The sequence below is a fragment of the Bidens hawaiensis genome, unplaced genomic scaffold (assembly GCF_021521415.1).
Source record: "Bidens hawaiensis isolate Kalapana, Puna unplaced genomic scaffold, B.hawaiensis_p1.1 tig00047466_1, whole genome shotgun sequence".
NCBI classification, from domain to species: domain Eukaryota; kingdom Viridiplantae; phylum Streptophyta; class Magnoliopsida; order Asterales; family Asteraceae; genus Bidens; species Bidens hawaiensis.
The window spans coordinates 35533-107621 of NW_027498479.1; the positions used below are offsets into that span (position 1 = coordinate 35533).

General features: G+C 35.1%; 2 protein-coding genes and 1 pseudogene across 2 annotated transcripts; 2 read left to right on the top strand and 1 right to left on the bottom strand.

The window, feature by feature from the left end:
* Positions 1-16814: 16814 nt before the first annotated feature.
* On the bottom strand, positions 16815-19231 carry LOC143597004 (cytochrome P450 94A2-like). Its single transcript, XM_077075631.1, has 2 exons — positions 18102-19231; positions 16815-17209 (listed from the first exon to the last, which is right to left on the bottom strand). Exons 1-2 carry the CDS (start codon positions 19207-19209, stop codon positions 16869-16871), a joined length of 1449 nt encoding a protein of 482 aa, XP_076931746.1. The 5' UTR covers positions 19210-19231; the 3' UTR covers positions 16815-16868.
* Positions 19232-26608: 7377 nt separating this feature from the next.
* Positions 26609-28699, top strand: LOC143597005 (cytochrome P450 94A1-like). Its single transcript, XM_077075632.1, has 2 exons — positions 26609-27743; positions 28112-28699. The coding sequence occupies exons 1-2, from the start codon at positions 26609-26611 to the stop codon at positions 28456-28458; spliced, it is 1482 nt and encodes a 493-aa protein (XP_076931747.1). The 3' UTR covers positions 28459-28699.
* Positions 28700-50142: 21443 nt separating this feature from the next.
* LOC143597003 (cytochrome P450 94A1 pseudogene) lies at positions 50143-50460 on the top strand (annotated as a pseudogene).
* The last annotated feature ends 21629 nt before the right edge of the window (positions 50461-72089 follow it).

Consider the following 72089-nt stretch of genomic DNA (forward strand, 5'->3'; position numbering starts at 1 on the left):
AATATTTATATATTGGTAATAACTAATATGTGGTGTTGGATTGCTTTAGGTGAAGCCCATAAATGAAACCGGAAAGTCGAAGGTCAAGTGCTCGGACTTGAACACCAATACACATCTAAAGTGCAAATTGCTAATTTTGATAACGAGTTATGAACAAGTTTTAAAATATATGTTGTCTTTGATTTAATATGGTCCCTATGTACTTGGAAACAAAAGAGACTTTGCGACCGTATTTTCCGCAATAAAATATTGTAATAAAGTTGTATCTAATTCCGGTGTTTCATATATACAAGTTTTTTAAACCGTTATTAGTGAATTATGCTGAAAATGGTTGATAAGAAACACTAATAACAATCCAAAAATCTAAACAAGTCCATTAAACACTAAACAATCTAATAAAATGTTATTGGGTCTGAGACTATTAATGAGCTGAACAACTTTGTCGAGAATGGCATGTTATTTGAGCACGATGTTACTTTCTCTTGTGAAGGTCCAACTAAAGACTACGTGCAACATAATGAGCTAAGAGGTTAAAAAAAGGGAAAATTCCGAAAATAAGCGTTTATGAAAACAAATTTCAAGTTTTATGTGTTATTTGCAAGAAATTCCAGAAATATGTATTATAAATTAGTCGTGACAAGTATATTATGATAACACACGAGTTGTTTGTAGAACCAATTAAATCTTGCCACGTGTCCTTAAACTAACCATGACGAGTACATTCACAAATCAATACTCGTCACGACTAAATAAGTTTCATGCCTCGTAATTAACGCCCGCGAGTAATTCATAAGTCATTTAGTCGCGGCGACTAGTTTACCCGATTTACATTCCCTACACGAGTAGTTTATTAGTAGTTAACTTGTCGCGACTAGTTTAACCTTACAATATACTCCTCGCGACTAAAAGACTTACGAATTACTCGTGGGCATTAATTACAAGACCTGAAACTTATTTATCCGTGACGAGTAATGATTAGTGAACGTACTCATTACGGTTAGTTTAAAGACACGTGACAAGTTTTTATTGGTTTTACAAGCTACTCGTCACGACTAGTTTATAATACCTATTTATTTTTTTGCAAATGACACCTAAAACTTGAAATCTGGTTTCATAAACGCTTATTTTCGGAATTTTCTCGAAAAATGAATAAGAAATTATAGTACATGCAAGTTATTATGAGATTTATGCGCTTAAGTTATATGAAACATCTTAAATATATATAAACGAAACATTTAAAAGCTCTCTGGTTGCTTCTTATATTCACTCAAGTCACCTTATTACTTTATTTGTAAATGGAGGGGTCTCATGCATTTGACCCGAGTTCACGGGGTATGGGTCTTACCAAACCTAGATAGCCCTCAAATGGATTATAACATCTCATTAAATTAAAATTTAATCTCAGCAGATATTTGATATTAAAATCCTATAAAATAAGGATATATTTAAAAATAATATACGATTTTTATTTAAAAAAAGATATTGTTTATAATTAAGAAAAAAAATTATAGTCTAAAAAATAAATGGGTCATGTGTCTCACCAAACCGGGATAACTTCCGAGTTATAACATCTCATTTATTTATAAAATCCTTTCATCATCAAACCATGAGTATATTATTACTTTCTTACAATAAATAAAATTAAAAACAATATATATATATATATATATATATATATATATATATATATATATATTTTAGAAACAAATAACGTAAAACAACCACTGTAATACGGGAGATAAACCTAATGCTTTATATTTGAGGAACTGAGGAAGCATATTTATAAACGTGTGGTGATGCCAAATGCATGGATAAACAGGGGCAAGGCTTCCTTTAGGAGATTTTTTTTCCCTTTCTTGTAATGTTTTAGAATTACTTTTAAGTAACTGCACAAGAAATGAATCAAGATTAATGAATAGTAGAATTCGATTGTTACTTCTAGAGTTTCTTTTAAAGAGAGAAAAGAAAAGAAAAGAAATGAAAGAAAAGTAGGAAAAAAAGAAAAGGAAATGATGTAATTTTATTGTTTGTTCCCCAATGTAATAAATTAAATGGAAATGAAAGGAAAGTTTACATTTTATGTGTTCCTCAGTTGGGAAGAAAAGAAAATTATAATTTACTATTATACCCTTTTTTTACTTCTAACTGTCCATTACTCGTTTCTCTAAATCATCTTTACCTTTGTTGTAACATTTCGATTTTTCGCATTTTATTTTAATAAATTGTATTTGCATTCGAATCCATATCCGTATTTATAAACCCGACTAAGCGATTTTAGCATTTCATTTGGTTAATAAATAGTTATATCGTATTGATCGATAAGCGTGAAGTTCGTTAGTTTGTCTTCTAGAGGATCGTTAATAAACCGTAAGGATTGGAATGGTCATTTATGTTAAGAGTTCATATATTCCATTCAAGTTTTAAACTATTAATAAAGGTCTAGGGTCCTTTAGGTAAATTCGCTAATATATATATAAACCTAAACCAAACCCTAGCCTTTCTCTTATTTTACGGTGCCGTTTTCCGGTCCCGGAATTGGCTCCGGCGAGTCCCAAAGCACCACCACCGACCTCCGACACCACCACTCTCCTTCTCCGGTATCCCCATCACCTCCGGCACCCTCTCATTTCCTTTCCCTCGTTTTTCCGGCAACAGTTTCGGTGGCTGCAGGCTACAGCGCTGGTTCAGGGCGGTAACTCTCAGCGACGCGGTCGCGTGGATATATTATTTGCTTGATTTCGAGTTCGTATGACCAAGTTATGAGCAAAACAAGAAAGGGTTTGTATTCCGGCTGTCGGGTCAGTTTTCCTGCTGACTGTTTGGTTTTCCGGCGACGGTGAAGGTGTTTTCCAGTGACGAAAACAGGTACAGATAGTGGAGTTCAATGAGACGGTCGCGTGGATATCTTATTTGCCTAAATCAGAGTTCGTTTGTTATGGTTTCGAGCTATTCGACTATTTCTTTTTGTAAGTATTATAAAGGTTATAAAAATTAATATTAAATATAAATAAACTTTTTCGTATTAAAACCGAACACCGTTATAACCTGTTTTCTCGGCTCGACTCGTTAAACTAATTTAATCTATATATATATATATGTATGTATGTATATATCGTAAATATATAAATAACGAACATAACTTATTTAAACACCCGACACCATCTTTTGGGTAAATTCGTTTACATAAAAGATGTACATTTTTCACATGATAAACGTAAGCCTTAAATCAAAATCTGTTAATTTGGAGCTTTCGGTGGTCAAATCGATCCCGGCCCGTTAAGGGGCATTTTAGTCAATTTTGGAATAATTCGAATACTATATCTTCTGGTTAGAACTAGCTTTCGGACCAGAAGACTTTTATGTTCGTCATAATATCATGAGTGTAGTGGTTAGAACCCGACTCCAGACTCGCAGTTCGGATTCTGAACAGTACCAGCTCGCTTAAATATTGTTTATTTCATAACTCAAGTTCTAGACATCTGTTAGACCTGTTTCCAACGGATACGTTCTCGTTTTTATTTGTATATTATTCCCTCAAAGTTTCAGGTTTATTTATTTTCTGACCAGTCAGCTCGCTTAACCACATCCTTAAATTTCTCGTTAACTTTATTATTTCAAGGTGAGTACTTTCATACCCCTTTTTCCATCTTCCGTTTTGGGGTGACATTTCATACTTATCAAACTAAATGCTTTATTACTTGAACCTTAAACCCACAAACATGATTGTATACTTTACTTGAATAAATGCTTGATTTGGTGTTCTATGCTTACATGATTATGTGCTTATGTGTTTATCGCTTTTGGATGGTGGAACTATTAATCCTAGACCATTTGGCAACCCCTCTTGGCAAGGTGTCGTTAACGTAATGCAATTAACGATAACTATTAAATCCTAAACTATTTGGCATCCCCTTATAGTTGGGTGTCGCTAACTTGTTTAGCGATAACTATGTTTACAGCTTTTGGATGGTGGAACTATAAATCCTATACCATTTGGCAACCCCTCATGGCAAGGTGTCGTTAACGTAATGCAATTAACGATAACTATAAAATCCTAAACTATTTGGCATCCCCATATAGTTGGGTGTCGCTAACTTGTTTAGCGATAACTATTTTATCCAAGTTTATAGCTTTTATTTATTGTTTTGTATACAAGTTTTGTGGCTTTTTATTACTATATATTTATATGCTCAAACTTATGAATTGCTCACCAACCTTTGTGTTGACAAACTTTATTTTATGAAATGTTACAGGTTTGACTTTTGTTGACTCGAGGACTTGACGAAAACGTTACCAAGACTATTAGGTTATTAGTAAAAACGAACAATATAATTGCTACTTGTATTCAGTTTGTTTGTGTGAACGGGATGTGTTGTTTATTGATTTGTTGAAATAAAATGAGTTGAATAAATATTGTCACTTTAAATAGTGTCTTGTGTATTTGGGCAATCGGTTGCACCCCGGCATGTTCCGCCGCCTTTGGTCGGGGTGTGACATTTGTGGTCTCAAACGAGTCTCCATATTTTAACATGCTAACCTCATTCTTCCTTCCTTAAACAATTAAACTCATATATCATAATAGTAATAATTACCTTAGAGACATAAACATTTGCATTCGGTTAACTATCATATCCCCAGTTTGACCGTTGAATCAAGAGCCTCTATTGCATCTTCTACACTAACCTCGCACATAAATTTCCTCATGAATATGAGAATATCTCATGTATATAAGCCATATCATCAAGACAAGTCTACCTTCATCGTAAGTTATTTATAATATAAAGAAATTTATAAAAATTTAATAAATATGTAGCCTAGATAATTTAGCCCAAACGTAAACATAACTAATTAGTTATTAAGTAGACCGACCCATACACACTCCTAATTATTGCCAAATAATTTAGCCCAAAAAGTAGGGGTGGGCAATAATTTAGCCCAAAAAAGTAGCAAAGGGACCGACTTTATCTCTAAGATTTAGTTATTTTAGAAAACATATCTTTTATTAATTATTCATATTTCAAAATATCTTGGAGATAAAGTTTAGTTAGTAATTTAGAAAAAAACATATCATAATCCGAATTTCAAACCAAAATATGTCATTTTTTTCAAAATCTATTTGAACACCAAGAACATCATCGAAAAATTTAACCATAAAATAACCTTAATATTCTGAAATCAAAAACTTTAATCATGTTTTTTAAGAGATTTTGAAAAACATATGGATTTAACGAGTTTAATAATTTTAAACAATTTATCAAAAAACAAAAAAAAAACCCTTAAATTAGGGTTTATCAAGTTTTAGTTCAAGTATTCTGATTTAGATCATGATTTATGGAAAATATGAAGAACTAATTAATCAACATCTCTCTGATACCACATGTTGATCAGTTTTTCATGTTTATAATGGAAAAACATTATTATATATTTATTCTTACACAAAGTTGATAAGTTAATCGAGTAGTAATTGTTAAGAGATCTAGAAGGAAAAATTCATATATAGACCGACGCTATGGTGTTGTGAGACAGAACTCCCACTTGGCCATTAAAGATATTCCATCATGTGTGGGTGGACTCGTAAATATACGATTGTCTTTCGACCTCCTAAAATTACCTAAACTCGACGATAGAGCTAGCCACCATCTTTATTTGTGTTCATCCAATATATTTAAATAATGTTTTATATATATAAACTGTATGCATGGTTTTCTACTGTGTAATTCATCGTTTAATTTTGTTTTAATTATAAGTTACAAGTTTACTACCCTATTAATTATGTAGCAATTTCTTTTGTTTTATAATTTATTTTTTATGGCATAATGTTTGGTATCAAGTCACTACTAGAGAAAGCCCTAATTTAACCAATAAAACGATTAATGGGGACAAATCCATTTGAGCAACACATTGTGTGGCTGGATTAAAGACATACCATATATTGTTAATTAAGACGGAATAAAAAAGAAAAACAACAACAAAGAATATTTGAAGTTATGTTTTTTTAAACCCTCGCTAATCCATTTATAAAAAAGAACTAAAAATGGCAATCTTTTAAAAGTATAACAATCTGCAATCCAGAAGTAATAACTGGAGATGAAAAGCTCAAATAAAGTTGAACAAAAAGCATTAAAAAAGTGTTGTGTGGGATTCAAAGAAACCAAAGGCATATCACCTTTTAGATTTTTGGACACGGATGTTAGAAATAATCAAGGTATGTCGAATTATTTGAGAATAAATGTCTACATGGTTAAACAAGTTCTAATCTAGATGTCTCTAATGTTCCACAAAATACCCTCACTCCTAAAATTGGATCAAGTAATAAGGGACAACTTTCCGAAACCTCCGGTGCACCTCGACGGAGTGTGAGAGGAAAAGATAAATATCTATGTCCAAATTCTATGAACTCTTAAGCCATTGCATTTCTAGTTGAAGGTCATAGGTAAGTGTTGAAGAAATACCTATATATTCTTCTCTATGTAGAAGATGCACCAAGACTTATCAAAAAGCTATAACTTTAAAAGATCATGTTTTATGGAAGGAGACAACTAATGATGAAATGGATTCCCTTAATTACTCTAGTAATAGAAGGAAAATTTCCGATTTACCTCAAGATTCCAAAGCAATTCGGTGCATATGGGTATTTAGGGTTAGATAAATACAATTTGATCTATTCAAACTTTGAAAGCCATGGGTCTTAATTTAAGATAACATGTGCATTATTTTAACACATGTGTGCTAGTAGCTATAATAACTTTAGCTTTTGTTTATAATTGACCTATACATCAAATGGATGTGAAAACAATCTTTTTTATTTGGAGAGTAAAGGCACATATGACTAGATGAGGAAGTTTATATGAGAGATTCGTATTACCTAGGAACGACAATAAGGTATGTAAGCTTAATGAATCGTTATCGTTGTTTATTTGAATTTACATGCATACACTATTACACTCTAGTTAGAAGATGGAGATCTTGAATCCTGGACCATTGTTGGAAATCATAGTGATTTAAAAATTGATAAAATGATGGAGATATTCAATAAAGATGGTTCAAATTCAGATAACAAACAATTCTTGAGTCTCAGTCAGATAATTTATGAGAATTCTCCACTTCTTGACTTATCTCCCTCTATTCTATCATTCGTACACCCACACACAAACAAAATATATATATATATATATATATATTTAATTCGGACTAAAGAATGAAGATTAGATTTAAGAGAAAATATAATTTGTGATCCTATGTAGCGGGAGACCAATGGACCCCTAATTCTTAAAACGAACGTTTTGAGCCACTACATTTTTCGACGGGCGCAGTATGGCCCCTGCCGTTAGTCAACCATCCTTTTACCCGTTAGAAAATATTGAAATTACCTTTTTACCCCTTAGTCTTTAATTTAGTTCAAAAATAATGATCCAAAATAGCTGGGATTCTAACCCTAGTCCTCCGGTTCACTAACCCATAGAACCAACAATGTGAACTAAGCTGATCTTTAGTATTATTACATAATATAATACCACATTCAACACTTCTTCTTCCCCAATTTCAATTAGGGTTTCCTATTCTTCTTCGACAATTTAGTAAATTTTCTCAATACATAATATACTACCATATCTACTAATCAAAACATATTTTGGTTCATAAACAAAGATCAAATCTTCCAACATATATATTTCATATATAAGTTCCGGCACCACCTGCAGACCATCACTCATCTCACCGTCACTGTCGTCTCTGGCACCACCTTCAACTTTCCGTCGTCACCGTCATCGTCTCCGGCGCCGCTGCCTCTGTCATATCCGGCCACCAAGAACCAGCTCGTTGTTGCCTCTTTTGCAAACTGGAGGAAACCGACACATGGGTTTTGTTCCTCTAGAAAAGTCACTTAAGATCCATGTATAATTTGTTAAATTTGGTGGTGATTTGTGAGAAATATGTTAGAGGGAAGATGGTGTTCTTCGGGTCGCCGGAAAAACGAGTGCCGATGCCGGTGCCGGAAAACGAGTGCCGGGGTTTGAAGATGAAGATGATGATGATTATGTTGTTGTTAGTATTATTTATTATTGTTATTGTTGTTATTGTTGTTATTATTATTATTAAGAGATTACCATAATGCCCTTGCCATCTAACACTCAACAAACAGTCAACGTTTGGTCAACTAGTGGCAGTGCCTCATATTGGCAATCGAAAAATGGCAGGGGCCGGGGGCGAAAACACACATTTTAAGAATTAGAAGTCCATTGGTCTCCTCACAAAGACGCAAATCATATTTTTCTCTAAATCTAATAACTAACTTCAATGTGTGTATTGATCCCTCATTTAGAGCACTAGCCATAAAATCTTTAAGCTTTTGTTTATATAAGTTTCATTCTAAAGGTTCAACTTTTATAGTAAATATGCTATTTTTAAAATTTACAACTCTATAAAATAGTAACCAAGTTTTAAAATTGTTCTAATTAGGTCACTTATAAAATAGGGTTAGATAATTTGATCTATTCAAACTTTGAAAGCCATGGGTCTTAATCCAACATAATAGGTATATTATTTTAATACAGACGTGATAGTAGCTATAATAACTTTAGCTTTTGTTTATAATTTAGCTATACGTCAAATGGATGTGAAAACAACCTTTTCTATTTGGAGAGTGGAGACACGGATGAGTAGATGAGGAAGTTTATATGAGAGATTCATACTACCCATGATTGACAATAAGGTATGTAAGCTTAATGAATCGTTATTGTTTTTTATTTGAATTTACATGCATACACTCTAATTAGAAGATGGAGATCTTGAACCCGGGACCACTGTTGAAAATCATAGTGATTTAGATAAAAAGTGATAGATGATGGACATATTCCATAAAGATGGTTCAATCTCTAATAACAAACGATTCTTGAGTCTCAGTCAAATAATTTATGAGAATTCTCTACTTCTTGACTTATTTCCCTCTAATCTATCATTCGTACACCCATACAGAAACAATATGTATTTTTATTTTTATAATCCAGACTAAAGAATATTGATTAGATCTAAGAGAAAAATATGATTTGTGTTCTTATGAAATATGTGCAGGAGACCAATGGACTCCTAATTCTTAAAATGCGTGTTTTGAGCCACTACAATTTTCCGACGGGCTCAGTATGGTCCATGCCATTAGTCAACCATACTTTGACCCGTTAAAAAATGTTGAATTCACCTTTTTACCCATAAACCTTTAATTCAGTTTAGTATTAACCATCCAAAATAGCTGGGATTGGAACCTTAGACCTCCGTTTAACTAACCCATAGAGCCAACAATGTGAACTAAGCTGATCTTTAGTATTATTACATAATATGAAATATATAATACCACCTTTAACACTTCTTCTTCCCCAATTTTCCATTAGCGTTTCCTATTCTTCTTCAATACTTCAATAAATTTTCTCAATACCTAATGTACTACCGTATCTACCAATTTTCAGTTAGTTCCCACGACGTTGCCTCTGTCATATTCGGCTGCCAAGCACCACCTCGTTGTGGCCTCTGTTGCAAACTGGAGGAAACCGGCGCATGGGTTTTGTTCCTCTCGAAAAATCACTCAGTATCCATGTATAATTTGTTAAATTTTGTGTAATTTGTTAAATTTGGTGGTGATTTGAGAGAAATATGTCAGAGAGAAGATGGTGTGCTTCTGTTCGCCGGAAAAAACGAGTGCCGACACTGGAAAAACGAGCGTCGACGATTGAAGATGATGATAATTGTGTCGTCAGTATTATTTATTATTGTTATTGTTGTTGTTGTTGTTATTATTATTATTATTAGATTACCATAATGCCCTTGCAATCTAACACTCAACAAACGGTCAACGTTTAGTCAGCTAACGGCGGTGGCTCATATCGGCAATCGGAAAACGACCGAGGTAAAAATGCGCATTATAAGAATTAGGGGTCCTTTGGTCTCCTCACATAGACGCAAATTATAATTTTCTCTAGATCTAATAACTAATTTTAATATGTGTATTAATGATCCCTCTATTTAGAGTACTAACCATAAAATTTTAAAGCTTTTGTTTATATAAGTTTCACTCTAAAGGTTCAACATTTACCATAAGTAGGGTATTTTTAAAAGGGGTAACTATATACAATAGTAAGCAAGTTTTAAAATTGTTTCAATCAGGTTGTTTATAAAATATTTTGTTTCAATCAGGTCACAAAAATTTCATTTATGTTTCAATTCTCGATATTTTACCTAGATAGCAGGTTATGTAGATTTTTTTTCTAAATAGTTTGACATTGAAAAATATTTAGATAATTTAGATAAAATCAGTTATGTTATTAATAAGGAAACTTTCAGTTATTCTTTTATTCTTTCTAAAGTTACAAATCACTGAGCTAAAGTTAATATTTTGATAATTTTTATATGTTTATTAAAATGTAGAGTAAAGTGTCAAAATCGTCCCTAAGGTTTGACCAATTATACGATTTCGATCCAAAAAGTTTTATTTTTACAACTGAATCATTGAAGTTTCTCATTTTTTACTAAGTACATCTAAATCATTAACTCTGTTAGTTTTTTAACATTCAAATAGGGGCAAAAAAAATATTTTAATAGTTTACTCTTTTCTAGTAAAAAAATTAACAGAATTCATAAAATGCTCTGTAAATCTATCCCTCTCTCTCTCTTACATCCCATCTTCACTCACCAATCGTCTTGATTTTCGGTCCGGTGTTTATCAACTCTTCCCCATAGTGGTGTAGCTACACCATATTCTTCGGTGTCATATTTGGGTAATTGGATGTTTCGGTTTGGAATGGTGCATAAGGATTTGTCATCAAGGTATGAAATTGCCAATCATTGGTCCACCATTCTTCCATTTGAGCTTGGCTAATGATGTCATCAGGGGGAGTATATTTTCTTGGGTTTGATATGGTATGGTTGGGTTGATTGAGGTTTTCGCGCCTATATCATTTATTATTGGTTCAAAAATTTCACATTCATCTAGGCATCTACGGTTCTACCTAGTCTTTCCCGCATTGGTAGTTGTGAAGGGATTTGTTATTGAGAGGATTGTGGTTCAGTTGGTGGTTGTGGGGGTGTTGTGTCTATCGTTCTTTTTTCCTTCTTTATTTCCTCAATCCTCTTTGCCAATCCTTAAGTCGTCTTATTCTTTTTGCTTTTTGGTTTCTGTGAGGTTGTGCTTGGAATACTATAGGCTCTGGGTATTCTATATTTTGTTCACTAGGGTTTCCCACTTCCATATCCGTAGTGTTAGCGGATATGTATTCGATAGCTTCAATGAGATCGCTCATGTTGTTAATCAAAAACAATAAAACAACGAACTCCAGAAGAAAAATCATATTTATTTATATTCACATGTGGTTAGAATCTTATCCACATAGTTAACATATAAGTTAATGCATTTATTTCTTAGCTCTTAATTTTAAGATTTGGTATTATTAAAATACTCATATTGCTTAATTCAGTGGCTCTAATACCACTTCAGCTGTCACAACCCCCGATCCCATTACCCCGGGAGGGGAGCCATGAACATTGAGTGGTGGTATATGTGTTTATTAAAATAAATTTACAGCGGAATAATTCATCATGACCGTAGTTAGTAAAAATAATCAGAGTTATAAAAACACCACGATTTTTATTTCATAAACTGGGAATAAAACCCAATTTTATACAAACATAAGTTTTACAGGGATGGATCCTAATTTACAAAACACGTTTCTTTATTCTGTTGACAACCCACTTATTTAAGCTGGTAGCCCGCATGCATAATTCCTTTGTCTCTAACAAGTCATCTTAAACATGTTTAAAAATATTTGATCAGCAGAAAATACTGGTGAGAGCATTCACATGTAAATGACACATTTTACAGTTACAACATTAAGATGTTTTTATATATGTCTGCTTACATATTATCGAAAGGTACTTGTCACTCGACCGTATCTATGACTGTGGTCATATTACTTATTGGCTAACACTTGTCCAATAAATAACATGTAATAGCACAGTAGGCAAGCATTGTATACAAAATCCCACAATACCGATAGTAACCATCCCGTAAGTCTACATAGACTTAATCAGTGTAATGTACTTTAAAACATTTTGAAAATACTTTGAAAGAATTTAGATTATCCGTCATGAGTTTAATAGGTTTAAAAATCAACATTACAGTATAAGAAAACCAATTGTCTCACGAAAATGTGAGTTGTACAAAGATTCAAATGTCTTACTTTGTAAGTTTATAATAAACGAGCGCTTCCTGATATTAAATACCTAGGTTAAAGACAATGTAGCATATTTAAATTAGTTAAACCTGATAATTATAACGATAATCACGAGATTAGAAACTTTACACGATGACACAATGTCTTATCTTGTATAGGCAGAGCTTTCGGATTCGTGTATAAAAAGTTTTTATCGATTAGAGAGGGTATCTTTACGACTACTCGGGGGTATTATACCAACCTCTAAAGATAAGAAAATGTGAGAGAGCAAGAAACTTGTGATAAGAGAATGAAGTCTGGATCCCAACCTATTTATAGTTGAAACTGGGTCAGTTCGCGTGTAGCGCGAACCAACACCATCAACAGCTTCGTGTAGCGCGAAGAAACCATAGGGTTGTCGAGTTAGCCCTAGCTAGGCCATGTGGTACACCACGTGACAGGTACCCAGTCACCGTTGCGTGACTACCATGTCACGTGAAGGATTACTTCGCGTAGCGCGAAAGAAAAAAGAGTTTCTGGATACTTATAAGACTTCGTGTAACATCCCGAAATTTCCAAAATGATATTAATTATATTACTTAATAATAGAGGGAAAGTTTACTCGGGTTATCGGGAAATAAATAAATAGAGTAGGAGTTGGTATGGGTCGGGCTAGTGTTGGGTAATGGATATGGGTTATGGACTTGGGTTATGAAAGAAGGAAGGAGAGTCCATGGGCTTAAGCCCATGATCCCTAAATATAAATACCATTAACCACCATTTAATCCTCATTCACACATATTCCATACACACACGACTCGAACCAAGATCCGAAGGCGAAAACCGGAGCTTGTTGGTGCTGGAACGTTGTGACGGACCAAAACAACATCAAGGCTTAACCGTGTTCGTAGTTCGACTCGTTCAAGGTACGTTTATAGTTAGAAATCGTTTGTGTAGGTTCGGGTTGATTTGAGAAATGATAGATCTGAGTTTGTATGGTAAAAACGAATCCAACAAAGCTAATCTTACTGAAAATGGTTAAGATTTGATGGGTTAATCGATTGATAAAAGAACCCGTAACCTAGATGCCTAAATCGCACCCTTTAAACATCGATGTTAGGTCGATTTAGTGGTTGGGGTTTGTAGGCGCTGGTCAGACGATCCCGTGGGTACTCAAATCGAGTTATTTGGTTAAGAAACAAAGGTGATTAAGGGATTTAAGAACGAACAGTAGCTGCAGACGACAACTTCGCCTGCAAGCTAAGTTCGCCTGATGAACTTCGCCTGCAAAGCTAAGTTCGCCTGATGACAACTTCGCCTAAAGCCAAGTTCGCCTGATGGCAACTTCGCCTAAAGTTAAGTTCGCCTGATGACAACTTCGCCTAAAGCCAAGTTCGCCTGATGACAACTTCGCCTAAAGCCAAGTTCGCCTGATGACAACTTCGCCTAAAGCTAAGTTCGCCTAAGGTTTAACTTCGCCTAAAGCTAAGTTCGCCTAAGGTTTAACTTCGCCTAAAGTCGAGCTCGATTAGAAAATAAATTATAAACGATAAGTAAAAGTAAGCTAATACTAGGCCGCCAGATTAGATCAGGCGAGTATTGATACGTGTAACTTATACAGTCAGCCGAGCACAGTTAAAGAAGGGATTTACAACTATCAGAGGAAGAAGCAGAGTTCAGGTGAGTTTCTAGCCCCATTTCCTTGTTATGTTTTCGGGGCTGTGTGCATACTCGATGTGAAGTGTGAATACACTTACCTTAAGTGGTAAGTGTATGCTATAGATGTTATACGAGGTAGCTATTATATAATACTTGTTGGTGCGTGAACGATCTTCGGATATTGCACGCATCGCCAAGGATAGTAAATTCCAAGTGGTTGATAGTGTGTATGAATGTTATGATGTGACTTGTTTATTACGTAAATAATGTGCTGATAGGAAGTGGGTTATAGACAAGTAGAAGTATAGTGTGATAGAAGTGGATAGGGGTCTAGTAATAGAGTTAGGGGCATAACGTGAGCACGTGGTAGAGTGAGTCTATGCGTGTCTTCGTTATTAAAGTGGCATAAAGTGGCACAAGTGGCATAAAGTGGCACAAGTGGCATAAAGTGGCATAAGTGGCATAAGTGGCATTAATGGTTAAGCTGTAGGGGTAATTAATTGGCTAAGCTGTAGGGGTAATTAAGTGGTTGAGAAGTAGCGGGTTAGACAGTGGGTTAAGTGTCTTCGGACACGTATATGATGCATGTAGTGGTTGTATGATAAGTTGCTTGATTAACTAGAACTCACTCAGCGTAGCTGATTTTTAGTATGCACGCTGGTGAGTAGAATGAGACAGCTAGCTTGAGCGGGCACATGGTGGGCGAATAGGAGAATGGCATCTGAAGACTCAAGATGTTTTAATGTAATTGACGTTTATTTTGAATGACAAGAATGTTTAATTAAGGCAAGTTTTGGATTGCTGTAACGTTTCATAGAAGTTTTTATATTCCGCGAAAGTTTTAATGAACTCTGATATTTAGAACTGCGTTTATGAGTAAATCCGACGCTAAAGTAGGGCTACCGGGTTCGGGGCCTTACACTTCGCGAAGCGCAAAGGGATCTGAGTGCCACATTAGGCCCATCGCACTTCGCCTGAGCCCGTGCCCGTTCACGTCGGGTCCACTATGACCACCGGGTATAATTTGTCTAAGAAAGTTATTTAGCCTTCTTATAAAGAGCTTATTAGTTTTATAATCTAACGATGTGAGAAATCTCACTTTCTTATTTATACTAAGGTGGAAGGATTTCATTTTCTTGCCTCCATCAATGTGGGATGAAATTCACTTCTTTTATGTTCTTCATTTTTCTTTTTTCTTATTTTATGAGTTGTTATAAATCCGCTAAGCTGGATGGGTTGGAAGTTTTGACTGTTTGAACCAAAATTTTTATTTCTTTAAATAAATAACTAGCATTAAAGACTTTAAATAGATAATTAGAAGATTTTAGAATTTTACTACATATACATAATTGCTTACTTTTTAAAAAAATATATTAGCAGTTCAAAATATATTTATCATGGTTGAACCAGTAAACTATCAAAACCGCATCGCATAAATTTAAATTAACTGGTTGAATTGTTTATGAACACCCCTAGTTATAAGAATTCTGGATTTCGTCTCAATTACCTTTTACAACAATATAACATGTCAGCTTTCTAACACTAAAAATTAAAACATAATTGATGTATTATTTTGTTTCCTACTCATTTTCAGGGAAGTAAAATGGAGCTATATGTGAATTTCATTTATGAATTATGATGTTACACATTAGTTTCATATAACATTTCTATTATTATATTTAATGTAATTACATTTATGATAAGTTATTATACATTACTAAAGCATCGTTCTTGTTAGTTATCGTTATTTGTTTATTTATCCAATTATTTCATATGCTATCACATTACCTTCAATTTTGTTTCGATTATGACTTTTATCTAACAAACTAGAAGCTAATCAATCTACTTTCAACCGATATGTTGATTGCTTTAACATCAGTACAAGTCACCCCCGGATTTCTGTTGATTGTTTTAATGCCGATTCAAATCATCAATCTACTACCAAACAAGTGTTGTATTGTTGTTCATGGCCGTCTATGGCACTGACGAATGACCTATAATTTCACTCAGTGATAATGAGATTATTCTCATCCAAGAGAGGTTTGAGGTGTTGAGTTTTCTGAAATTCATGTAAACCATAACAAGTTTGAGTGATAAAGGCTATGATGCTGTATGATGCTGAGACTGGCCACTTATAAGCTTATCTGAGCCTATTTTTGATTCTAATTCTTAACATTTTGGGCATAAATTATTATATATTATAAATGGCAACGTTCTTAACACATAAAAACAATGTTTGTTGCAACAGTGCTTTAAAATTTGTATTAAATCGCTGTGTATATCGTACATGTTGTCTTCACTTTGGCATCCTCCACATGTGTTATAGTCAACTTGCTTTATCTATTGTGATGACACCTACCGACACTATGTATCATTCCCACCATCACATTTTTTGTTCTCTCTTATTTCATCATCCTCTTGCATGTGTTTTCCGATCAAACCGTTTTGATTTTGTGTCTACCGAGACGGTTTCTGATACGGCCATCAGTGACATGTCGTTTATGGCAGCGATGTATCGATTGTGAATTGTTATTATTTAGCTTATTTGCTCTTGACCATTTTTAGTCAAAGATGTGCTACAGTGGACTTTGTGTGTGCTGTGTACAGATGGCTTTATGTGATTCATGGATTACAGTGTGTTGTTGCTTTATTAAATGAGATATTGACTTAAAATAATATTAAGTCATTAAAGGCTACAACCAAACAGAAGCTCATGGACATCATATTGAGACAGAACACGTTGTGGCAACACATGACAATATTATAATGATATTGGTAGATCTTGTTCAACAATTTTGTAATTATTTTATTTTATTGAAAATGCCATTTTATATAATGTAAAACAAGGCTATATGGCTATATGAGTAATGACTGCTAATATCAAACTTATTCGACTATGGTTTCACAACCCCACGCAATACGGGTGGGTTCAGATACCAGTTATTTCTTAAAACGTTATATAGAAGTGTTTTATTACACCATACCCACGTACCTAGGTAGGTTAATAATATATCATCATTTTCGTTCCTTAATTTTCACAGGAAGCCCACCTCTCATCTTCGACGTTATAGTCGTGATTAAACTAGGCTCATCATCCATGACTGGAACCACCTTAAACCGTCGTAAAACGCCAGCCGCCACTTTCTTCATTTGCGAAAAGGACATATCCTTCCCCATGCAAATCCTTGGACCTGCTTGAAACACGGAGTATGTATATTGATCCCTATCCTTGAAACTCACATTCCCCGTCTTCTCATCCTTCTCAAGCCATCGCTCTGGCCGGAACTCCTTCGAATCTGGACCCCACAACTTCTCCATTCTCCCCATTGCATATGGATGGTAACCCACTGTCATACCTGTTAATTAAATAAATAACTTAAGGAAAGTTAGTTTTAAATGATCTCAACTATGCCCTGTTGGCAAATAACAATCTCAACTTAACACGTGCTAGTGATGTTCCCAACTAAAGGTGTATTTTTTTATAACAATCCACGATTATCAGAAACCCTAATAAAGTTAGTTGCATGTCGTTGGAAAAATATTATTGGCTGGAAAAATCACAATTTTCGTCGGATAACTCAATCTTTTCGACTGAAACCTCTTTGTAACCTTATATCGAACATTTATGAACATTTTTCTGGTAAAAACCCAGTTATTGAGGTTGTCGGAGCCCTAAAACCACAACCAGAGTGAATTGATGGTGATCAAATGGTGGTGAAAATTGGTTGGTGGTGAGTCAGTAGGTGGTGGTGGTGTTCAAGTTGAGTTTTCCAACGAATATGTGAGTTTTCCGGCAAAAAACGTTTTCCGGAGACCTGAAACTAGCGGCGTTAGAGTTCTGTTTTCCAACGAATACACCTTTAGTTAAGACCACCACCACTCAAGAATTAATTAGTATATCTAGTTCTTTGTAATTTATATCATCGTATTTACTAAACTTGAAGGAGTAATTTTCCAAGTTTTCTTGTTCATCTCTTAGTTGTTCTTAATACAGTTTATGTACCCCCTATAACTACCAACATAGTACTATTATATTACTAGTACTTGATAATATTAGGAATGTAAAGGAGTCGTGCCAGCGTGGCTTCGAGATTGAGCTTGAAATTAAACGAGGTAGCTCGGCTCAACTCGAGCTCGAGCTTGAATTTAAACGCGCCAAAGAGCGAGCCGAGCCACGAGCCAAGCCGGGCTTTGGCTCGGGTACAAAAGATGGCCGTACATAAGAAAGAATTATGACCAGATTTATACCTTTCTTCACGATTGTCCCATCAGGCAAAATATCGTCGGCCATCGCGGTTCTATTGACCACCGGAACCGGCGGGTAGAGCCTCATGCTTTCGCAGAGAGAAGCATGAGTATAAACCATCTCCTTAACTTCATCGTAAGATGGCGAATCCGATTTCTTATTGATTTCTTTAACAACTTCACTTTCAACCCCCGGATTCTTGGAAACTAACCAGAAAAACCAGGTCAAGGCGGCCGGAGTTGTGTCCCTACCCGCAAATATTAAGTTGATTAAAACATCCGTAACAAAGCCTTCAGTTGAGTGACCAGAGCTTATTAATCGTGCCAACAAATTATCACTAGACGGCTTTTTACTCTGGATTTTCTTAGTGAATTCACGGATTTCTGATTTGGCTTCTTTGAGTTGTTTTTCGGACCCGATGTTTAGAAACCTTTTGATTTTCCACATAGGTTTAACCGTAAAGAACCTCATGAGGGTGATACGAAGAGCGTCATCAAACGCAACTGCGAATTTTGTTGGTGGCAACGATGGAATTAAGCTAGCTGGATCATAATCAAACGCGATTTTACAAATACTGTCCACAGCAAATCTTTGAAGAATATCTTGAAGATCAAGAACAGTATCATTAGCCGCAGCAGTGGCTAACATGGGAATTAGACGTTCGTTTAGTTCGGTGTCCACGACATGTTCCACGAAATACCGAAGTGACTTTGTACTAAATACATGGCTGTATAGTTGCCTCTGGGACTTCCATTGATCCCCATCAACGTTAAAGATTCCGTCTCCGAGGAAATCGAAGAGGACGTTATGACCAGGTATGCCCTTTTGGTAGTTTGGAAAGTTGGTTTTAAGGATGTGCTCAACGACTGCAGGGTTGCCCGTGAGGACGTGGTCGTGATCGTACGGACGGCGAATGACGTTGGTTGATGTGGGGGAGTTGCGGATGAGGTCGGTCGTCCATTCGGTTCGACGATGGCGGTTAGCCTTGATTATGAAGTAATCTCCAATAATTGGATATGATTTGGGTGATGATTTCGTGTTGGATTTGGATTTGAAGAAGATGAATAGGAAAGGTAGAAGAAAACAAGAGACAAGTAGGTAGTTCAACATTTTTGTTGATATTGCGTTATGGTTTTTGGCTGTATGTATTTATAGGACTTCAAACATTATGACATTTCCATACCCTTGGCAAATTAACACCCTATTCTCAAATGAAAATTTAATATTAAACTTTTTTTTCACGAACATCGAATAAAAGCCGACTATTTAAGGTAGGAGTGTTCAAAATCAGATATCAAAGTTTAGGATATTTGGAATTCTTAAAGAAAAAAAACAATCGCACAAAACTAATTTATATTCTATAGCTTCACTGTTTCAGAAAAGTCAAAGAAATGTTTGTGTAGAGCTGTATCCATCCACACATTTGAAGCAAATAACTACCACTCATTCAAACTACTCACATTGAGGGTGTGTTTGTTCGGTCGGTCGGGTGTATTGTATTAAAAAGGCTAAAGTATTTTCTCATTTATACTGTCAAATTAAAATTATATAATATTTAATTCCCGGTGAACAAAACTGCCATTTAATTTAATACACACTGTCGTATCAAGTTGAAAACAAATCTGAACCCTTTAAAGTGTATAAAAACCTTCTAGAAGCAGAAGTTTTAGAGGCAGTTTCTGGCATCCGTTTTCTTCTCCCACGACTCCATTTTCTTCTCCTCATAACTACCTAACCTCCTTATTTATTCCAACTGGATGAGGAGAGAGAGAAGGGTTTTTAGACGAAGACGATAAGATTGGATGAGGAGCTTAATCGGAGACTTTATTCCGGTTCCATTTGGAATAAAGATTGGATGAGAAGCTTAAGGGTTTTTTAGACGAAGACGATAAGCTTGTTGTATCAATTTTAAATTGTAACAGCCCAGCTACCACCGCACCATAATATTGTCCACTTTGTCCGAGACGTACCACCAACGCCTCACGGATTTGCTTTTGGTTGCCCAGGTGGTCACCCATCCTCATACCACTCCCACCTGGGCACGCTTAAATGTGGAATTCTCCTCTCATCCACTACCATTAAGCGCCCAAAACGCGTTATGATGGGGAAAGTATCCGTCTTCTTATAAAGAAGACTAAGTTTCCTTCCCAACCGACTTGGGATGTCACAATACTTGTAACGTTCTACTTTTGATAATAATAAACAAAAAGAATTACGTTTATCTAATAGAGTGATTATTTAGCTAAGTTAAATAAAAATAATAAGGTGTGGGTTTGGGCAATAACAGATGGAATAAGGGATGGTGATAAGCCTTAGGTCCATTATTTTAAGGGTATATAAACCTCTTAAACCTCCCTAAAACTCTCATTTCTATCAAAACCTTGCCTCCTTACACACTCAAAAACACACACAAACACTCCTATTCTATTCGGCTTAGATTCGAATCCAAACCAAAAAGAGCTTTTGATAGATATCCGCTATACAAGCAAGAAATACGTTCATAGTCACGTGTGGTATCGAACCCGTAGCTCGAAGCGAACCAAAAAGGTACGTTTTAGATTAAAGGTCACGTTTTTAAGGTCGGTTTGCCCTAAGATTTGATACTAAGGCAAATCGGACATTTTTATGCTAGAATAATATAAACTTGATGTTGAAATAGGAACTCATAGGTCGGGTTCATTCGACTCGTTATTTAAGTTTGGATCGTGTAGTATTCTAGATCTAGCTAAATCGGACTTTAAAATCAATAAAGGTAAACTTTATCGCAAAACAAACTAGATCTTGGACGAGTGTAGAAACGGAAATTGATAAAAGGCGGTATGATAGTAAAATAACAAATATGATAATAACAACAACAACAACAACAACAACAATAATAGCCGCATCAGCAACGTAGCGAAAGAAAAAGAAAGAAAGAAAAAGAAAGAAAGGAAAGAAAGAAAGAAGGAAGAGAAAGCTCCAGAATCGATTAGAATAAGTTCCATTCGAATCGATTAGGATTTATTCAATCAAAATAAGATCCATTCGATTAGAACAAGCTCATTCGATTCGATTAGAACAGCTCATTCGATTCGATTAGAACAGCTCATTCGGTTCGATTAGAACAACTCATTTGATTTGAATAGAATAAGCTCATTCGATTCGATTAGAATAAGCTCATTCGATTCGATTAGAGCAGCTTATTCGATTCGATTAGAACAAGCTCAATCGATTAGAACAGGTACCATTCGATTCGATTAGGATCCATTCAATTAGATTGGGACCCATTCGATTAGAACATGTGCCATTCGATTCGATTAGACTGAGACCCATTTGATTAGAACAATGCTCATTCTATTCGATTAGAATAAGATCCATTCGATTCGATGAGTCCAAACTTGAGTTTTTATAGTGAAATTCAAGAATAAGATCAGCTCGACCCCAGCCAGGGGCAGCTCTGCCCCTAAGACCCTACTAGGGGCTGCTGCCCCCAGACCCCACTGCCAGGGACGCTGCCCTTGGACCCCCGTTTGTTGAGGGTTATATTAAACTATAAATATGATATGGATAAGGCTAGTTAATTGATACTTGTAATTGTTATAAAGTTAGCCGTGCCCGGTTAAGGAAAAGAGTTACCATTAACTCTGAAAGGAATCGGACCCATGTGAGTTTCTAGCCCCATTTCCTTGTTATGTTTTCGGGGCTGTGTACATACTCGATGTGAATAGTTAATACACTTACCTTAAGTGGTAAGTGTATGATATATGATTGTTTATTATTGATGTATGAATGATATATGATTGATATAGAAAAGATTATGAGTATGTATGAAAGTATATAAATATGAGTATAAAGAAAGTAATGTGTAGTTGTACGGTAAAAGGGTGGCAGACCCTAATAATATTTGTGAAGGAGGGTGTCAGACCCTAACAATATTTGTGAATGAGAGTGGCAGACCCTACTAATATCTGTGAAAGATGGTGGTAGACCCTACTAATATCTGTGAAGGAGGGTGGTAGACCCTAATAATATATGTGAGATTATAGGGCGCAAGGCTCTTTAAAACGTATAAGTATGTATGTAAAGTAAGATAATATATGAAAGAATGAAAGTACGAAAGTATGAAGGTATATACTTATGTATGTACGAATGTAAGTAAAGAAAGTTAAGTATGTAGTATATGAACGTATTGTATGTTTTCTGATTAACTAGAACTCACCCAGCGTAGCTGACTTTTAGTATGCACGCAGGTGAATAGGCTAAGGCAGCTGGCTTGAGTGAAGACACATGGCATCGGCTTAAGAATAATGTTATGATGTTATATTTGACTATGTTTTTATTTTTCAAGACAAATTTAAATGATGTTAAGACAAGATTTTGAATGTTATTTAATACATGGTTGACTTATTATATTCCGCGAAAAAAATTTAATTAACTCTGATATTTAGAACTGTATTTATGAGTAAATTCAACGCCAAAGTATGGCACCAGGACCGGGGCCTTACAGAAATTTATTCTCAAATTAATAATTCAACATCATATCCCTTATTCAACAATAAGATTGTGTCCAGATACATACCTTTGTCTTTTCTTTGTATACCACAAAACCCTTTCTAAAGCCTTGGGTTCAAGTTTAGACATATTAGAGGGTTAAAGCATTCTCAGCCCATATCCTAAAATACTGTTTAAATTTTGGTCGATTAGTTTTAAAATTTTCAAATCACAGTGAATGGTTTGGTTTACACCTAGATCCGGTACTTAGATTCGTAGCTTGGATCTTGAGGAACTCAATCAAATCAATTGTATTACAAAATTTCAAACCGTAGTTTACGTTTACTCCTAAAATCGGTCATATAATAAAATTTTCAAACAAAATTTAACGGTTTGATTTAAGTTACACCTAGATATAGTATTCGGATATATGGCAACTCGATCAAAAACAACTCATGTAATAAAAAAAATAGCAGTATGTAGATATAAAATGAAACAATTAAACCTGACTCATTCCACTGGGACAACAGTAGCAGCGACGACACGGTTTCTAATCGGAAAAATGTGACGGCAAGCAGCGGTGGTCGGATGTGATCGGAGGCGGCGACGGTCCTTCAGCTTAGCCACAATCCACGAACAGTGGTTGTGTAGGTGACGACATGTGATTATTAGTTGATTCATTGTACATGCTCTAATACTAATTCAAAGTATCAAAGGAATAAACGACAATCAAGAACACACAATATTTAAGAGGTCTCACTTTTATTATACAAAGTAAATATAACTCAACAACCATAATACAATAACTCTTATATTGAAACCCTAAACTCGGTCAACATGAAAACTTACAAACCTTAGAACCCATAAATCTAATCAAACCTAATTAAACATCTAAGGGGTTGTTTGGTTCAATAATTTTGACTCGATCAGATTGATCTAACTGAATAAGACATCCTCCTATTCCCATTCAGCATCAACCACATGTTAACCTATTCAGACCCAGTTTCACCCATTCAGATGTTTTTCATTTTGGAACCCAACAGTCTGAACTCTGACCGAATCAAATTTTATCCTTTTAATGTTTCCATTCAAATATAAACAAATCATGTAGTTAAAAAAACAAAAGTATGTAGATATAAAATGATTTTGGTTATTTTTTTTCAAGTGTGTTACTTACATTCATGTATATGCATGTTTATGTATACATGAGAATTGTTGTCTATCAACATTTACTTTGGTATGGGCCAAATGGTTGTGTTGTTAAGTGAAACCGACCAAATTTGCATAGAATCACCGTGTTTTGTTTTAGTTTCGATACCGTAACGAGCTTAACAAAAAAGAATGCCAGTTTTTGTTTTAGTTCCGTTACCGTAACGAACGTGACAGAGACCGTCCAAATTTGTGTAGACTTATCACCTCAACGCTCGAGATCGAAAACACTCGAGTTTTATCAACGCCCGAGTTTTACTGACCGACGTCACCCCATTGGTCCACCTCAGTTTTTATATTTTTTTTTGTTTTATATTTTGTTTCAGTTTTCGATATCATAACGCATGTAACCAAAACTGAGGAATTCACGTGGACTTACAACCTCTGGGCGATCCGTCGTGCCCCGATATATTCTGCCGCCTTTGATCGAAGGATGACACCGCCTTCTTTTCAATATTGCTTTTTCGATTTTCAAACCCAAGAACATGTATGAGTCGATAGTAACCACTGGTGATGACAAGAAAAAGGGCGGGTTCAAGTGGCCCATTCAGGTTCTTGCTGAGGAAGCTCTTGCTGTAAAGCGGGCTGGAGAGGAAGCACTGTGGGCTCGGATCCGTGATCTGACTAAAGAAGAATCATAGTTTTTGCATTATTGTGTTCACTGTTTCCAAGCAAAAAGGCAAAAACTTTTGGTGGTGATTATTGATTACTAATACTCCTTTTGTTTTTATTATACATGGTGTTTGTTTAGATAACATGCCATAGGAGGGTTTGGCTCTATACAAATTATTTTATTCAAGTATAAAGATAACTAGATTTTCATTCCGGGCAGCTGGCAAAACCCATACGTTGAAACCCGGTCGTTGGTAAAACCCGAATGTTACGGCGATGAGTCGACACGAATTCGGTCAGTACCGGCTGCGTTCGTAACAATATAGACACCATTGGTAAAATTTGAGGGTTAAAACCCAAAATATTAATTCGTCAAAATTAACATATAAAAGCATTAACATATTAAAAAAAACAAAATATTTAAGATGATGTCTATTTGGTTGGCAAACCCAGGCGGTGGTAAAACCAAAGCGTTGTCGGTCCCGAGCATTGAGGCAGTAACTTGACACGAATTTGGTCGGTTTTGATTACGTATCTTACGGCACCGGAACTAAAAAAAGAAAAAAATAAAAAACTTGAGGTGGAACAACGGCCAATTTGGGGGGGGGGTCGGTAGCGTTGTCGGTCATGGGCTTTAAATAAAGCGCGAGTCTGCGCGAACTCGACCGGTTTCTTTCAGATTTGTTACGGTACCGAAACTAAAAAAATTGATGTTTAATCAGTTTTCATTACGTTTTTTGTGGTAACTAAACTAAAGAAAATACAAAATTCAATGACTAATAAGGTGCCGTAAAGTGGCCCAATAAGCCACTAGCGGCACCAAACTTGTAAATTATATATAGTTATATAATTTGATCCATCAAATAAAATAAATAAATAAATAAAATTAGAAGGTTCATATATGTCGTGTTTTGAATAAATAAATCAAACTTCATCATTAAAAAACCACAGAGTTGTAAATTGCAAGCGTATTAGTGTCTTTTAACAGACATATTAACGTTGTGACTTGACGGTGGACCCAAATTGCAAAATTGGACCACCGCATGGGCCTTATCATCGAAATGGCCCCCACGGGATTGAAAATTATGTTTTGGGTTCCGCCACTAGACCATAACTGCAATTAACACAATATATAATAAGGTGGACTTGAGTTTCAGACATAAAACTAACAGAAAAAAAGAGAGAAATTTAAACCTCAAGCTTTTTTGCGTTTACAGCGGTTGAGCTAAAGCTCATCACGAGCAATTTACATCTATAGCTATCACAAAAAATAAAAATTTATCGCTAGTCGCTACAAATGTAAACCCGCCGTGATTATTTTCACATATAAGAGAACTTGAATTTCAACTCGTTTTTTTTCAAGTTTTGTATCTAAAGCTTGAGTTTGTTTTGTTGAAAATTTTAGAACCACATGCTTGAACTTTTTATTATTTTTAATAAGACTATAACTCTATGTTATTAATTACCTTTTTATTCTTACACGTGGGATTTGTGATGCATTGATAATTGATAAAGCAAAATATTTAAACACATAGATTTGTAAAGGGAATTTTGTGTGTACAAGTCCTATAAATAAAAAAGATTAAAATCCATCCACCGTTAAAAAAAATCAATTATATAATAAACTTTCATGTTCATGTAGAGAGGTATATAGTCTAAAATTAATGCTAGAAGCATTATCTATGGCTTCGTGTTAGGATGTTTGGGTTTTCTAGTGGAGACTTAAGTTCAAATTCCATTTATATCACTTTTGAGAGATTGATAATGAAGGATTTGAGTTAGGCCTTATGCAAAGGTTGTCAGTTCAAACCCTGAGTCCATCTGTGTTTTTGTCCCATCTTGTGTTTCGTCATAGAGTTCTGCTTTTATGATGTTACCGCGACTGTCAAGCGGTAGTCGGCTGTATGATTTCTCTGAGGAACGCCCAAGTCAAACTCAAAATCCAGTGTATGTATAATTAAGACAACATATTCTGATCAGAGTGAGTTATTTTACTCTCAAAATTTAATGAGTGTGATAACTTAAATAAACAAAAGCCACCGTTTAAAAAAACAAAATATAAGAACTTAGAAGTCAAATTGTCTTCATGGTTCAATAAAAATAAGTCAAATTGTCTACAAACACGGTTTGTGATAAATGACGTTCCAACTAAATGTCATTGTTTGAAAGCACTACAAATATACATCAAAACCTGAATAAAATATCAAAGTCAACAAAAATGGTAGACAATCTTCTCCTCACTTTAATATTATTATTCATCGTCTTCAAACCCAAACCAGATTCCGACCAAAACTCATCACCCAAATCATACCCATTAATCGGAAGCTACATCACAATCTACACCAACCGCCACCGTCTCACCCAATGGACAACCGACGTCGTCCACAACTCACCCACCTTAACCTTCTTACTCCGCCGTCCGTTCGGCCAAACCCGTGTCATCACCGCCAACCCCGCAGTCGTCCAACACATCCTCAAAACCAAATTCTCAAATTATCAAAAGGGAGACATGTTTCGGACAACCCTTTTCGATTTACTCGGAGACGGTATCTTTAACATCGATGGCGATGAGTGGAAGTTCCAACGACAGCTTTGCAGCCATGAGTTTAATACGAAGTCTCTCAGACATTTCGTGGAACATGTCGTGGACACCGAACTGAACGAACGTTTGGTTCCTATATTATCCACTGCTGCTGCTAATAATACTGTTCTTGATCTTCAAGATATTCTTCAACGGTTTGCGTTTGATAATATATGTAAAATTGCTTTTGGACATGATCCGGCTTACTTAACGCCTTCTTTACCGCAAGCGAAATTCGCAGTCGCGTTTGAAGATGCGGTTCGGATAATCAGCCAGAGGTTTCGCACGGTTACGCCTTTGATATGGAGGATCAAACGGGTTTTGAATATCGGGTCAGAACAACGGCTTAAAGAAGCTGTATTGGAAATACGTGAATTTGCTATGAATATCATGAACGAGAAGAAACAAGAACTTACTGATAAGTCGTCCATACAGTCGGTTGACTTGTTATCACGATTTTTAAGTTCTGGTCACTCGGATGAGAAGTTTGTTACGGATATTGTGATCAGTTTTATACTGGCGGGTAGGGATACGACGTCTGCTGCGTTGACTTGGTTCTTCTGGTTGCTTTCGAAGAATCTTGCGGTTGAAAGTAAAATTATTGAAGAAATTGATGAGAAATCGGATTCACCGGTTTATGATGAGGTTAAGGAGATGGTTTATACTCATGCTTCTCTATGTGAAAGCATGAGGCTCTACCCGCCCGTTCCCGTTGACTCAAAGTTTGCGTGCGATGATGACGTTTTACCTGACGGGACAATCGTCAAAAAAGGTATTATATATTATCAATCAACCAACTTTATGTGGTTATCTTTTGGAAATTTCTTAAACGGTTTATCGCTTAAAGGGTAAAAGATTTAATATTCTTTAAACATACGATTTTACTGAACAATCAAAAAATTAAAGGTTTTTCGTGTTTAAACTTAAAAGATGGCCACGTCAAAACAGTGACGTTTTGACGGCCCTGGCTGACGTAGTCAACTCAGCCAGTTCGTTATAGTTTTTGACTTTTTTCAAAAACTAAAAAACGGTACCTATCGGTCTGGCTTATAAATGCTGTTACTATTGGCTATTCAGCTGAACTAGATCCTGTACATATTAAGAAAACTAAATAGGCTAACCTCCTCCATTCCTTAATAGGAATGATGGTGAGTTACCATCCATATGCAATGGGGAGAGTGGAGAAGCTGTGGGGCGGAGATTGGATGGAGTTTCGGCCAGAGCGGTGGTTGGAGAAGGATGAGGGGACGGAGAATGTGAGGTTCATAGCAAGGGATTCGTACACGTATCCCGTGTTTCAGGCGGGTCCAAGGATTTGTTTGGGGAAGGATATGGCTTTTTTGCAGATGAAGAGGGTCGTGGCGGGTGTTTTACGACAGTTTAAGGTGGTTCCAGTTGTGGATGACGGCAGTGAGCCTGTTTTGGTGACGGCCCTAACGTCGAAGATGAAAGATGGGTTTCCGGTGAAGATTAAGGTACGGGAATGATGATATGTAACTACTTATTAAGTTTTGTATATGATATCTACAAATAGTTAAATGATGTTATTTTTGTTCTGTTTTATCAAGCATGGTATAAGAAAACATATATGTGATGTAATATTCTATGTTGATGTCTTTAGTTACAAAGGTTTTCTTGAAAGACTTTTGTTTGTACATATTGGAATATATAAATAATTTGACCCAAGGTTGGACTCGAAACATAATTCACAAATTGGTATTACAATAGTTGATTGTGTAAAGGACTGACCCACAATTGGAATTCAATAACGTGTTTGCAAGTACATGGTTTGTGCATGCCGGCGTTTATCTAGGTTGGGGCCATCTATTGAAGATAGCCTGATACTCAAACCCACCCACCCCCTAAGACATGCAGCCACCCTAATAGCCTTCATAAAACATTGGTTGATAGATATCTAAGCCTCATCTCACATCTTTCCTAAAATTAATGGTAACATTGTGGTCATTTTTTAAGTTAATTTAAAAACATGATTTGATCGGTGGTTTAATCGGCATGGACTTCACTCACTGCAACCTCCTTCAACGTCATAATGGCATGGCCGGCGGAAAACTTACGGCTTTTGTGATCCAAGCCCCCACCGACCTACCACCACTTCATCTTATTCGACTGATTGATTTTTTGTTCTTGTGTTTTCATGATTCCAATCCAAAATGGTTTATTTTATGTTGTTGCAAAAGTGTACGTTCAAGTTTTCATGAATCATTACACATGGAACGCTAATCGATCTCTAGATTTGAAAATGGTAAAAGAGGGAGTGAAATTCGGTTCTTCCAAATATGAAAGCTGCCACATGAACCCTAATCAAACTCCGGAAACACTAACCTCATCTTAGACAACAAAACCACCCAAACTTAGACGATGATGGAACCCTCATGAATATGGTTTTATACGATGGTTTTAGACTATGGCGATGGTGGAGAGTATGTGGCCGGAGATGGAGATTGTGGCTACTTTCAAACAATGGTGGCGGTTACAAGTGGTGGTTGGGGGTAGATCGAAAGGGATCCGATGAAGATGGGGGAGGGGGTGTTTTTGGCGACGGTGTAGTATGTTGTTGTTATATTAGGTCTATGTGTGAAAAAAATGACTTTGCCTCTGGCCCACTCATTTTAACAGTCAACCAACGTTTGACTTAATGAATGGCCTCAAAGTGCGCAATTTGCATATGTTAGGAGTGCCATAATGCAAAAAATCCACCATGGGATTTTATCGTGTGTTTTGGTGTTGACCATAGGGGTGCAAGTTGCACTTGCTTCTAACTTCTTTACCACCAAAGGACCTTTCTTCTAACGATATCAAGGGGTTTAATAAGATTTTGCCTTTCCAAATAGTGAATTATAAAAATGAAAACAAAAATTATGTCATTCATTTTTAGAGTAAAGAGTGTGAGTTGTTCTGAAAATAATAATAATGCTGGATCAGATTATTTAAACACTTATATCATTTTAGCTTGAAAACAAGTAAATTGTTCTATAAGTTAGACTCATGATGATCAATTAAATCTATTTGAATTGATCAAACACAATTTGTAGTAGAATTAAACAAAATAAGCTAAGGATTTATTTTGGGTAAACAAAATCTTTCATTAAACCGAATTATTACACCTACAAATTGCTTCGCTTCACCCTTAGCACATCTTCTCTGATTTTGTACTAGAGTACTTTTTCAGAGATGTGTAAAGTATTAATGAAGAAAAGACTCTCGTTTTCATTATATACAATTGTAAGTGCTTACGAGACTACGGGTTAAAGCGACATATAACAAATTAGTTACAAACAACTAATAAAATCTAAAAAACAACAAACAATTGATAAAAGCACAAATAGAAAACTAAACTACTGATATCTTCTAACAACATATTATGAGCATCAATGTTTGTATATAGTTCTTTGATCTTTAGTAGTTTCTTTAGTTTGTCTTATAGAGTCTTTAGTGGTTCGGACATGTTTGTTGTCATCATTTTGAGAACAATCTTTTTATTCTTTATTATTTAAGTGGAGAACAATTGATTTTCATGCTAAGTTGTTTGGTCTTTGGCTCATCAGTCTTTTTCAGGTTATAATAATAATAATAATAATAATAACTACTTTGCTATAGATACTAGCCTTAGCATTAAGGCTACTTGCTGTGGTAGTTAAAGCACCACTACATGTAGATAGTTTAACTAACACACCCCTTAAACACTACACTGTATTGTGGTTTAAAGACTTGCTATCACGTTAAAGTTCCACCACTTCCTTATTAAAATTGTTGGGACTCATATTTTTTCTTCTTTGCCGCGTCGTTAATGTGTTAAAGCCCCACCATTTACCACTAGGCCTTAACGCCGTGGCGTGGTTTGCATGACGTTAAAACCAGGCTATTTCACCTCTTTCCGCCCTTTGAAGGACCAATAGTTAAGGGTTTGGCATGTAATTAGATACCTCATAGCACCTAATGCCATAAATACTCTAGTCTATACTAGATAATAATCTAATACCAATGTACCATATCTACTTTTATAGTTAAGTAGGTTATCCCCATCTAAACCTTTTCGCAAGCTTTTTTCGTTTCTTTGTTTGAGACCACTGAATTCTCTCCAAGATGAAGCGACTTTCCACTTTCCAATAACTCCTCGATCAATTTGATTGGTTTTCAATGCCACCGCCTATTTGATTCGTCAATCGTGCGTACCACTGAACATCTGTACCTCGATTCAAGTAATCCTCAAACCATAAGTAATCGTAGCCATTGATACCAACAATGGGCTGGGAAAGTGATTTGGGTTTTGGAATGAACACACCGACTAGACACCATATTGGTTAGAAAATTTTGGCATATAGGAAACTGTAGCTTTCGTTAAAATTCTTCTTCGTTAATTACACAAATCATCCTTTATCCTTTATGTTTTATGTTTGTTTTTTTCACATTTGGTTAATTTGATAGATGGACTTTAGAGCATTCCTAGTCTATTCTCTAAAATTGTCAAATCCATATAATTCAGGGTAAATTTTGAGAAAACCATCGAAATCACCTCTTCGATCAATTCCCTATTATATGGATAAGTTATATGACAACTAAAGTAAAAACCTAAATACAGGGTCTCACTTTTGATCCATGCCATATAATATATCAATTATCTCACAATCACCATATACTATATAACAAGAAAAAATAGAAAAAAAATAATAAAAAAGAATTTATGGATATAAATAGGAAATAGGACGTGGAAGTTTTTTGAAAAATGATAAATAAATTTACGAAATGGTGCTTTTTTAGCTAAACTATAGGAAAAAATATATGTAACGGGCTGTGAATGCTTTTAGATGTGATAGCAATGAGATTGCCCTAAAATTGGTACACGTTAAAAATGAAGAATCGGGCCAGCTCGACAACTCTCGAAACCCGCAACAAGAAGGTAAATTGCTAAAATGGATTACCCGTGACCGATGACTCGCAATTAAAGAACAAGTTGGTGAGTCGGCTCATTCATTTACTCCTACCTGACGACCCGGTCATAGCCATGTCTTCCGCCCATCCAAGATTTGTTTTTGTTTTCTTTTATTTTGTCATATGTTTTAGTTTATTATTTTTAGTCATGATTCACGACCCAATTATGTTAGTTACTAGTTTATTTTATGGGACATGTTTTAGGTAGTTTTTTTAGTTTATTTTTTATACTAGTTTTAGAGCCCGTGTAACACACGTGATGATCTAAATAAGTAAGTTACAAATAAAGTAATACATAGTGTATATAAAAAAATTTATTATATCTATTTTTGTATCATTATACATAAATTGATTTTATTTATATCACAAAATTATTATTTAAAAAAAAACTTAATAAAAAAATGATGCACGTGCAAAAACATACCCAAGAACACTCCGTTTATTGAAAATTTATTCTCAGTGTCATGTATATATAAATGAAAGAAATTTGGTTATGAACCAATTTCGGAGAATACTTCTCATATAATAATAGTTTTGAACTACATAATGAAAAATATTTTGATAAGTTTGAGAGGCATCTCGATTTTGCCAATTGACAAAAAATAACATGTTAACCCGTTCAATTTTGTGAATGTTTTGCTTCACTTGAGCATAATTTTGTACGACATGCTTCACAAACAACATTCTGATCACTATTAAAATAAGTCAATGCTGACATAAATGTTTATAACTTGATAAAAGTTAGAAGTATTGACATGCCTAGAGGTGGCATGGTACAAGTGATTGTCATTTTTTTTCTTAAATTTTAATAGTAATGCGAAAAATACTCAATGTGCGAAATTCCAAATATTTTGACTATTTCCAAAAATGTCATTAAAGTTAAATTTGAAACCCAGTCACAATTAAAATTCTAACTTTCATTTTTTTAACATTTTCAAATCAAAACTTTGAACCCGTAATAAGTTTGACGATAAATCTATTTGCATTCTCATATTTTAAAAAAATACTCAGATTGCCCTTTTTTACGCGTAACAAATTTGAGCCAAATGTGGTTAACTTGTACCAAACAATCTATTTATCAACTTTTAACCCGTAACAATCAAATTTAAATTTCATAATAAATCCAAAGTAATCCTTGATAAAAAACCAAATAAAATAAATATAATAAACCTTATTATATTTGAAAGTGATTGATATATGCTATCCTTACAATTTAACATATATATGTATAGTTTACTAAATTAGCCGAAAAAATAAATAGATAGATTTAAATCATATATTTATAATTTATAAATTTATATGACAATGTACAAAAAACCAATAGATATATAGATTTACTTTTAAAAAATGGATAAACTTTTAAGCATATATTTATAATTTAATAAATAAAAAAATTACTGTGTAAATTGAAAGCATATTAGTGTTTTTTTTAGTTACGATCTTCAACAATATACCTAGTATAATATGTTTATTGTTGTTGATTTTTTAGTTATATTCTTTTTAATATTTAATAAACATGGTTTATTGTTGATTTTTGGATTTCACAAAATATGTTGTGAAATATATTTTAACAATGTATATTAGTATAATATATAAATATTTATTTGTATAAAAGTGTATAGATATAATATAAATAGAGTTTAAAAAAATGAATAATATAATTAGATATAATATATATAAATGAAGTGCATGTAACATCCCAAATATTATAATATTATAATAATAAATAAAGAAAGTTGCGTCGAGTTGTCGTGTGATAATATTTAATTAATAAATAATATATGAAAGGGATCTTGGCCTTAGATTAATTAAAATGGATTAAGATGATGGATGGGCCTTAGGTCCATGGGCCTTGAGGGTATAAATACTCCCTTAAACCATTCGAAACCCTAACGCTCATTTCATTCCATCCTTTCCATAATCTCTACACACACTTAAGAACACACACATACACCTTACTATAAACGGCCTAAAGAAAGAAAAAAAGAAGAAGCAAGATCGAACGCTACATATTACTAGATCGTCCATATACAAGATAGATACAAGATTTAAGTCCATAACTAAGCCAAACGACAACAAACGAACACGAAAAGGTATGTTCTTGATCTTTAAAGATTACGTTTTCATTAATGTTTGGCCTTGAAACTTAAAACGAGAGTAGATCGGGTCTAAACGAGACATAAAGTTGTAAACTTGATGTTAAAATGAATGTAACGAACCCGAAAATGGATATGGCTCGTTTAAGAAAACACTAGATCTAGTTTTGAATATTTCAAGCCTAAAGGGTCAAACTTTATAACTTCTCGGGTCAAGTCTTAGCCGAATGCGGTTAGGGAAGCGTTAATTTAAATAAAAAAAAGAAGAAAGAAAGGAAACAGTAGTTGCACGTGAAATGAATACATATATGTAAATGCCTCGCATACAATCAAACCAATCCCTTAGACCCGATTTCACCCCTGTTCGCTTACAATGATGATATCGATTACATTCATCGATTACAATAAAAGGAGACTTGCATACAATATGGTCGATCACTTTAACCTGGTCGCATACAAGTGACTCGAACACAACGATATTCCCTTGCAACCTAAGTTCGAATACACTGAGCTCGAACCCGTAGACTCGAATACAGCTATGACCCGATCACAATTCAACTCGCATACAATCAACCGATTACAATTAGACCTTGCTTGACAACGCTTACAGCTGGTCATCGATTACAATCAACTATAACCTTGAATTCGATTACACAGAATATCGTACACAACCTGAGTTCGATTACACCGAACTCGAACACATTAAACTCGATTACAACACAGGTTCGCTTACAATGCCTCTATGCCAAAACTCGCTTACATTGTGTTCGATTCCAACCACTCGATTACAATTAGCTTCAGATCGAATACATTGGACCATCGATTACAATTAGCCAAATCACCCTACACTGCTTACATTGAGCCTCGATTACAGTAGAACCGATTATACATTGGATCGGTTTACGCGACTCGTTTACATATACACACAGAGACTCGCTTACAATCAAGGTTCGATTACATTCACTGTAACTCGCATACAGTAGCAATCGATTACAAACTTATACTCGAACACAATCCAAATCGATTACATTGTGATCGAATATCAGGAGATTCGATTACAATAAGCCTAATTACAAATCGATTACATTGTAATCGAGTCCCTTAAGCTCGATTACAACAACCCTAAATCGATCACAATAGAACTCGCTTACAAGCAGCTTCGATTACAATAGGACATGATTTTACCTTGGATCTGTTCACTTAACTCGTTTATTGGGAACGGCTAGAACAAAAATGAAGAAAGAATAAGATAGCTCTGATGGTTTATTAAGACAAGGATGGGCTGGGCTTTTTATTAATACACAGCCCAAACAATAGCCCAAGCCCAACTATAAACCCAAATCCTAATACACCCCCCTACACTCGATCACTTATAATTCGATTATATTACGAAGCGATTTGATTAATTTGTAATTGATCTCGTTGAGAACCCGAGAGTACGTATAAGTATAAAGAAATACCCACTTAAGTGTACACCTAGGATCACACTTGGAGGACCACAAGTATGGGATAGCCCGTGTGCCTATATGTACACACACATATAATATATTTTAGGAAAGAGAAAGTAGTAATAAAATGATTAAAAACCTTACATTAGGGTTTGTATGAAATATAATAAATAAATGAAATCTAAGCAAGGCCAACCGATCATACCAGACTTAGTCATTTCCAACTGGAATGCAAATAGAATGAATATTAATACGTGTACCCTATATACAGTTAGCAGGGTGCAGTTAAAGAAGGGAATTATGATAAACAAAGAAAGAAACAGGATCCAGGTGAGTTTCTAGCCCCATTTTCTTGTTATGTTTTCGAGGCTGTGTGCATACTCGACGTGAAGTGTGAATACACTTACCTTAAGTGGTAAGTGTATGCTATAGATGATATCTAAGTTAGCTATTATATAATGTTTGTCGGTGCGTGAACGATCTTCGGATATTGCACGTACCGCCAATGGAATTGTTTAATAAGTGGCTATTAGTGTGTGTAAATATTATTATGTAACTTGTTCATTATGTAAATGATGTAATGTTAGAAAGTGTGTTATAGACAAGTAGAGGTAGAGTGTGATAGAAGTGGCAAGAGTCTAGTAAGAGTGTTAGTGGCATGACGATAGTACGTGGTAGGGTAAGCCTATACGTGACTTCGTTATTAAAGTGGCAAAGTGGCATAACGTTATACGTTATTAAAGTGGCAAAGTGGCATAACGTCAATCGTTTTTAAAGTGGCTAAGCGGTAGGGGTAAATAAGAGGTAAGTGGTAAGGTGAGCCGGTCAGATAGTGGGCTACGTGTCTTCGGATACGTGTATGATGCATGTAGTAGTTGTATGATAAGTTGCTTGATTAACTAGAATTCACTCAGTGTAGCTGACTTTTAGTATGTGCGCAGGTGAGCTGATTAAAGAGCTAGCATGAGGGTGGCACATGGCATAGATTGAATGACTGGCATCTGAAGATGGAAGAAACGATGTTTTAAATATGATATTTTATATTATGGTTTAAAGGAAAAAATTAAATGTTTTGTAATAAACGGTTAAAGTTTTATATTCCGCGAAAGTTTTAATTAACTCTGATTTGTAAGAGCTGTGTTTATGAGTAAATCCGACGCTAAAGTAGGGCTACCGGGAACGGGGCCTTACAGTGCAAAAGGAAAGTGAATAATTATGAGGATTAATTACAAACTTACACGTGTTTACAATAATTTTACTTTATTAGAATATGTTGATGTACAAACAGATGGTGGAATGAAAAAAAATCCGTGGATGATTATGAAGTGTTTTCTTTGGTTATTTTATTTCATTGGATTATGAATTAAGTTAATTTGTCTTTGCTAGCTCGATTTGGCATCTCGAGTGGTGACTTAGACACGATTTCTTAGCCGAAGTGGTGAATCTTTATGTATCTCCAGTTAGTTATCGCAACCCTACGGTTTATTTCAATGGTGTCTTTGTAACCGAAAATGAGCTGTTGATATATTCATTTTATATTCGAATCAAATTCCTACCTGTCATATATCTCTTAAAACGAGTCATGTGAAATATGACATTTTAGTCTTTTTGATCCTTATCTTAAATGAATAACAAAAAAAATAAACTCCTAATATATTATTGCTCATCCTTCCTTGCCATAACCATTTGCCGACCACGCCAAAATGAAAAAAAAAATAAGCATGACGCTTATAGGCGTAAAACAAGTCGTGTCTGAGCACGTCTATAAGTTAAAAGATTGGATCATTTAACTTATGAGAGCTTGAGTTTAGATTGTGGGTAGTTTTTAAACTTGAGCTCGGCTCGATTAATTAATATTTATATATTATTTTGTGCACAAGACTTCTTCTAACTTAATACTAGGGGACGTGCATGGGAGTATGGATCATATTTCAGTACCATAGTCTAAGTGCTATATATATATATAACTTTGTGAACATTATTGTTTGCAATTGTTAAAATAATACAAGAAATGAGTTAAATATACGTGTAGTCAATCGTAAATACTTAATCAAAGAATGGACAAAATCACGAAAAGTGGCAAACAATCTATTTAAAAAATAGACTTTTGTAACTTCTAAGGTCGTTAATCCAATATATGCATGTTCATCGAATCATCTTTAATCGCTGGCCGGTATCAGTGATCAACCGAAGTAGAAAGAGTTAATGATGGTGGGTTAGCACCATATACATAGCGACCGGCTACCTTCTTGGAACCGACACAAGGGTTTCCACCGTTTCCTGTGTTACCGCATCCGCTTCCTGGAGGTCGAACAGGGCGATGTTGTAGAGATGACAATAATAGATTTCCTCTCTTCAACCATGTTTCTTCAAATTCTCCATCAAGAAGTCTACAGGCTCGGTTTTGTTCGAAATTTAAGAATATGAGTAAGAACAACGTGATAAAGGCTAACTTCTTTGTTTCTGTTTTCATGTTTGTGGTGCTGCTTACAATGCAAAGAGCAAAAGGTTTGAATAATGTCGTGATGAAAGGAAAAGGTGAAAAACGGTTAGGATTTGAATGTTTGATGAAATATATTTGAATGAGGTAGATTGAGGAGGTTATATATATATATATATAGAGAGAGAGAGAGAGAGAGGTAAATAAGACACCGCATGGTTTGACTTTGACTTTGAATATTTCTAGTCTTGAATTAGGAATCGGAAATTGAATAGGTCATGATATATATTGGTAATTCTCCCTAGTATACAATTAGTTCCGCCATCATATGTACGCATTTAAAATAACATATATTTTTGCTATTGACCGAATTCAATTTCTACTGTGTTGTCAGTTTAACGAAAAAGTGAATAACCATGTTTTATATGAATTTAAAAGTGGGTTATTAAATCAAATCTGAAATATTAATTTAGCATAAGTTTTTTTATATCATCAAATATTAATTTGTATTGCAACTATATGCCGGTTGGCCAGCCAAGTTCGAATCTTGGCCAGCCAAATGATGGGTAAGAATTTGATGCCGGTTGGCCTCTCAAGTTCGAATTTTGATGGCGACACGAGTTTTCTATTAGAGTGTCCCTTCCCAGAGAGCTTGCTCTTGTGGGCGGACAACTCCTATTAAGTGGCAGGGGGCGGCGAAATTTTCTCGTGGAACGCCTAGCCAAACTAGGATGCCAAGCGTGGGCCCGGTTAAGACAACATAGTCTTGACCCGAGTTGGGCGGTTGGGGCTCTCTCCGAGAGCTGTGACTGATTATTCAACTACTATGAAAGTCACCGTTCAAAAAAAAAACTATACGCGCGTTTAGTTAGAAATGTATCAAACTATTAATTAATAGATTTAGTATTCATGGAAAAACCAGTGTAATTTTTTTTAGTCTCACGGTTCACTGTTGTGGATTTTTTATTACTAGATATGTAATATCCAAAAATTTGTTAGCAAGTAATTCAAATCATGAAGTTAATCCGTTTGAGGTTGTTGAGTCATTCAAATACAGCACGCAAGTTAAGAGTCTAATTTTAAAGTCTTGAGTCTTGTGGTTTAACGAGTCTAGAGTAGTTGGATCAGTATTTTTATAAAGTTTGTATATAATTGTTAGGTTTTCTTACACGGTTCGGTGTACGTTGGTTGTGGGCCATAACCGAATCAAAGACACAAACTTCGGTTTTTGAAATTTGTTTGAGTTTATTTTTTTTCGGTTATGTTATATAGAGACTAAACTAGAGTTTATAACTTGATAAATTAACAAGAATTTAGTCTCTAACAGGCTGGGCTTAGAGCCAGCTTCAACTAAATCCTAATAAAACCCGGCCTAACCAAAGCCTACGAGTCCTAAATCCTAATAAACGCTGGTCGAAACCGCATGCCTCCCACTCTGGTCAAGTTAAGATTTCCCTTTTCTTTTGCATAGATAGGCCTGTCCTTTTATATATTTTCTGATTTTGCCCCCAAATAGGATATCATTTGTCCCATATTAATTTGAACAAGAATGCTAAGTTAATTCTTTTAACTCGGCATTATATAGTGTAGTTAGCAATTTGTTATTTACTGTTGGTTTCCGTACAACAAGATTAAATTTAACTAATAAAATCATTGCAAGTATATACATAAGTATGTGTTCAAGAAATCATATATAAGTATATTCATTCTCATAATGGAAAAGTTTTAATTTGGGATCATCATTATTTAATTATAATTGAATTCTTCAAATGAATAAAATGCATAATCTTTTTTTCAAAAGTAAAAACGTTTACATGATCTTGTCCAAATAAATGAGTGTTGGGTTGTTTAGGTGTTTATTACCATCTTCAAAGCCCGTTAAAAATGTTAACACAGTTGGAGAAGAAAAGAAGACGATTTCTATGAGGTGGTGATGAAGAGAGAGAGAAGATAAGTTGGGTATCACGGCAAAAGATAATTCTAGATAAGGACCTTGGTGAGTTAGGGGTTGAGTTTAAAAGCGACAAATATGGCCCTGTTGCCAAGAGGTGGCCAAGATAAAAAAAAAAAAAAAAAGATAGATCTTTTCTTAGTCAAAAGTCGTAACAGCAGTGCATACGAGTCCTTAAACTTGGGGAACAGTTTTGTTAAAAATATCAGATGGAGGTACTTGGAAGAACAACGTAAAATTGGAGCTTGAAGAAACTGTTGATGATTTAAATATGGGTGAAAGGCTTCAGGTGCAGTTGGGGATGGGAGATAAAACACAATTATGGATCGATTATTAGGTAGCCGGGTTCACAACCTTTAAAAGTAATGTTTTCTTCACTATTCTTGCTAGATAACCAATACGATGTTTTGGAGATGGCAAGATCACCAACTATAACCCGGCTAGGTAATGATCTACAAAATTGTATAAATCTGATATCTAGTGACTAGTGTGACGTTTGCGGACATACCCTAGCTAGAAAATTGGACGTGGAAGTGTGCATATGACTCGATAAGTTCCTTTCTTTTGGTTAAAAGCTTGAGATGAGAAATTGATAACATTGTTCATGTGGAGGCCAAATGGCATTGATAGGAAGAGGTATAATACCAGAGATGAGTATTGGAAATGTGTAAAATATCGGAGATGAGAAATGTGTAATTTTGTAAGTTGTAACACGAAACATCATTGCACCTGATGGTTTATTGTAGGGTTGCAAAGTGGGCCTGGTCAATCATTCATGCATGGGTCAAGTTACCGGCCAAATCTCGTCATATTTTGAATGGGTGTAGGAAATTCTTGAATACCCAATATAAAATAAGAATAAGAACAAGTGCGGCAATTCAAGAACTCTTGGTGGTCTCATGTTAAAATGATTTGAAAATCAAGAAATGATATGATCTTTGATAATAAACATTGCTTGTTGGACAAATTAGTAAATTCAATTAAAGCAACTCCAATCCTATGGGGGTCATACATAGTTGCAAAAGATCAGATTTAAAGTGGAAGCTAGTTTAATTTTGAGAATTTTATAATTAGACTCTTGTAGTAGTAGTGGCTTTCGTTATTATGTTGCTTGTTTCTTTGTAACTTTTGAGCTCTTGGAGTTTGTCTTTTTTTTTTCTTTTCATAATATTGGCCTTTCAAGAAAAACATGACCTTAAAACAGATATATTAATTCTTTTGTATTTCCAATCTTCGACATTCCTCCCCGGTTTGATTAATGTTTAAAATTATAATTCTTTTTAATTTTCCTTCTTTTTTTTGTTGATTTTAATTTGCTTTTATTGGCGACCTATTCTTTTTTTTTGAGTTTTTTTTACACTCATTAGTTTTTATGGTTTTCGAGCAAATATAAAACGTGTTGATATCTTCTCGCTAGCTAGGGCATATCACGACATTATTTCTCAGGTTTTCTCTTTCAATTTCTATAGCGTTATATCGAGTGCCCATATCGTACATTCGTATTGACACTACGACGAACCAAATGGATAACGTCTGAATTATCGACCCGATGCAGAGTGAGCCATTACCCCCTAGTTTGTTTATAAGAATTTTATAAGAATGATATGTTTTAAAAGGACATAATGTTTGATAATTCTTACTTGTACTATAGAAAACAAATATTGCATTTTATTCCAAAAATCCTATAACTTATAAGCCAATAATTTTCTCATTGAATAACAAGTTATAGAAGAAGTTTGATTTCTATTTTGAAATTTATGATGACTATTTAACACAGTTGTAAAACACAAGAATTTAAAGTTCCTAAACATAAAGTACAAGACAATTATAAAACAACTGAATTGTTACACATCTTTATTTATAGAAGTGTTCAGCACATCATTCATTTATTACCTTCAAGACAATACCAGAAAGCTTAAACATATAACAAGTACACGTCTATTTATTTTGTAACTTTGACACGAGGATAGCGCTTACTAGCCTTTAGCTCAGTCACTGAATGACTGGGGTTCTAATCACCACGCCTTCAGAGTTCACCCACACCCACACACGGTCAGGACGGAGGTCCCTAGTGGTGGGAGATCCATCCAATAACACGATAGCATTGACCTTTGGATTCTCTTTCTCAATTTTAGCCGCGGCTTTATCCCCTGTTGCCCCTACAAGTTCTGGCCATGAACTTTTTCCTGTATTAATCGTTCAAACACTAATTTGTTAGCTCCTTATTTTAACTCAAGTATATAAGAATGTTTGTTCAAATTATCATTTGATTTAAGTTTTAGAAATTAGAAGAGAGCCACGTTATTACCTTCAGAGCCTGTTGCCATTCTTGATTGTGCATTTAAGAACATGAAGATTATATGGGGTATAAATAGAGTATAGGTTGAACATGCTTAATGGGATGTTCTTTCTAACTTTAATATTTTTCAAATGTTCCAATTTATGGGTAGGTCATAAATTTTGAATGGTAATTTTTTTTCTAAACATCATTTGAAACTACCTAATTAATATGCCAGTCCATATTGATTTTGATTTTTGACACTCCATGCCTTACATCATCAATAAGAAAACACACTACTCTAGAAAAACTTTTTTAAATTATGTTTTGAACGCGAAATAAAAAAACACCCATGCCTCAACCATCAACCCATTAATGATCAACTTTATAGTACTTTTGGTCTCCTATATATAACATGAACTTTATGAGACAAAAGCTAGTAAATGATAGGGGTACTAGTCCCTGAAGTGTCTCATCTTTATCTAACAGGTCAATGATTCAAATCTTGTAATGTGAGGGGTATAATTTGTTGATAGAGTAGATAAATTAGTAGTTGTTCAATGACACAAGTGTTATATATGATCACTAGAAATGTTGATACATCTTAAATATATATAAACGAAATTTCCCTACATTCTCTCAAGCTAACAAATTGTTTTATTTGTAAATAAAGACTTTTTATGCATTTGACCCGAATTCACGGGTATTAGTCTCACCAAAACTAGATAGCCCTTAAACGAGTTATAACATCTCATTAAATTAAAAATTAATCTCATCAAATATTTTATAAGAAAATCCTATAAAATAGGGATATACTCAAAATTAATATGTGATTTTTTTAAAATGAATTATTTATAATTAAGAAACAATTTTATAGTCAAAAAATAAACGGTTCATGTGTATATTATTTACTTCCTTACAATAAATAAAATTAAAACAAAAAAAAAATTATATAAATATTGGAAACGAATAATGTAAAATAACTCCGTAATACGAGGGACAAAAACCGATTATTGTAATAAAGATAAATTAAAGATATCAAGGTATTTAGCTCACTTACAATCACATGTTATTTATGAACGGATACCTAGCATTTAAATGTTATGATTCACCGCCCACATGATCTCTATTTTCCACCAAATTCAACCAAACTCTGCATACACAAACAAATATATATGCTACACATTGTATTAATTCATTCATACATTTGTTACCCTCGAAAAAATATACGATTTCACTTGAGCAAGAGTAGTCATAAAAGTTAAGAGATACGCCATTTATTTATTATTTTTGTAAATTAAAATTTCCACTAATTATAAAATATAATTTTTACATCAAGATAGGAGGGAAACGGGTAACAGGCTGCACCGCAACTCCGCAAGCCCCCTTTTAATTGCAAAATTGTGGGCACACGACGTTCATGGATGATTACAACTATTAATTATTGCACTAGCATGAGATGATTCATCTTGATGGGATACCCTGAAAGACCTACTTTAAAAGTAAACATAACTTGATGAGTTCATATGTTTTAAAATTCATGAATAAAACATGTAGTTTAGAAAAGGTTGAAAAAGAGTAATAAATGATCAAAATGTCAGCTATTGTCTTATATCAAAAAGCTTGATCTTAGATTACGTGCGTGGTTAAAAACATATTAACTGTTATCTTAGAAAAATCTGATAGTGAATATGTGGTTATAATGTGATCACCATATCCTTGGAAACCTTAATAGAGTTCTAATGGGAAACCTTTTTTCCTCGGAAACCTTAAAGATGAATAATCATTTATAATGTGAAACTGTTTTCCTGATGAAAACCTTGTGAAAAAATTTACCCTCATGATGTAATGGCCCTTGAATGAGACGTGAAATGTTTTAATGATAAATACACGATAACCTATAAAAGTAACGTTAATTCTTTGTAGACTAGAAAAGCTATAAATTAATATATAACACATGCTACAATCAAGCCTAAATCATGTTTCATTGCCAAACACCATCCCATGCTAAATGTATTTGATTATATATATGCAACCATTAACATAGTGGTTGGAGCGACGAACCATGAGCGGGGGGATCAGTCCCGATAGTACTACATATATTCTCAGCTACCCCATAGTTAACAATTATAGAATGTAGGATCTAAATATCTAAAGAGCCTCGAGTAACTCATCTAACGAGCCAAGGTAGAAATACGGGTGTGCGATGTTCATGGATAACTACACCTAATGATTAACACTAACATGCCATTAATAGATCATCAAATAGTTTAAGGTTTACAAACCAGTTTGTTTAAAAGTGTCACAAACCACAGCTTTAGGATTTCAAGTTTAAGACTGTTCATTGGTTAATTTAATATGTCATCATTATATAGTACCGCATAGTTAGACTAGAGATGTTATAACGATGCTTCATTACCCATAGGTGCTCGTTTATGGTTGTGGTGTTCCGATATAGTTATGTAGATGTATCTTATGTAGATATATAAGTTTCCTCTAAACAAGCAAGTATCGACTAATAATTTAAATCAAACACGCTGGGCCTGGCTATTGGGCCGGTTTACACTTATTGGATGGGTTCACTTAAATGGGCCGTTTATGTGTATATACTGGGCCGATTCTATGTGTGTATGGGCTTTGATATTGGCTCGATTATATATGTTTTGGGGTTTGGTGTTGGGATTAACCCATTTATATTATCTTATCAATATTGGGCCTTAATAATTATCAGTTGGACTTTACGACTCGGGCCACACTCATTAGGCCGAGTGGTAACACAGTTGGGTCGAGCCGGTTAACTCTCCACGAGCTGTTGGGTTACACAAACTACGATCTAACACACATATAAATCATTCAACGAAGATTGTTGGTTGCTATATTGCTCGTGCCACAATATTGTTATCTTAAAAATATTTCCAGACTATAATTTCAGGATTGTTGCCCTTCTTGGCCCGACGTTTAGAGAATTAGGGCCTTAGTCTCTATTCTCATGGGTTAGGGCATCTCATATGAAGCATACATTTTAGGAGGGAGTGATACAGGAGCGTGTAGGTTCCCTCGATGTAGCCTAGTGTGAATAAATGGGTTAAGCCCAAAAGGGGTCATGAGGTAGTATCACGATGGAGGAATGGGTCGCATGTGTGTGGGTTGGGACAACAACGGGTTTGGCTAAACTTGGCGGCAAAGGACCTAAGGAGTGAAGGGTTTTTAATCATCTTCTATTTAAAACCTTTTAATTAATTACAGTTTTATCTTATCATGTTCCTTGTTTGTTTGGCCCTACTATTCTCTAAGATATGATATAGGGTTTGGTTTGTTTTGGTTGAACATTAAATTATTTTCGTATTGAATGCTTGATCATAGCATTCGACTTTCTAAGCTTTTGATTAACAATCGTTTGGCATCAACAACGTATTCTGAATAACAATTTCCTTTCACATTTGTTTGCCTCAAACAACTTAGAAACCCCATAAACATGCATAGATATGGCCTATATATCAACAACTATAGACTTTTTTCGAGTAATCCATTTCATCAGACAAATATTCATACATTAATTCCTGGACTGTGACTGACACATGCATGTCATTGATCTCCCTTGTGGATGATATAACAAACCGTAACTATTTTCCATTCACTACGTTAAAATTTGATGTAAGTTCAACAATGTATGGGTGCATAAAAAGTTAAGGCTGATGGTGCGAATCTAGCTTACTAACTTTAGAGATGTGTGGATTCGGGAAAGAGAACATAGAATTGCTAGCGATAACAATGAAAACAGAACCTGATTACCTGATAAAATATCCAACATGATTTTCTTTTATTTTAAATGTATCCCTACTAGAAAAAACGGGGTTTTGCTACGAAACATTTTCGTCGCAAATTGCTACGCATTTATGACAACACTGTGACGAAATATGAAGCCCTCAATTACCTACGAGGTTTGCTACGAAACTGCAACACAACACCAAACTCTAATTTCCCTATGCAATTAGCGTTAATATTATTGTTATGATAAATTTACATAAATGTGACTATTATTATAATAAATAAAGCTGTATTGTATATTTTTAGGGTACGTTTAGCAAACACCCATATTATTATTATTATTATTATTATTATTACTACTACTAATAGTTGTATACTAAAATTACTCAACTATTATATACTTATATAAATAGTACGTAGTATCAATAACAATAATAACTCGGTAACAAGTTACCCTTGTTGCGACGATACAATGATACAAATTCGGTTGTTATCGGTTAGATTCCTAAGAGTAACGGTAATAAAACCAAAAAAGTAAACATATAGAATAGTTAGGGCACTCGTACAAATTATGAGAAAAAAATATATTTAAAACGACGTGACCTCGGTTGGTAAATTCACGTGGTACCGCTGCGAGTCGACACGAATTTACAGTTATAGCACAAATTAATTAAAGGTTAATTGGAGTGGTATGTTGGGTGGATGTTTTTGTTGGATTTAATGGTCGGTTCGGGTCAAGTCAACGCGGACCAACCCGAATGTGACCCGGTAAGAGTTACACTGAGATTAACGAAACAACGGCTAGTCGTCGTAACCAAAGGTCTAGTGGCCAAGAAGCTTAAAAGTGTGGCTAACGGGCACCAATATTTCTTAATGGAATCAAGCATTTTATACCATTAAGTGTGTTTAAAAGGTAGCAACACGGCCATATGATTTAATTGTAAATCTGATCGTTTCTATTATATATTCACAAATGTATGTTTTAGTCACCTCCATTTCAAAGGATCAGATGTGTACCCATTGTTATCTTTTTTTCCTATTAACTATTGGCAATCAAACCATCTGGATTATGACTGGTGACGATAATGCGTGCAACTTGAACCCACAGTTCTCGATTTAATAAAAAAAATGTTGATGAAGCGAATGGTGGTGTGGTTGGCCGGGACACTTTCTTGGTAGGTGAAGATTTGTTTGGCACTTCTCGGGGCGATTGCTTCCGCAATGTCCCTTGCGAACTTCCGCAATGTCCCTTGCGAACTTTGACAATCGTATTGAATGCTTGATCATAGCATTCGACTTTCTAAGCTTTTGATTAACAATCGTTTGGCATCAACAACGTATTCTGAATAACAATTTCCTTTCACATTTGTTTGCCTCAAACAACTTAGAAACCCCATAAACATGCATAGATATGGCCTATATATCAACAACTATAGACTTTTTTCGAGTAATCCATTTCATCAGACAAATATTCATACATTAATTCCTGGACTGTGACTGACACATGCATGTCATTGATCTCCCATTGTGGATGATATAACAAACCGTAACTATTTTCCATTCACTACGTTAAAATTTGATGTAAGTTCAACAATGTATGGGTGCATAAAAAGTTAAGGCTGATGATGCGAATCTAGCTTACTAACTTTAGAGATGTGAGGATTCGGGAAAGAGAACATAGAATTGCTAGCGATAACAATGAAAACCGAACCTGATTACCTGATAAAATATCCAACATGATTTTCTTTTATTTTAAATGTATCCCTACTAGAAAAAACGGGGTTTTGCTACGAAACATTTTCGTCGCAAATTGCTACGCATTTATGACAAAACTGTGACGAAATATGAAGCCCTCAATTACCTACGAGGTTTGCTACGAAACTGCAACACAACACCAAACTCTAATTTCCCTATGCAATTAGCGTTAATATTATTGTTATGATAAATTTACATAAATGTGACTATTATTATAATAAATAAAGCTGTATTGTATATTTTTAAGGTACGTTTAGCAAACACCCATATTGTTATTATTATTATTATTATTATTACTAATAGTTGTATACTAAAATTACACAACTATTATATACTTATATAAATAGTACGTAGTATAAATAACAATAATAACTCGGTAACAAGTTACCCTTGTTGCGACGATACAATGATACAAATTCGGTTGTTATCGGTTAGATTCCTAAGAGTAATGGTAATAAAACCAAAAAAGTAAACATATAGAATAGTTAGGGCACTCGTACAAATTATGAGAAAAAAATTTATTTAAAACGACGTGACCTCGGTTGGTAAATTCACGTGGTACCGCTGCGAGTCGACACGAATTTACAGTTATAGCACAAATTAATTAAAGGTTAATTGGAGTGGTATGTTGGGTGGATGTTTTTGTTGGATTTAATGGTCGGTTCGGGTCAAGTCAACGCGGACCAACCCGAATGTGACCCGGTAAGAGTTACACTGAGATTAACGAAACAACGAACCCGCTTAAGTTATTAACCGGGCTAGACACGATTGAACTGGGTTTTTGGTTGGTGATTAGGCCTTGAAGCCCATTGGGTTTTGCTATGGGTTAAACCCTAACCCACATAATATATAATAACATCTTATTGTTATTATTAACTTAATCAAGAGTTAAGCTAAAACCCTAATCACCTATACAACCACCAGCCGCCACACCCTGCTGCCGGAACAGCGCCGCCGCCGGAATCCCATCTCTGCCGGAATCGCGTCACAACCGGAACCAGGCCATTGCTGGAACACCACCGCAGCCGCCGTTGCTTTGTGTCGTTGTTCTGCCTCTACTGTTCGCCGTATACCGCCGCCACCTGCTGTCGCCGGTTGCCGGAATTTAGTGTCGGGTCTCGTGCAACTTCTAGCTTGGTTCGTCAGATCTTGGTCTCACCCGGTTTCGATAACCAAGGTATAAAGCCTTTATCTTTATCTATGGTTTGGTTTAATTTTATATCGTGCTCGTATAGTTGTAACCGGATCCGAGTTCGGGTTTCCGGTTCGCCTTATTAATTTGTTTTCCGCTGCGTTTGGAATTCGTTTATATATATATAAATTATTAATATTGATTAATAATTATTTAAACGAAATAATTAACTAAAACGGGTTACAAAAGTTTGACCGTTTCCGTTCCGAACCACCGTTGAAACCCAACAGTTTTAGGTTGGAATCTCGCAAAGATAAACAGTTTTAGGTTGGAATCTCGCAAAGATAACACAGGGACCATACAAAAAAGCCGACCTACTCTTTTATTAGTGAACAAATTAGGCAAATTTGATTTTCGATCAAATTAGGCAAATTTGATTTCAGAACAAATTAGAATAATTAAATAGGTTTGTTAAATACGGTTGCGAATCTAAACTGTGATTATGTATATTAGTATCAGATACATGAATTATATTTTGCTATTTTATAAGGTTTCAAATAACACCTACTTCCATACAAAAAATTTTCAGATCAAGTGTAATCAAAGGTCTAGTCGTCGTAACCAAAGGTCTAGTGGCCAAGAAGCTTAAAAGTGTGGCTAACGGGCACCAATATTTCTTAATGGAATCAAGCATTTTATACCATTAAGTGTGTTTAAAAGGTAGCAACACGGCCATATGATTTAATTGTAAATCTGATCGTTTCTATTATATATTCACAAATGTATGTTTTAGTCACCTCCATTTCAAAGGATCAGATGTGTACCCATTGTTATCTTTTTTTCCTATTAACTATTGGCAATCAAACCATCTGGATTATGACTGGTGACGATAATGCGTGCAACTTGAACCCACAGTTCTCGATTTAATAAAAATAATGTTGATGAAGCGAATGGTGGTGTGGTTGGCCGGGACACTTTCTTGGTAGGGTAACGAGAGAGTAGAGAGCGGCAAAGGTGGGCTGGTGCTTGTTTTTTTTTTTATGGTTTTAGAGAGAACGAAGAATTATCCTTTAATGAACTGTGTATACGACAGGACTTAACAAATATAGGTAACACCAGTTAATGAAAATGGCTTATAAACTCGGTAAAAATTTGAAAAAATACATATCTATTGTAATTATTGAAGCAAAATGAAAAAAGTATGAAAACAAACTACAGTGTATGTTTGGAACCACTATAAATACATATGAACCAGATCGTGAGCATTCCTATAGAGAATTAAATAGAGAATTAAATAGGCTAAGTTTCTTTCTTTTCTAAATAGGTATGATGGTGAGTTACCATCCGTATGCAATGGGGAGAGTGGAGAAGTTGTGGGGAAGAGATTGGATGGAGTTCCGACCGGAGCGATGGTTAGAGAAGGATGATAGCACAAACAATGTGAGGTTCGTGGCAAGGGATCCATATACATATCCGGTGTTTCAGGCAGGCCCTAGGATTTGTATAGGGAAAGATATGGCGTTTCTGCAAATGAAAAGGATGGTGGCGGGTGTTTTACGGCAGTTTAAGGTGGTTCCGGTTATAGATGATGGCGGTGAGCCTGTTTTGGTGACTGCTTTGACGGCGAGGATGAAAGATGGGTTTCCCGTAAAGATTAAGGTACGGGAATGATGATATGTTACTAAATTATGTATATGATATCTACAAATAGATAACCGCGATGTTATGCGTATCTTGTTTTATCATACATGATATATATATATATATAATAAAAACATATTGTGTGATGTATACATGTGTGTATATATATATATAATAAAAACATACTGTGTGATGTAATATTTTAAGACAATGTTGATGTCTTTAGTTTCAAATGTGTTTTCAGGAAAGACTTTTGAATTTGAACCGATTCCATTAACTAAATTCGACCCACATTAATTTGAATTCAGCAACGTGTTTGCATGAATATAGTTGTGTGCATGTCGGCTTTTATCTATGTTGGGACCATTTGTTGGTTGACAAATATTGTTTGGTTTGTCAACCAACAAATGGCCTTAGGATATGCTACGTACCAAACACGAAAGCACAAGAAAATAACAAATAAGTTCTTTATTACTAAATAGACTTTGGTTTATAGTGTTAACTAATTAACTAACTAGGTGAAGTTATTATGTAAAATGAGACAAAAATAAGATGGGAAGGATTTTTGATCTAAAAAACCTCTTAAAAAATAATAAATAATGAATAAAGAAAACCGTAACTCAAAATATAAATTAAAAACAAAAAAAAAGTTAAACAAAGTTAAAAACTAAAATGTTTTTCCCGCCGTACTCGTTCCAAAAAAATAAAAGACGCAATATTAAGGAAAAAATATAATTATGTTATTTTATCTATTATTGTGTTTTTTTTTCCTTGGCATTTTGCATTTTTTCTTGCTAGTGTGTTATATTACTCGACATTGTGTTATAATTTGCTCGACATTGTGTAATATATATTTCGCGATCTATTTGTGTTTTTTTATTTATCAATGTGTTTTTTGTTTATTTTCGTCATCGTGTCATTTTTCTTCGACATTGTGTCTTTTTCGTGGGTTTTTTCTTTTTTGAACTAGTAACACGCGGAAAACATTTTAGTTTTTATTTTTACTTTTTCGTTTTATATTTATATACTAGCTTATATCCCGAGTAATACACAGGTTGAAAAAAAAGATTTTTAAACATAATAAATATGATCTATGAAATTTTAAAAATTAAAACATGTAACCAAGTAAGTTAAATTAAAATGTTTTCACATATGGCAGATCCGTTTTACATCTTAAATTTTGTAAACACCAGTTTCAATTTATTACAATGTTGACCAAATAGAAGCCAATGTCTCAATTTTTACGAACATCATAAATATTTCTTTGGAAAATATATTACAAAACCCATATATCTAATTTTTGAAATCATATGTAATATTAAAAACACTAAATATGTATAAAACATACCCAGTCTTAAATCGGGTGAGAATAAAATTTCAAATAAATTATCATTAATTAAACTAACTAACAGTTATGTTTAACAAACATTTTAAAAAAAATTGTTAAGGCACTAAAGAAAAAAACATTTTTAAACATATGAAGCTGGTTTTTAAAACTAAATTCGTTTTATTGAGCAAGTTTGAACCATAGCCACGTTCAAATACCTCAACACTCTTCATTTATTTGCCCAAAATCAAAACCATGTTGCTTTTTGACAATCGGCACAAATTTTTAAATCACATTACCAATCAAAATTGTAACAATCAAAAGTATATCTGATTGATTTATGACATAATATTAGATAAACAGGATAAATTTTGATGAATTGAAACCATTTCATCATCGTATCGATTGAGTCAAACTTAGGCCATGTTGTACAAAGTTATATAGATATCTGAATAGAACTCTTTAATTTCAAACCAAAGTTATAAAATGTGAGAAGTCTCATTTCATAAATTGGATTTAATCAAAGAACCAAAAGGATATAATTAACTTATCGAAACTCATGTTTTTACCAACGAATCTCCTATCAATATTTTAATTTTGTGTTGCATTCGATAAATCGATACCCATGTTGATGAATATCAATTGAAACACATGTAAAAAGAAGAAATCAAACAAACCTTATAATTCTATTGTAGAAGACGAATGCAAAAGCAGACAACGATCGTTAATTGAATATGTATAGTCTAATCGCATATATACTTTGAATTAGGGTATAATCATTATAGAATTAAGGCTGAGGATTACATATGAATATGTATATTCCAATAGAATTTGTATATAGAACCCGTTATATGTGAATTCAATTTTAATTTTCAGGAAAAGAAAAAAAAACAAAATGCCATGTAGCAATTTAAAGAGATTTGATGAAAAACATTTAATGAAAAGGAAAAAATAAAAAAAATGACATGTGATAATACAAAGAGATTTGATTAAAAGTATTTTAATGAAAATGAAAAAATAAATAAAATAGCAAAATGTAATGTAACAATTTAAATAGTTTGATGAAAAGTATTTTAATGAAAAAAAAATTAAAAAAAATACCAAAATGTAATGTGCCAATTTAAAGAAATATGATGAAAAGTAGAGTAGATGTTTGCTTGAAAATCCACTCTTTTATTATATAGGTAGATTAAGTTATGATTTTTTTTATTATTTTGTAAGTGATTATTTTAAACCACATATTCTTCTTACATTTCTCATTTTGTAAGGGGTGTTTTAACCTTTTCCTTAACTAGTGGGATAAGTTTTTGTCTATTTAGATGGTGAGAATTCAAGTTTTATTATACTAAGAAGTGAAAATTATGATTTGTACCTCTATGTTGGATGGACGGGAGCACTATACATGTCTCATTCTCAATTTGTGCGTTCTATGCCACCAAACTTTTCTTTCAGGCGGGCATATTATGTTTCCTACTGTCAGTTAACCATCCGTTGGCTTAGCGAAGTTACCATCATGCGCTTAAATAATAAAGTGAAATTACCATATTGCCCTTTAATAATAATAATAATAATAATAATAATAATTTCCAGATCTTCATCATCATTCTCAAAATCCAGATTCATTATCATCATTCTCAAAATCCAGATACATCCTCATCCACTTGCTCCATAAATACTCAAAAGCAAGAATTGTTTTAAGGAGCAAACCAGAGCAAGAAACAAGCAAATTAGAAAGAAAATTAGAAGCGAGCAAGCAGAAAAGGGTTTAATCAGACAAGGAAACAACTAGTTTAGCAAGAAATCAGATTCCGGTTTTAGAAAGAAAAACAAGAACGAAAGTGAAAATATTGTAAAGAAAGAAGCAAGCAGCAAGAGCTGAGATCAAAATTAAGTGGGCAAGTGCATTATAAATCAGTTAATTAGAACACTTGTTAGTTTATTAGAAATCAGTTAGTGAGTAGGTTCATTTCCTTGTCTTTAGGTGCATGTATGTATAATTTTCTTCTCTAGTTTATAACATTGGGCATGAATGAAAGGGTAGTGAGACTAGGGTGATGGGTATGGTTGGGGGGGGCTCAAATTTTTGGCCAACAACCGGTAAATTTACATTACGCATAAAAATTTTTGGACAAAAAACGGCTAAATTTACACTGTTTCGAGAACCCCTGGCCCTCAATATCCTTCGCCATTGGGAGGAGCGGATTGCCTTCACTCACAGATTCATCCGACGTTAACAGTATGTAGGATACAGATCACCCACCATGACCCAGTTAAGGCAGCTAATTAACCACGTTTACGTTTATCCCATTTGAGTTTATCAATTTATCTTTGATTTTCTCACTTTAACCTTTTTGATTTTAATGGATGTTAGGTTTCCAGTCTTTTTGGTTGGATTTTTATACCCGACCCATAAATTGTTGAGATTGATTTTGCGACTAGAATTTCCTTCAAAGTATTAGCGATCATATTTTGTGGCTCGGCCTTCTTGAGACCCTTTTCGTGCTAGTCTTTTAGTGACATAGTTTAGAATGGTTTGCGACCGAACTGTTTTGTCATCGAAACTACATACTGTTTCGATGACCTTAATTTTGACGTACCACTAAGCGACCAAGTTTCGCTACAATAAATTCATGACTCAAAGAAGCTTAAGATTGAGTTGCATGATAAAATTTCCACTCAGTTAATATCACAAAACTCATACATATAAACCTCATAGGACACATTTTATTTATTAATGCATTCATACAACATATATTTAAAGTACAAAGAAACATATCTTTTTATTTATTTATTTAAAACATTTTTGATACGGTGCTTTGGTGACCTTTCTGCTAATAAGTCACTGAGCTTACCCAATGAAAGGAGTTCGAAGAACCACCCCTTTAGAGTTCACCCACACCCACACACGGTCGCACCGGAAATCAGTTGTTACCATATCCCTTCCTTCCACCACCACAATAGCATCGACCCGTGGATTCTCTCTCTCTATAGTAGCCGTCGCGGCTGCTCCCCTTGTCCCTACAAGCTCCGGCCATGAATTCTTTCCTGTAACAATTATCCAAAATACAATTTGGTTCAAAATAATCATACGAAATAACTAAAAGAAATTAGAAGTGAGAAACTGGATTTACCTTCACAGGTGGTTGACATTTTTTAATTGTGCATTGAAGAACGTATTGTATAGGGGGTATATATAGCTAGTATGGGCTATACAGTTGCGTTACGGATTGTACATTCAACTTTGAGGTTTTTCAAATGTTCCCATTTGGATGTCAATATTTTAAACTTTTTAGTTGAAAAATCAAACTTGTTAAAAAAAGTAAGACAAACTCAGCCAACATAAGGTGACTTTCTAAACTAGGATAGTCGATAATAATAATAAAATAACTTTATTAATAATATAATCACATATAAAAAAGATAAGTATATGGCATAGTCATGATATCTCACGTATTCGTAGCAAATACCGGCTTTGCTTACTTTCGTGGCTAATATATTTTGGTACAGAGTTCTTGTACGAAATTATATTTGCTACGATTTTAGTTACGAAAAGAGACATCACTATTTTAGCTAAGTGTTTTGTTTAGGGAAAGGTGCTACAGTTTTTGCTATTTGAAAGGGATTTTTGCTAGATTTACAACCTGGAAATGTTAAACGACCTAAATGAATTGAAAACATAGTAATCAGACACTAAGTAATATTTGCGTACTATAGTATTCACACAATCAAGATTTGATTACCTATTTTTGACAAGACCCAATTCTATAGTAAAGTAATTAAGGCTTGCTTTCCAAAACACATTTTCATTTTTGTTGATTTCCTTTCTCCGAGTCTTCTGAATCGCGAACCAAGTCTTGGCCAACGTCTCTTTTTTGTACTATTTCCGGTGTTTATTTGTTTCTAGAGTTTTTTTTTTCGCTGTGGAGGCGCTTCGATTGATTAGCTGGATTCTTGGTTGTACTTTGTTTCATCATCGTTGTTGAAATTGAGTCGGAAATTGAAGATTTTAGGTAGGATGTTATGTTGGGAATTGAGAATTTTGGGCAGGATATATATTATAGGTTTTTAAGTGGAAGTTGACGAATTATGGTGGAAAGTGTTGGTATTGGGACAGCATGGGAACATTTTTTATCAGGAATGCAAGAACCGTTGGCTCCTTAGCTCGAACCTATGTTTTTTTAGGCTACGGTCCATCTTAGAAATACAGAGAATGGGAACGATAAGTTTTTAATCACATCAAAGCTATGGCGTTTTAATAAAAAATAGTGCGAAAAATAACGATAAGACTATGACAACTGGTGTAATTTTTATGTTCTCTTGTAATTAATCATTCAAACACTAACACTCTGTTCCCGAGTGTTCCCGAGTCCAATTTAGTAAAAGAAAGGAAAAGAAAGTAAGAAGAATTAAGAAAAAATGGTGTTCCGGAGTTTTTTCAGGGAAGAAAACAAAAAAGAAAAGAATAAATTTGGAAGGAAAATTGACCCTTATCTTAATCTTTCCAAATTAGAAAGAATTGGAGAAAAAGAAAAGTGAAGCAAGTTTAATAAAACTCAAATTACAAAGTTACCCTCATCCTAATTATTTTAGGTTTCATAGTTTTTTTACTGTAACTAAATTAAAGCCTACTCAAGAGCCTCAAGCATATTGCCGACACCTGCAAATCCTCTTGTGAACAATCAGGTATAGTTTTTTAGCTTCTTACTTTTATATTAATATTGCAAGTTTTTTGCTACTAGGATTGTTGTACTCTATTATTATAATATTCCAATACTAATACTATTAATGAAACTGTGGTTGAAACTGAATTAGTTATTTATGCAATTCAATATTCTAATTGTTGTTTATTTTAATGCTTATTACATATTTATCATGAAAGAATAATTAATATTAAAGCTATCAAAATCAGTTTTATCTAATCGCATGAAATCAAAGGACATCAATGCTATTAAATAACCTTTAATTGACATTTAACTTCTGTAATGTTTCTAATGGTATGACAATCAATATGAGTTAAATCTAATTTTGTTGAACATGCTTTTGTTGAGCAAGATTGATTCAATATTAGAACAAAGCTAGACACTTTTTTATCTTTTACAATGAAATTTGAATTAGGCGTAGAATCCATGTATTATAGTTCTAGAAAGCCTTTTAGAGTTTTACAAGTTGTATTTTTTTAAGTAGTCTGCAACATTTTTGTGGACTTATACATTCAACTGATAGCATCTCTTTCGTTTAGAATCATAAATCACTCGTTTGTCTTTATACAATCATAAATCACCGTTTTTTTTCAGGCCTACATAAAGTCCATAAACATTATTGTATATCCTTTATTCTAATCAATAACACTTTTTAACAGTTATTAAAGTTGCAATGGATAATCAAATATCGAACATAGCTCATTATGAGCAAGCCAGACAATTGCAAATAATTTACATAATTTGCTTATTGGTGGTTTTCATTACACGACGTAGAACGTCTACTAGAAATCATGCTAATTTACCGACTAGGGATGACATTTTACAAAGACGATACGTACGAGAAGAGATGTTACACGACCTTTTAAATGGCGGTAAATGTCGTGAACTTATACGTATGAGTGAGAAAGCTTTTATGACACTTTGCATTATATTAAAGCGTGACGGTGGTCTTCGACCAACTCAGCGCATGTCTGTTGAAGAGCATGTTGCAAGATTTTTACATGTCGTAGGTAATGACTTGAGAAATCGATTTGCCTCTTGGATATACCGCCGATCTGGATCAACAACCAGTCGTTGCTTCCATAGAGTTTTGCAAGCGATTTTATCGTTAATGATGACCGTCGTTTGAGTCAATCAAAAACCTAATTATTCTAAATAGTTAGAGCAAGTAGGGTATCGTATCACAAGGAGTATGTGGTCAATGTAATTCGTGTAACAGATATAATATAATGAAGTGACTGGTTTTAGTGCTGATCACACAAGCAATTTTTAGTGAATGTAGAGAACTAAACAATGAACACATAAATGAATTTCAAACAGTTAACAAGCAAATCACACCCGGGAATTCAAGTAAGCAACCAAACAGTATCTCATGCAACCTAACAGATTTATTATTAACGATTAACTAAAAACTGATCAACCAGACAAAACCTTAGACGTCAACAATTACTTTACACACGACACCGGTTATCAAACAGTCCTTGCCAGTGTGACTCAGTTAAGGGTAATTGTACGTTTTATCGTATTCAATCTAACCAAACAGTTATATGACTAATTATCTAGAAACTGGTAACAGATCGTTCAAACCCTTTTTAAAGACCTCTTGATTTGCATTTGTGCCAAAACAGCTTGGTGGATTAATTTGTACTTATGAGTGATATCGAGAGCTGAGCGATACTGGCACATCTTTTGCTAGTCCATATATTAAACCGAGAGGAGAGATGTTATATTACGAGTGGTATGAGCATGTGTGCCTTAACCGGAAACAAAGTACACCTGTCTGGGAGGCTCTATTGTTTTTATCATAGCATTTAACCGTATTTGTGAGATGTCAATCTAAAAACAATGTCAGTCTGGGAAACTGGGTATGACCTTAAACCTTACTAGTATTAATGGTGATAATCTACATACCTATGATGGAGGTCGATGTTTGCTTTAGAGTTTTGCTTGAGGGTAAGCAAAAGATAAGTGTGGGGATGTGATGGTCGGTTAATTTGTATATGTTTTAGTTCGTTTATTATTTAGTTTTAACTGTTTATTCTAGAACTATCGATACTTCATACGTGTATTATTGGATTTCAGGTCACAGGCGTTAAAGTACTAATTATGGACCTGTTGTGACACGGAATGAAGACCCGGGATGTCCAGCACGCAAAACGAGGAAAAGAATGAAGATTGGCTGTAGCAGAACCCATCGCGGTACGCGATGGGTATGCTGAGGGTCCCATCGCGTGAGACTTTGACTTTGGTCAATCGCGGTACGCGATGGGCCACAGAAGACCCCGTCGCGTACCGCGACGGGAGTGCAGACGGGAAATTATGTTTAATATCATCTTTTTCATCATTGGAAACCCTAACTTCGTTTTTACAACCAAGAGGCGATTTCCAGCAGTCCTATAGGCGATTTCCACTATCCTAGCTCGTGTCAAGACCATATCTATGATCTATATCATCCGTATTGAAGATTCGATGATGTCGCGGCTCGGCTAATCTCCTAGAATCGCACCCGGGATGTATAGCTTGTGACCATTTACAATTTTTCTCATGTGATTAAGAATACTTATGTTTTGTTATTGAAAGATTGATATATGATTATTGATGTTTAGTATTTCTGTGTGTTCGGTCGGTTTAGGTTTACGTTGGTCTGAACGATCTGTTACCAGTTTCTAGATAATTAGTCATATAGCTGTTTGGTTAGATTGAATACGATAAAACGTACAATTATCCTTAACTGAGTCACACTGGCAAGGACTGTTTGATAACCAGTGCCGTGTGTAAAGTAATTGTTGACGTCTAAGGTTTTGTCTGGTTGATCAGTTTTTAGTTAATCGTTAATAATAAATCTGTTAGGTTGCATGAGATACTAGGTTGCTTACTTGAATTCCTGGGTGTGATTTGCTTGTTAAATGTTTGAAATTCATTTACGTGTTCATTGCTTAGTTCTCTACATTCACTAAAAATTGCTTGTGTGATCAGCACTAAAACCAGTCACTTCATTATATTATATCTGTTACACGAATTACATTGACCACATACTCCTTCTGATACGATACCCTACTTGCTCTAACTATTTAGAACAATTAGGTTTTTGATTGACTCAAACGACGGTCATCAAGGCTCACCACGCTCCACCCCGGGTGGCCTAATTTGTTAGCTACAAAAACAACCGAATTGGAACACAAGGGACATATCAAATATATGAAATTCATGCCACGCATTTTATTTATTAAAGCATTCAGCACATCAAACATTTCTTGTATCCTGGGAACATCATAAAGCTTAAACAACATAGTCATAAATAATATAATTATACACCATTTATTTATTTATTTATTTATATGTTTTAGAAATGAAGATCACGGGTACTAGTCTTTAGCTCAGTCATCGGATGATAGGCGTTTGAATCACCACTCCATTAGCATTCACCCACACCCAAACACGGTCGCACCGGAGGTCCCTGGTGGTGGGAGTTCCATCCAGTAACACAATAGCATTTACCCGCGTATTCTCTTTCTCATTTGTAGTAGATGCTGCTTCTCCTGTTGACCCTACAAGCTCCGGCCATGAACTCTTTCCTGTGTAAATCATTTAAACAAAAATTTGTTGGTTCCTTCTTTTAACACATGTATTTAAGAAAGTTTGTACAAGTAATATAACATAAACTTAAAGAAATTAGAAGAGAGCCAATAGTACTACCTTCACAGTGTTTTTCCATTCTTGATTTTGGTATTGAAGGAGATGGAAAATGTTATGGGGCGATAAATAGAGTAAATTGTTGTACATTACGTAACGGATTCTACTTTCACCGTTTGAAGTTTTTTCAAATGCTCCCATTTGTTGGTCGCAAATTTGGGTAGCTAATTAAATGCCCAATTTTATACCAACTGTTTTCCTATTAACAAAAAACACAAAATTTTAATAAAAGATGTGATTTTATTTCTTTTAAACGACAAATGTTACATGTACTCACTTATAGTAAATGAGCTGCTTTTTATTATGGTGGTGAATTCTGTTACAATTGATCGACTTTTGACTAAAATACTTCGTATTTATTTTTTCTTTTGATCGATGTGATGCCATACATGTTTGAAAAGATAATAAGAATTACGATTAGCAGAGAAACGGATAGATAATAAAGACTTAAAAGATATCAAGACGTCTAGTTAGCTTATGACCACATGTGTATATTTATGAACACATACCTAACATGAAAAGCGTATGGTTAATCACCACCCATATGATCTCTGTTTTCCACCAAATTAAACCTAATCGTGATTCGTGTATTGGCAATAACTAATGAGACACGTGTTACTTGTTAATTCACTAGTACGTCATATATTTCAAAATTTTGGGTATGGCCACCAAGCTTATCCAAAAGAATAGGTCAAATCAAGGTCTGTACACGATGACACATTGTCGCATTGAAAGTCGTTAGGTCGTCCGTTATACAAGCACCTCAATGGCGAGGGTCGTAACATGTGTTCTCTCGTACCACCAATATTGTTTGTTTTGCTTATAGGATACCCAAAGAGCCAAGGATGTAAAGCATGCTAGAACTAAAGTCAAATTAACAAAGTCAACTAGTCAACAGTGGTGAAAGTCGTAGTATAACTTATTTCATTATGTTGAGTTGAAGAAGTCTAGTTGGCTATTGGAGAAGTTCTTAATCTTCAGGAAATAGATGTGTTATGGTAACTCAAGTTGTTATCATATTGTTAACGGACATACCGGGAATTAAGGTCTATAAATAGCTCTCAGGTTCATTTGCTTTCGATAGTCAACCATTTTGCCAATCCTTTTGCAATCGTTTGCCATTATTGTTCGTAATAAATAATTAATAATGCACTCCCAATTTCTTCGCTTATATAATTCTTTGGTTTTTGTTGTGACAATTGGTATCAGAGCCAAGGTGCGGCTCAATCCAAAATTTTGTTCATTTATTCCGCAATTGAAGATTTTGATGGTGTCGGCGAAGTTCAAATTGGAGAAATTCTATGGCCGAAATGTGGAACCGATTTCAGTATATGAGTTTGAAGATGAGAGCTTTTTTGGTTCATCATAGCATTAGTAATGCTCTGTTGGGTGAAGCTAGCTAACATGCTGGAAGCTGTCTAACTGATATATAGAGAAGAAGAATCTACTTAAGAATTCGCATAGCATGATCATCCTGAGCCTCAGAGATGTAGTTCTCATTAAGAAAAAAAATAAAGAGATATTGGCAACTGGGGTTTGGTCAAAGTTGTAGTCATTGTACATGATTAAGTATCTGTCCTATCGATTGTACTTGAAGAAGAGGCCATCCACCATCCGCGTTTCATATGGCTTAAGGACGTCTCTTGAAGATCACACTAATTAGTTGGTGTTGGATATTGATAGCATAGAGGTGGAGCTAGATGATGAAGATACGGCAGTTATATTTCTCACTACATTACCACGATCTTTATGAACATTTTGTTGATACTTTGATGTATGGTAGAGAGATTCTCGCCATGGAAGACGTATTGGTTGCTCTTAATTCTAAGAAATTAAAAAAGTGATCAACTTCTAAAGATGAAGGTGTAGATGGTCTTCTTTTCAGAGGGAGGCCAAATCAAAGGGGTTCTATGTTTGAAAACTAATGTAGATCCAAATCGATTATGTCCAGAAGAAGGTATTTTTTGTGTAGTTGACTTTTGAGGAAAAAAAACTATGGAGACATGGTTGGGATTTGGGAAATATAAATTTATATAGGCATATAACCATAAATTTCCGAACCCACTAAAAACTTTTTTAGGACTGTTACTCCCTTGATAAAAAGTGACATCTTTTAGTAATTAGTGTAAAGAATTGGTGATACATCTGTTTTAATCAATTTTGTTGATCAACATAGACACAGAATATATCAACTTGAACAAGAGGATAAACAATGGCAAAGATTAAGTGCAAACCATATGCATGGTTTTGTTTGGGCTGATTTGGAGAATTTAGTGCATTAACTAAGAAGATAATGACATTTCACACATTATAGACTATAGAGGTAGTCCATATGAACCTTATGAAAGTTTCGCAAAGCTGAAACTTTAGAACTTGAGATCTTCAACTTGGTTGGATCCAGGGCCGTCTCCGAGAGTTCAATGACTCTCGCAGGCCTTGCACGATCTATAAAAATGGGCCCCTAAAAAGTTAACGTAAATACATATATAAATCGATAAATTTAAAAAAGATGAACAAAACAATACTATTATAGCAAAATTATATGTTTTAAATAGTTACTTAATTTGCTTACTGTTTGGGCCATTGCACTACTTCAGATTTAGGTTAGTAAACTCTTGATGGGGTGACACATGGTTTCAGCTCAAAAAGCTTTTGGCCCCTTTAAGTTTTGGGCTCTGTGTAGCTGTCTAGTCTGCACATGCCCAAAATCGGTCCTGGTTGGCTCAACATTTTTTGAGGCCTAAAGCGAATGAAATTGAAGCCTTTTTTTTCTTCTGAAAACCTTAAAATTATGTTGGTGCATGATGTCAGTAGTTCAGTATCTTGTGTTTATCTATGTCTGTAATCATTTAGTTTGTTTGTTTCGTGTTGAACACTATTGATTTTGTATGTTCGCTAGTATGTTTAGGCGAACTTGATAGGCTAGCGAAGTTAAGACAACTTCGCCTAGGATGTTAGGCGAAGTTTTCGAGGTTAATAAATACCTCAACTTCGGGTATTTTGGTTCAGTTTTTTTTTCAGAACGAGTTGTTTTGGTGATCTTGAGTATCACGTGTTGGCTATTGCAATATATCAAGTTTTACAGTATAATCTCGTGTGTTTATATCCATATTCAACGTATTAATCGTCTAGACACTCGTATCGTATACGTGGGGATTCCGCAACCTCGTGTTACGAGATACTCCTGTGTAGATCCGGCTGTGAACCTACAATTGGTATCAGAGCAATTTGCTCGTGATTGTGTGGTTCGGGATTATCACACGGGTGTCAAGATTGTTCCGTTAGACCATTCGCGGAACGAGTTTACATTGAAATACCTCGTTTTTGTCATTTGCTCCTCTTCCCTCATCAAATATACCTACAAATCACCCTCGCGTCCCTCGCTGTCGACCTAATTAAACCTGCAAAACTCCAGTGTTCGTCAGGCGAAGTTGTCGTCACTGAAACTAGGGTTTTCAGCGAAGATATAGGGTTTCAGCGAAGTTGTGAGTAGCGAAGTTGAGTAGTAGCGAAGTTTAAGTTCTGCGAAGTTAATCTCCAGCGAAGTTACAAGCTAGAGCGAAGTTATACTAACTTCGCTATAGCTGTTCACAGTATTCTGTTTTTGATTCTTGAATCACAATTCTTTCAACTATGACTTCGTTAAACATCACAGAACTGGTAAAGATGGAGGTTGAAGCCGGTTCAGCAACTAAAGCTCCAAAACTTCTTAAGGGTACCGATTTCGTTGCATGGAAAGATAGATTTGAACAGTATGTGAAGTATCAAGACGCAAAGATGTGGGTTTGCATTCAATACGGGTACATTCCATCAACGTCCATGTTTGAAGATCGTGAACAGATTAAGAAGTACAGTATGATGGAAGATGATGAGAAGAAAATGTATGAGGCAGAGAGTAAAGCGCATGCAGCTATTAAAATGGCACTTCCACAAGAGATTCTTCATACCTTCAAAAAATACAAAACTGCTAGAGAGCCATGGGAAGCACTAGAGAATAGAAGGAAATGTTGGGATACGTACCTCTAAGACAAAGTTGCTAAAAACCCAATTCTCTGTATTCAAGTATCTGAAAAATGAATCACTTGATGACATCATCACACGATATTATCATCTGATGACCGAGCTAAATAACTACTCCATTGAATACAAGGAAGAAGAGATAGTAGAAAAGCTTCTTGATGCTCTCCCACCAAAATGGGAGATGTACACTGTTCTGATGAGAGAAGATAAGGACTTTGACAAGATTGATTTGGAGACGGTGGTAAATAAGTTACGAAATTTTGAAGTTAACATGGTACGAAGGAGACACCAACTGATCAGGTTCAGGATCCGGGAATGTATGGTGCGAAAGTCACTCCAAACTCAAGTTCAAAATCAGAATCCACTGCCTACTACTCAAAGGGGGAATCAAACTCCACTCTAGATGGTCATGTGATTCTCAATATGGATGGTGACATATGTTTCGTAGCGGGAGGTAGTGGTCCCATAAAGCCTCAAACTACAACTGGTAATTTCTCATCCAATGATCCAAGCAATAACTACTCACAGATGCCCATGAGTGTAAAATCAGCTGAACAACAGTTTGCTCTCTATGCATCCTTCATTGCATCCTATGAGAATTACATCAAAGGAAAAATAGTCGACCCTGCAACTTTGGATGAAGACTATGATCAGATCAATGCTGATGATTTGGAAGAGATGGATCTGTAGTGGCAGATGGCTATGATAGTAATAAGGGTAAAGAGATTCATGAAGAAAACGGGTAGAAAGTGCGTTGGAGAAAGACTAGGGTTTGATGAATCAAAGGTTCGCTGTTATAACTGTTAACTGGTCACTTTGCTAAGGAATGTACAAATGAAAGAGTCGAACGAAGTCAGAACAGGCCTACTCAACAGAATGGGGGTGGTAGTGAAAATAGGGCTATGGTATCTCAACAGAACGGTGGATACAACTGGAATATACAAGTTGAGGAGGTGTTCGAACAGGCAAATCTGGTAAACATTGAAACTGGAGGAAGTGAAAGAGAGACGGGGGAAGATCAAGCATACATGGCAGAAGTGAATGATCAGCTCTCTGAGGTAAGTTTTGAACTTCATTGTGAACAATGTGAAAACCTGACTGATCAATTGAAAACATTAACTGATCAGTTTGTTAGTTTGGATACTCAATTTAAAAACTTAAAAGAAGAACATCACTATTCTAAAACTAAAGAAAATAGTTACTTGGTAAATATAAAAGCTAGTGAAAAGGATATCAGAAGTCTTAAAGCCACTCTAGCTGAAAAAATACAAGTGATTGATCTTAGTTATGAAGTGTTAGAAGAAAATACCAAACTAATAGCTGAAAAAGATAAACAGATAACTGATTACCAGGTAAAAGTGTTGGAACTGAACAGAAAATTGAACAATTCAGAAACTCTTCTGCAATGTTAGATCACATCATAAGTGTTCAATGTTCCCCGGTTAACAAAGGGGGGATTGGATTTTCTGAAGTTCCACCACCATACAACAATAACTATACTTATGATCCTAGTAATCAGCAATCTGCAAATGTTGAGATTAGTCAGACAGTTCCAATAAAAATATTTCTGCTAAAGAAGCTGAAATTAATAAGAGTGAAACAAGTAGGTCAAGTTCTAATGTCACAAGTTCTGTCTCTAGCTCTGTCTCGTCAAATTCGGACAAGTCGTCCGAATCGGGTGAGATAAAATAAGAGGTTGTGTTACTAAAATGTGGGGAGGACTATAAGTTTGACGAAAATAAATCTTCCCTAAATCCGTTCGTCCCACCATATGTGAGACAAACGAATAGTAACGCAACCTCGTCATCTGCAACAACTCTTGAGACGAAAGTTCAAAACAGCCAGACTAGTTCAAACAGAAGTTGTTTTAGATGTAACAGGATAGGACATCTTGTCGCTGACTGTCCTCTTAAACAGAGAAAATCTAGAAATATGAGGCCTACCAAAACTGAGAATAAAACGAACACTAATTATGATGCTGGTAAGAATATGAACACACCAACTTTCAATCATCAGACTAATCCAAGATTTCAAAGAAATCAGTCTCGTTTTTTCCCAGTTAATTACCAAACTAACTATTATAATTCTGTTAACTAAGAAGGTTTGGATGGCCTCATAGCCAATCATCTAGAAGTTTCTCCTACAGAACTTATGGAAACTTTCCTCAAACTGACTTTGGGCAACCAAGGTACTGGATGCCAGATAACAGATTTAATCGACCCAACACCAGAAGGTCTTGGGTCCCCAGATTTTAATCTATTTCTTTATTTGTGCAGGAACAGTCAAACAGGGCTATAAACAATATGTGGGTTGTTGACAGTGGCTGTTCCCGGCACATGACTGGTAACAAGAAATTGTTACGTGACTGGAAGTCTGTTCAAGGAGGAAGGGTTAGTTTTGCAGGAGAAAGTGGAGGAAGAATTAGTGGTATTGGAACTGTGACAAATGGTAGAATAAAGTTGGGAAAAGGTGAATTTTGTTGAAGAATTGAAACACAACCTGCTGAGTGTCTCTCAGATTTGTGACAAAGAATACACCGTTCATTTTACAAAAGATGAGGCACTCGTACTTTATCCTGGTTTCAAGATACCAGAGGCATGGGTTGTGATGAAATCTCCAAGAGAAATGAACACGTATGTGATGGATATGAGATCAACTGAGATGACAACAGAAGAATCATGTCTTCTGTCAAAAGCAACAGAGTCTAAATCAGAATTGTGGCACAGAAGAATGGGTCATATACATCTTCGTAAGATGAACTACATAGTGAAGAATGGGTTGGTACTAGGGGTTCCTTTGAAGAATTTCAATTTTGAAGACCAATGTGTATCATGCAAGAAAGGAAAACAACACAAGAAACCTCATCACTCCAAGAAGGTTAACTCAATTGTCAACACCTTGGACCTACTTCACATGGATCTCTTTGGTCCTATGAATGTAAAGAGTCTAGGAGGAACTTCATACTGTTTGGTGGTAACCGATGACTACTCACAATATTCTTGGGTATATTTTCTGAAGACAAAAGATGAGACAGTTCAGCTGGTGATTAACTTGATCACCAAGGTGGAAAATATTGTTGGGAGGAAGGTTAAGTACATCAGGAGTGATAATGGTACAGAGTTCAAGAACTATCAGATGGAGATGTTTTGTCTGCAGAAAGGGATAGAGCATCAGTACAGTGCCCCATATACTCCGCAACAAAATGGAGTAGCTGAAAGGAAGAATCGAACTCTAATTGAAGGCGCCAGGACCATGCTGGCAGATGCTAAACTTCCCGTGGTGTTCTGGGCTGAAGCTGTTGCTACAGCCTGTTATATCCTTAATCGTGTTATAACTGTTAAAAGATTAAATAAAACTTGTTATGAGCCTATGCATGGTAGAAAGCCTAATATGAAGGGTCTTGAAACTTTCGGGTCTCCTTGTTCGATATTAAAGACTAACTCTAAATTTTGTGAGAAAGCTGACGAAGGTATCTTAGTTGGCTATGTTGTTGGGACACCCAACAGAAGAGTCTTTAATTTATCGAACAACAAGGTTGAGGTGGCCTGTAACATTGACATTACTAGTTACAAATCACCAAGGCCTAGCATGGGACTGGCAGAGGCTTTCGACTATGATAAGCTATTCAAATCTTTTAATATGCCCTACTTGGATTTTGCAGATATTGATGAGAAAATGGCCTCACAGATACTGTATGACGAAGAGGAGACCATTGTGCAACGTCCACAATACAATGAAAATCAACCAACCTCGTCAAGTGCGGTTGAAACTCCAGCTGATTCGAATGAAGACGAATTCTACCATCCATTTTACACTCAACCTCAGCCTCACTCTGATGAAGTTTCGTCAAATCTTGAGAATGATCTGGAAGTCGGTCCGGTACAGTCCACCAAAATTCACAAGAATCATCCTTTGGAGAATGTGATCGGTAATCCTTCTGATGGTGTATGAACTAGAAGAAGTTTGGATGAACACACGTGTGTTTATGCAAGCATAAAAGACATGGGTATCATAAATGAATGTCTGTACACCTGCTTCATCAGCCAGATTAAACCAAAGAATTATCAAATGGCTCTGAAGGATAACTCGTGGGTTGAAGCCATGCAGGAAGAACTGGCACAGTTTGAGAAGATGGAAGTATGGCAATTGGTTGAAAAACCGCAAGAAGTGAACGCTATCGGTACAAAGTGGGATTTTAAATGTAAGAGAGATGAAAAGGGAATAATCATACGCAACAAGGCAAGATTGGTAGTGAAAAGGTTTAATCAGCAGGAAGGAATCGACTACAATGAAGTATTTGCTCCTATGGCGAGATTGGAGGCAATCCGATTGTTTTTGGCATTTGCTGCACACAAAGAGATGAAGGTGTTTCAGTTAGATGTGAAAAGTGCCTTCCTTAATGGTAAAGTCGATGAGGTGGTGTATGTTGAACAACCTCCAGGTTTCCCTGACCCAGATTTTCCTGATCATGTGTATAAACTAAGCAAAGCTTTATATGGGTTACATCAGGCCCCTCGTGCCTGGTACGCAACACTGTCAGATTACTTGCTAGAGAATGGGTTCGAGAGAGGAAAGATTGATAGTACGTTGTTCGTCAAGAGAAAAGGGGGAGATTTTCTACTCGTTCAGGTTTATATGGACGACATCATTTTTGTTGCCTCAAGAGTTACTATGTGTCAGGAATTTAAAGCGGTCATGAATAAAAGGTTTGAGATGAGCACCATGGGCGAATTAACTTTATTTTTGGGATTGCAGGTAGATCAGAAGAAAGATGGCTTGTTTATTCATCAAACGAAATATGTCCTTGATATGCTCAAACGCTTCAATATGAATGATAGTACCCCATTTGACACTCCAATCTGCGTAAACCACAAACTGGGTGCTGATTCCGGCAGTGATGAAGATGTGGATCCCACTCAATATCGGGCAATCATAGGTTCTTTAATGTATCTAACTGCATCTAGACCTGACATTATGTTTGCAGTTTGTCTTTGTGCTCATTTTCAGGCAAACCCAAAGGAATCTCATATGAAGGGAGTGAAGAGAATCTTGCGGTATCTCAAAGGAAAGCCGAAAATGGGACTATGGTACTCGAAAGGGGGAGAATTGGATTTGGTAGCTTACACCGATTCTGACTATGGAGGTTACAATCAGAACAGGAAGTCAACCACCGGTGGATGTCAGTTTCTCGGAGGAAGATTGGTGTCATGGCAGTGCAAGAAGCAGACCTCTGTAGCCATTTCCACCTGCGAAGCAGAGTACGTGGCACATCGAACTGCTGCTCCCAGGTTTTATGGATACAACAACAAATGCGTGATTATGGTCTGAATTTCACTCAAACTCCTATTTGCATTGATAATACTGCCGTTATCTCAGTAACTAACAATCCCGTTAAACATAGTAAAACTAAACATATTGACATTCGTCATCATTTTATACGGGATTGTGCTGAGAAGAAATTAATTGTGCTTGAAAAGGTTGATTCACTGGATAATTTTTCCGATCTCTTTACTAAAGCGTTTAACCGATCCCGTTTTCAAAATCTTGTTGAGCTTAATGGGATGATCAATCCCGAGTAACCTTGTTTTCTGTTTTATCTTATAAAAAAAAATCACTATCGCTTAAAATTATGTCGGTTGCTCAAGTTTGAGGGACATATCCAAGGATATGTTTGGTCCTTACTTCTACGTGTAGATTATAAGGATAGCCATTAACCAGATGACTGAAAGTGACCGGGGCGGTTTATGATGGGTTTTATTCTTTCGCTTAAAATTAGTCATTCATACTTAGTTAGAAGGACACATACTCATATGTGGTCGGTCCGGCTGATCCATTGGATCTTCAGGATAGCCGTTTACCTAAAGACTTTGACTTGATCGGGGCGATAGAATTTAAAATTTTTTTTAGGGAGATGATATAATTTTTCATGTCTATAACTTCGTAAGAAGTTTCAATAGGTGTTAAAATGAAAATTGATCCAACCTTGGAAAGTGATAGATAAACTGATTTTGTGTGCTTAACTGGTGAAGTTATTAGGCCTAAAAGACTCTAGAACAGTCATTGTATGTTATGGTAGCTTTCTATGGTGCGTAAAAGTAGAAGTGATACAAACTAAATCTTCTCGATTTAATGTGGAGAATCATTCTGAGTTGTGCATGTCTCCATATATATCTTTCCGAATGATAGGCAGAAAAGTGATTACCCAGTCATACACGAGCCCGTGAGTGTTCTAATTCCCGCGAAGATAGTATTAAGTATCTGCAGTGATCCAGATTCGGGACTTGCAGTTGTCTTCAATTTGAAGTTGTATTAATGTCTTTGATAAAAAAAAAAAAAAAACTCTAGTTATTAAGCCGTCTAAAGCCTATTTTATTACAAATATCTATAAATAGGCAAGAACGATTATTTCAAAGTATGAGAAAGAACGGGAAGAATACTCCAAAGATTGATGTGTGCTTATTGATTAATCAGACACTACGGGTCGAAGTCAACTCGGGGTGACTTGGGGAAAGCCAAATACGCTTTGAGAATAGATAGGAGGCATCACAATCTCTCATGTGATGTCCATCTAAATTTTGAGCTTAATTGAACCTAATCCGTATCACAGAAGCGATGAAAACCATACTAAGTTTTATACCTGCCTACAACCTGTTTCTTTATGTCATAATACTGCTGAACATAGATCTATGTGACAGCCACTTAATCAGTATGATTCCTGTTCGGATCTTTTCTAAAACATGCAGGTTATCGTCAAGACTGAAATTTGATCTCGTTTATCTTGTTATTTAACTTTTGTTATGTACTTTGTCTTTTGTTTAACTTCTTAAACTTTTGGTTACTCGTTTTTGATTATTTACTTTGTAACCTTATTTTAGTTAACTTCACTAATGGCGAAGTTAGTTGACCTGGCGTTAAATGAGCGAAGTTGATTTTAGGCGAAGTTAAACCCTACTTCGCCTCTGGGGTTTCTATAAACTATATAATGTCAAGCGGTGGTCAATTGGTCAAGTTATTTTGTTGGTGCATAAATGTCAGTAGTTCATATGTCTAGTGTCTGTAATCGAGTCTGTAATATTGTTTATGTATTTGTTTGTTTAAAGCGAAGTTGTTGACAAGTTCGCTTAGGCGAACTTGTTAACCAAGCGAAGTTGTTGACAAGTTCGCTTAGGCGAACTTGTTAACCAAGCGAAGTTATGGACAACTTCGCCTGAGGCGAAGTTGTCGTGTATTTATATAGGTTACGGCTTGTTTAGTTTTGAGGGTTTTTGAAGGTTGTTCAAGTTGTTCGTGTAAGTCAAGTGACGTGAGGTTGAGAGTCTGTAACTGTGATTATATCACGTGTTGAGTTATTAATATAACGTGTGTTTGTTCGTATCGTATTCGTGTGTTCGTGTGTTTGTGTTCTACGTCCGTAACGATCTACACAGGGATTCCGCACCTGTGTATATCGGGATATCTCGTGTGATCCGTCCAGGGAACCTACAATTGGTATCAGAGCTTTTGCTCGATTGTGTGGTTCGGGATATTCACGCGGGTGTAGAATTCGTCCCGTTTCGACTTTTCGCGGGACGAGTTTTTGGTGTTTTTGCTCATTCTAGCCTCCTACCAGTGTGTTCAAGCCTTTAAACCGTCAAAAACTTCGTTAAAATCCGATTTTCAGATCTGCAGAAAGTTTGAGTTCGTCAGGCGAAGTTGCTGTTCATCAGGCGAAGTTTCCGTCAGGATACGTAGGGTTTCGGCGAAGATATAAGGAGAAGCGAAGTTATTTACAACTTCGCCTACCTCCTCAACTTCGCCTAACTCAGCGAAGTTCTCCTCAAGTTCGCCTAGCTCAGCGAATTTTTCTTCAAGTTCGCCTACTTTCTAAGTTCGCTTACCCTAAGCGAAGTTATTCTCAACTTCGCCCAGTCACGCGAATT

What these genes read in the sequence shown, in the direction of transcription:
- LOC143597004 (XM_077075631.1), bottom strand. Translation starts at nt 19,209, where the DNA reads ATGTTGAACTACCTACTTGTCTCTTGTTTTCTTCTACCTTTCCTATTC. An exon ending in TGGGACAATCGTGAAGAAAG is followed by an intron (nt 17,210 to 18,101) that starts GTATAAATCTGG and finishes TTTAATTAACAG; the next exon opens with GTATGACAGTGGGTTACCAT.
- LOC143597005 (XM_077075632.1), top strand. Translation starts at nt 26,609, where the DNA reads ATGGTAGACAATCTTCTCCTCACTTTAATATTATTATTCATCGTCTTC. An exon ending in CGGGACAATCGTCAAAAAAG is followed by an intron (nt 27,744 to 28,111) that starts GTATTATATATT and finishes ATTCCTTAATAG; the next exon opens with GAATGATGGTGAGTTACCAT.